Source organism: Lathyrus oleraceus, chromosome 6, assembly GCF_024323335.1.
Source record: "Lathyrus oleraceus cultivar Zhongwan6 chromosome 6, CAAS_Psat_ZW6_1.0, whole genome shotgun sequence".
NCBI classification, from domain to species: Eukaryota; Viridiplantae; Streptophyta; class Magnoliopsida; order Fabales; family Fabaceae; genus Lathyrus; species Lathyrus oleraceus.
Genome location: NC_066584.1, coordinates 522,994,448 through 523,066,536, shown reverse-complemented (window position 1 = coordinate 523,066,536; position 72,089 = coordinate 522,994,448). Strand labels below are relative to the sequence as shown.

The window sequence follows — 72,089 nt, the reverse complement described above, 5'->3', positions numbered from 1 at the left end:
AGGAAAGTAGAGCTTGAAGAAATTCAAGAATCACAAATCATTGATACACCTATGGAGGAATTAGAGCAAGAAACACAAGTAGTTGTGGAAGAGCATCCTGCTCAAGTAGAACAAGACCAGCGTAAGTCAGGCAGGATACATCACCTACCTGAGAGATATGGATATCTCATAACTGATCAAGGTGATGTATTACTCATGGATCAAGATGAGCCTGTGACCTACCAAGAGGCCATAACTGGTCCCGAGTCTGAGAAGTGGCTAGAAGCCATGAAATCTGAAATGGATTCCATGTACACAAACCAAGTTTGGACCTTGGTAGAGTCTCCTGTAGGAGTTAACCCTATAGGATGCAAGCGGGTCTTCAAGAAGAAGACTGACATGGATGGTAAGGTACATACCTATAAGTCAAGACTGGTTGCAAAAGCATATAAACAAATTCATGGCATTGACTATGATGAAACCTTTTCACCAGTTGCAATGCTTAAATCTGTTCGGATTTTACTTGCTATCGCTGCATATCATGATTATGAAATATGGCCGATGGATGTCAAAATTGTTTCCCTTAATGGGAATCTTCTTGAGGATGTGTACATGACACAACCTGAAGGATTTGACATACCAAAAGAAGCCCAAAAGATATGTAAGTTACGAAGATCAATCTATGGATTGAAGTAAGCTTCCAGAAGCTGGAATCTTTGTTTTGATGAAACAGTAAAACAATATGGATTCATCAAGAACGAAGATGAGCCTTGTGTCTACAAGAAGGTTAGTGGGAGCATGATCGTTTTCCTAGTATTATATGTAGATGACATATTACTCATTGGAAACGATATCCCTACCCTACAACAAGTAAAGTCTTGGTTGGGGAAATGCTTTTCTATGAAGGACTAAGGACTCATTCTTGATATATGGAGGTCAGGAAGAGTTGGCTGTAATTGGATACACCGATGCTAGTTTCCAGATAGATAAGGATGACTTTAGATCGCAATCTGGTTATGTGTTTTGCTTAAACGGTGGCGCTGTGAGCTGGAAAAGTTCAAAGCAAGATACAGTTGTTGATTCTACAACCGAGACCGAGTATATTGCTGGCTCAAGTGCAGCAAAGGAAGATGTTTGGATCAAAAAGTTCATTAGTGAACTTGGCATAGTTCCTACCATTGTGGATCCCATTGGTCTCTATTGTGATAACAATGGTGCTATCGCACAAGCTAAGGAGCCTAGATCTCACCAACGATCCAAACACATACTTAGGCGTTATCATCTCATTCGAGAGATAATAGATAGAGGAGATGTGGAAATATGCAGAGTACCTACACTTGACAATATTGCAGACCCACTGACAAAGCCTCTTGCGCAGCAGAAGCATGATGGTCATACTAGATCTATGGGCATTAGGGGTATGCTTGATTGGCTCTAGTGCTAGTGGGAGATTATTGGTGTAAGCCCTAGAGGCCAATACTTTTGGTACTTGTATCTAATTATTTATTAATAATAAAAGGCTTTTTGTTGATTACGTTTGTTTAATAAAGTCCCTCGAATAGCTAGTCCGTTTAATGTATCAAGTATGACTTAATCATGAGATCACATTAAACATAAGGACACTATTCTTAAAGTATCCGTAGTCGAGCTTTATTGTGAAGTGGGATAACATTAAAGCATTAAGACTATTATGTATGTAGACTGATGATCACATCTCATGGATCATGGATAAGGAGTTATCAAGTCTTAAACATAGGTATGAATATTAAGAGTAATAATTATACTGGATTGACCCGCTATGAGAATACTATATAGAATGTTATGTAAAGTGTCATAAGTTATTCTCATGGTGATAATGGTGTATACCACCCTTCGACCTGAAACCACTATGGACCCTAGATGTAGAGTCGAGTGCTTTATTGCTGATCAAACATTGTCCGTAACTGGATAACCATAAAGACAGTTAATGGGTACTCCACGAAGCATGCTGAGGGACATGAGTGACCTAAATGGAATTTGCCCATCCTGCATAACAGGATAAATGTCTATGGGCCCAATATTGAACTGGACAAGGATGACACAGTCTATGCATTGTGTTCAATATAGACAAGGGCAAAATGGTAATTATATGCATAAGTATTATTGTCATACCCCAAAATTTGTCCGTTAATCTTTCAAGACACTCTCAAGGCACTCCAACTCATTGTTCAAGGCATTGGAACAAAGACCCAGCTCACAGGTGGCCAAATCCAGAAAATGGATCAAACTGGCATGCTCGCTAGGCGAGCAAATCCTTCGCCTAGCGAACCCTTCGCTATGCCATTCGCCTAGCGAAGCTTGCGAATACCAGAAAATTCTGGGCTTCATTCTGAGCCCATTAGGTCATAAAAAGAGCATTATAAATACCACAACTTCAGTCAGAAGAGGGGGGAACGAAAAACGAAGACGGGAGATAGAGAGAAGGCACAGCAAACCCTGGAGCTAACCCAGAGAATTCAGAGCAACCCTAAAGGAACCCTGAAGGAAACTCATCTGCATCAAGGTTACCTCCGCCCAACTCAATCCAACTTGCCAATTCAAGGTTGCAATTCAATTGCAAATAGGTTTGCATTACTATTACCGCTTTATGTTCTTAATTTGCATGTGATATTATAATTGAATTCATAAACATATTTGAGGTTTTGCATGTGAATCTAAGTGTGCCTGAATATCTTGAATGCTGAACCATGTAATTTCTGTATTGGATGCCATAGGGCGTGAAGCGTGCTGAGATCGTACGGTCCTGAAATTCAAAACCCGCAGCCGCTCGCTAGCACATCGCTAAGCGAGCATGTAGCGAGTATTCGCTAAGCCTTCGCTAGGCGAGGCAGAGGCGAACGTGACAGTCACTAATATTTTGGTTGTTCTGTTCTATGCTTATCTGATCTGTTTTATTTTAATCATGCGTTATTTTGCCTGACATTCCTACTGCTGTGTTTCTTTCGCGGTGTAATCCTCGATTGCACCCCCATTTGGTATTCTGACCTGTTTGCTGAATGTTGTAAGGGTTCACATACTCCCGGAAAAGGTAGCTTGCTAAGTATTCCACTTTATTTGTGGGATACCCTTGTGGGGATTCATCTTAATTACTTAATTGATTTTAATGTGGAGATTCATCCTAATTATTTAATTGATTTTAATGTGGAGATTCATCCTAATTATTTAATTGATTTTAATGTGGAGATTCATCCTAATTACCTAATTACAACTACCTAATTGATTGTAAAATGTTGCCTTTGAGTATGTGATCTTGGACCTCTCTTTGTTGCCTTACGGTATTACGGTATTACGGTCATGTCCCGCGAGTGTGGGGATACACTTAGCCAAGACCCTTCGGTTAAATCATCATGTCCCTATAAAATAAATCATAGTCCCTCGGATGTTGCCTACGAATATATGATTTTGTCCCTCGATGTCCCGTCGTTGTAGCCTACGGCTAAATGATGATTGTCCCTTCGAATGCTAAGGTATCCTTACAAACGTTGCCTTCAATGACCGATCGATGACCCTACGATGTCCCTTTACATCCAAAGGATAAAACTACTTACTTCCCAATAGTAAGGACAGTTTTACCCTCATAAGGATAGGAAATGCCCATAAAGACCTTGGGTAGGTATAACTCTTAATTGCTGACTCACAACCTAAAACATTTTCCATACTTTTCATACATCACCCTTTGCAAAACATCTACTAGAAAATCACCACTTGGTATACATTCATACTAGAATCATTACCAAGTTATATTTTTCTAAATAGTTTTCAAAATTAAACGAGATAAATACTTTGTATACATTCGTACAAGAATTATTACAAAGTTAAACTCTCTTTTCCAAACATTTTTAAGCAATTCACAAACACTTTTCAGACAAACATAAGTGATCCAGCAATTAAGAGCCCATGGATAACCATGGATACAAAGGGTGCTGACACCTTCCCTTTGTATAATGTACCTCCCGAACCCAAAATCTAATTAAGGTCTTTCCTGTTCTTTTCCACCTTTCCTTATGGGATAAAAGAAAAGTCGGTGGCGACTCTTGCTATCCGCGACATTTGCTTTCCAAAGCAAAAACACACGAAGTCAGTTCACCGTATGACAGAACTGGCGACTCTGCTGGGGACCATTAAAAAGAGAGGTTACCTTAAAAAACAAGATCACTTATTCAAATTGTCTGATTTACTTTTAAGGGATTGCTTAGGTATTTTATGCTTGAGTGAAAGATCCTACACCCGGATCTAGTGTACCTTAGGTAAGTAGCAATAGATCATCGCGACTATCCGGCGTATACTGGAATGGTCAAAATGATGGCTATGGTTAATGTGACACTTTGGATGTCCTGATGTTCCTCATGTTTACTTGAGGAAAAATTTGGCTTCCGCGTGGTGTCATCAAAGCATTAACCAGACCTTTAGAACCCTAATTGACTCATCCTAGCCATTAGAAAGTAGTGAGATAACTGACTTCGGTTCCGACTGGGGTTGGTTGAGACTCGATACTACACTCTTTGAGATTGGACTTTAGGGAAGCTTCGGTCAACCACTTGGTGTTGCACTGAAGTGGACTTAAAAGAAGGTCAGTGATTGGAGATCCTTCTAGAACCCGGTTACTATTCTAGGACAGGTTGAACCAACCAAACTTCAATGGGGAGGGTACTTACCTATGGAACTCATGCAAGCCTTAAAACTTAGGAATGATTGTTGTATGACTTGCTTGTGCTTGTTATTTACTTAACATCATAACATCATAACATCATGGCATTGTACTAACCATTTCAAGGACTCTAAACATTGAAAACATTTCATACATTGTATAGCATAACATAACATTGCACAACAGGTACTCTAAAGGGATCAATGTTCTCACGATCTTCCTATTGCAAACAGAAAAATGGCCCTCGAACAAACTGTCAAGGATCTTCAGGCTCAGAATGCTCAATTCCAGGAGATGATCTTGAGCTTATCCAAGGGGCAGGAGGAACTGAAGGCTCTCTTGCTCGAGCAGAAGAAGGACAAAAAACCTGTGAGTTACAGTAACCCGGGAAGAAGGCTTAAAGGACAGGCTGCAGGAGTCAAGATTAGAATTCCGAAGGATCAAGAAGAGGGGACAGATTCAGAAGATGAGAATGCTGATCCTTTCAGCCAGGAGGACGACGATGAAGATTATGAAAATGAACAGTACTCTCCCAAAGATGATAAGTATAAGTTGCTGGAAGAACGTATGCTAGCTATGGAGGGTCAGAAGGCGCCCGGTCTGGATTTCGAAAGCTTGGGTCTAGTCTCTGATGTGGTCATTCCTCGCAAATTCAAGGTCCCCGCTTTCACTAAGTATGATGGGGCATCTTGTCCTAAGATGCATCTGAGAGCTTACGCGAGAAAGATTCAGCCGTATACCACTAATAGGAAACTATGGATCCATTTCTTCCAAGAGAGTCTGTCTGGCACACAGTTAGAATGGTACTATCAGCTCGAGAGCTCTGACATCCGCACCTGAATTGATTTAGTGACAGCTTTCTACAAGCATTACCAGTATAATTCTGAATTAGCACCTACTCGGCTACAGTTGCAGAATATGACTATGGGATCTAAAGAAAGCTTCAAAGAATATGCTCAAAAATGGAGAGATTTGGCTGGCAGAGTCAAACCCCCCATGGCTGATCGAGAATTAGTGGACATGTTCATGAGCACACTGACTGGCCCATTCTACAGCCATCTATTGAGAAGTTCCTCATCGGGTTTCACTGAACTTATATTGATAGGTGAACGTGTTGAAAGCGGCATTCGAAGTGGAAAGATACAGGCGACTATCTCTGATCCTCCGGAGACTCCTAATGACATCACTGCCCCTCTGCCTAACCATGACGAGACTGTCAATGCTGTGGAAGATGCTGATAACGATTGTGACTTGGATAGTTGGATTTTCCTAACAATTGGTGACGGACTCAATAATTGGAAGGCTGAAGACACTATCCTGATTTCCTTTAGTCAGGAGTAATTGTTATTGCTTATTTTAATGTATTAAATTTTGTTAAAGGTTTTGTCACTTTTATAAGCATATTCACATTCAATAAATCAATAGACCTTTTTGCATTCAAATATTGCGCTCTTTATCTTTCCTGTCATCTTTCAAATAAGCTATGTTTTCTTGCACACACTCACGTAACAATTTACCGATCCATATCCACTATGGATCCTGTTGGTAATAACTCTGCTACTGTTCATTATGACTTTGAAAATCCGATCTACCAAGCCGAGGATGGAAGTGAGGAAGATTGTGAAGTACCTAGAACTTGCCAGACTGTTACTGCAAGAAGAAAAGACCATACAGCCGCAGGAATAATCAATTGAAACTGTGAATCTGGGTACTGAAGTAGACAAGAAAGAAGTCAAAATAGGAGCAGGCTTGGAAAACAGTGTCAAAGAAAGATTACGTCGGATGTTACGTGACTATGTAGAGGTTTTCCCTGGAAAAATCAAGAGATGATATGGAATGATGAATGTCAAGAAGCTTTTGACAAAATCAAGAAGTATCTCCAAGAACCTATAAATCCGATGCCACCAGTTGAAGGAAGACCTCTAATCATGTATTTGACCGTGTTAGAAAATTCAATAGGGTGCGTGTTGGGGCAACATGACGAGTCTGGTCGAAAAGAGCATGCGATATACTACCTTAGCAAAAGGTACCGACTGTGAAACAAGATACTCACAGCTCGAGAAAGCTTGTTATGCTTTGGCTTAGGCTGCTCGCCGACTAAGACAGTATATGTTGAATCACACCACTTTATTGATTTCTAAGATGGATCCTATCAAATATACATCTGAGAAACCTGCTCTCTCTGGAAGAACAACAAGATGATTACTGAACTCCGCACGCAGTTCAAAATAAAACGCCATAACTCTTCTCCGTACCGGCCAAAGATGAATGGCGTCGTGGAAGCTGCTAATAAGAATATTAAGAAGATTATACAAAAGATGACAGTAAAATACAAAGACTGGCATGAGATGTTACCGTTTGCTCTTCACGGTTATCGCACTTCAGTACGCACCTCGACAGGGGCAACTCCGTTCTCTTCAGTCTACGGAATGGAAGCAGTCTTACCTGTGGAAGTTCAGATTCCCTCTCTAAGAATCATGAAAGAGGCGGGCTTAGATGAAGATGAATGGATTCAGACTCGACTCGATCAGATAAATCTGATTGATGAGAAGAGACTTGCGGCTGTTTGTCATGGGCAGATATATCAGAAGCGCATGACCCAGGCATTTAATAAAAAAGTCAAGAGACAGGGATATCAAATTGGCGACTTGGTGATCAAGCGTATCATTCTACCACAAGGTGATCCCAGAGGCAAATGGACTCCCACATACGAAGGGCCATTTGTAATTAAGAAGGTATTCTCTGGTGGAGCCATGATGCTTGCTACAATGGACGGCGAAGACTTCGCACATCCCGTGAACGCGGACATAGTTAAAAAATACTACGCATAAAAGAGACCCGCTAGGTCGACGTATCTAGGCAAAAGTAAGGGCATCCCGGCGAACCAGAAGGGTTCGGGCAAAAATTAGGGATAAACATATAAAAATGTACACCCGGCAAGTCGAAAACCTGAAAAGGCGGCTTGGGCAAAAAAGGGTATCCTGGTGGACTGAAAACCTAAAAAGGCGGTCCAGGCAAAAATTAAGGATTAAAAACGTATGACTATGTCCCGTTCTCAGACAGCTTCATCCAAGTTCAAGGGACTGAACAAGCCAATCACCTCTATCCGACAGCAGGAGATGAGATGCTTGAAGACATAATGACAGTAGTAGAATTAAAATCAACAGGGCTTTTCCTTCATAGCTTTTTCTTTATGTTCTCGACAATTTCCACTTACTAGGATTTCTGTCTCCGTGTATCCAAATTGCCTGTTTATAGGCCCTCTTTCAAAATCAATACAACTTTACTCCCAAAAAGATGCTTTTGTTTTACTTTCTCTGTTTTGTTTGCGTAAACGTCCATTGATTTAATTTGAATTAATATATGCATTTGAATATGATCGGTGTTTACCAAAAATGCATGCATAAAATAGAAATAGCAATTACTACAAGACTTCAGGATCAAGGAGAAGGTCTAACCATGCTTCCCAATGAATCCGTTGCTAATTCTATTCCCCGGCAAAGCCAGTTATTCCCCAGAAGAAATTGACATCACGAGACAAATTGGTCATCTCTTCCACCCCCAGCCAGGCTTCTGCTGAACATTTCTGCCATCAGACAGAAATCAAATACCCCCAGCTGAGAAAGGGCCATCAATACAAATATCTCCAACCAGGATATGGGGATTTATGTTCCCCTGGCAAAATTCTCAGACGCATGATTCATTCCATGCATCATTTCACATCACATACATGCATACAATGTTCGCATTTATTTTCAAAAGCATAAAACATCTCATGCATCATGACATGGCATGAAGCTAACTTTTCTTTTCAGGTTAATTATCCTCCTGATATAGTCAAAATAAAAGATCCACTAAGACGGACATCCTTATCAATTACATTCAAGATTCAAATACAACAACAAATATTATCAGATACAGCCTAACGTACGGTTCATTCTGATTCAGCCCAACATATGACTCCTTCAACTCAGATACGATCTAACGTACGATCCGTTCTGACTTTCAGCAACTCCAATACGGTCTAACGTACGACCCATTTGGATCTTCAAACCCTCAGATACTGCCTAGCATACGGTACATTTCGGGGTGTAGTCTAGCGTACGACTACTTTCTTCTTCAGATACAGCCTAACGTACGGCTCATTCCGCAACTCCAATATGGTCTAACGTACGACCCATTTGGATCTTCAAACCCTCAGATACTGCCTAGCGTACGGTACATTCCGGGGTGTAGTCTAGCGTACGACTACTTTCTTCTTCAGATACAGCCTAACGTACGGCTCATTCTGCAACTCAGATACGATCTAACGTACGATCCATTCTGACCTTCAAATCCTCAGATACTGCCTAGCGTACGGTACATTCCGGGGTGTAGACTAGCGTACGACTACTTTCTTCTTCAGATACAGCCTAACGTACGGCTCATTCTGCAACTCAGATACGATCTAACGTACGATCCATTCTGACCTTCAAATCCTCAGATACTGCCTAGCGTACGGTACATTCCGGGGTGTAGTCTAGCGTACGACTACTTTCTTCTTCAGATACAGTCTAACGTACGGCTCATTCTGCAACTCAGATACGATCTGACGTACGATTCATTCTGATCTTCAAATCCTCAGATACTGCCTAGCGTACGGTACATTCCGGGGTGTAGTTTAGCGTACGACTACTTTCTTCTTCAGATACAGCCTAACGTACGGCTCATTCTGCACCTCCAATACGGTCTAGCGTACGACCCGTTTGGATCCTTTATCCCCAGCGAAGTCACCCGCCTAATGGATAACTCATTCTGCGATTCAGATACGATCTAGTGTATGATCCATTCTGATCCTTTATCCCCAGCAGTGTATGACCCATTCTGATCTTTCATCATCAAACTTTCTGGATGGCATCTTTAAGCCCATCTCCATCAAGACTAACCTTTGATTAACAAGTGCAAATTTTTGGGGCATTCTAGTGTTCAATAATCTTCCACCTCCAGACCACGAATGGCGTACACACTATTCTAACTCTCTCGGTTCAAGAATATTGAACAGGGGCAGCTGTCATACCCCAAAATTTGTCCGTTAATCTTTCAAGACACTCTCAAGGCACTCCAACTCAGTGTTCAAGGCATTGGAACAAAGACCCAGCTCACAGGTGGCCAAATCCAGAAAATGGGTCAAACTGGCATGCTCGCTAGGCGAGCAAATCCTTCGCCTAGCGAACCCTTCGCTATGCCACTCGCCTAGCGAAGCTTGCGAATACCAGAAAATTCTGGGCTTCATTCTGAGCCCATTAGGTCATAAAAAGAGCATTATAAATACCACAACTTCAGTCAGAAGAGGGGGGAACGAAAAACGAAGACGGGAGATAGAGAGAAGGCACAGCAAACCCTGGAGCTAACCCAGAGAATTCAGAGCAACCCTAAAGGAACCCTGAAGGAAACTCATCTGCATCAAGGTTACCTCCGCCCAACTCAATCCAACTTGCCAATTCAAGGTTGCAATTCAATTGCAAATAGGTTTGCATTACTATTACCGCTTTATGTTCTTAATTTGCATGTGATATTATAATTGAATTCATAAACATATTTGAGGTTTTGCATGTGAATCTAAGTGTGCCTGAATATCTTGAATGCTGAACCATGTAATTTCTGTATTGGATGCCATAGGGCGTGAAGCGTGCTGAGATCGTACGGTCCTGAAATTCAAAACCCGCAGCCGCTCGCTAGCACATCGCTAAGCGAGCATGTAGCGAGTATTCGCTAAGCCTTCGCTAGGCGAGGCAGAGGCGAACGTGACAGTCGCTAATATTTTGGTTGTTCTGTTCTATGCTTATCTGATCTGTTCTATTTTAATCATGCGTTATTTTGCCTGACATTCCTACTGCTGTGTTTCTTTCGCGGTGTAATCCTCGATTGCACCCCCATTTGGTATTCTGACCTGTTTGCTGAATGTTGTAAGGGTTCACATACTCCCGGAAAAGGTAGCTTGCTAAGTATTCCACTTTATTTGTGGGATACCCTTGTGGGGATTCATCTTAATTACTTAATTGATTTTAATGTGGAGATTCATCCTAATTATTTAATTGATTTTAATGTGGAGATTCATCCTAATTATTTAATTGATTTTAATGTGGAGATTCATCCTAATTACCTAATTACAACTACCTAATTGATTGTAAAATGTTGCCTTTGAGTATGTGATCTTGGACCTCTCTTTGTTGCCTTACGGTATTACGGTATTACGGTCATGTCCCGCGAATATGGGGATACACTTAGCCAAGACCCTTCGGTTAAATCATCATGTCCCTATAAAATAAATCATAGTCCCTCGGATGTTGCCTACGAATATATGATTTTGTCCCTCGATGTCCCGTCGTTGTAGCCTATGGCTAAATGATGATTGTCCCTTCGAATGCTAAGGTATCCTTACAAACGTTGCCTTCAATGGCCGATCGATGACCCTACGATGTCCCTTTACATCCAAAGGATAAAACTACCTACTTCCCAATAGTAAGGACAGTTTTACCCTCATAAGGATAGGAAATGCCCATAAAGACCTTGGGTAGGTATAACTCTTAATTGCTGACTCACAACCTAAAACATTTTCCATACTTTTCATACATCACCCTTTGCAAAACATCTACTAGAAAATCACCACTTGGTATACATTCATACTAGAATCATTGCCAAGTTATATTTTTCTAAATAGTTTTCAAAATTAAACGAGATAAATACTTTGTATACATTCGTACAAGAATTATTACAAAGTTAAACTCTCTTTTCAAAACATTTTTAAGCAATTCACAAACACTTTTCAGACAAACATAAGTGATCCAGCAATTAAGAGCCCATGGATAACCATGGATACAAAGGGTGCAGACACCTTCCCTTTGTATAATGTACCTCCCGAACCCAAAATCTAATTAAGGTCTTTCCTGTTCTTTTCCACCTTTCCTTATGGGATAAAAGAAAACTCGGTGACGACTCTTGCTATCCGCGACATTTGCTTTCCAAAGCAAAAACACACGAAGTCAGTTCACCGTATGACAATTATCATAGAAGGAATTGTCAAATCACATGACATTTTCGTGTCTTGGGTAACAGTGATGTGTTGCTAGATACCGCTCACTTTTTATTATGTTAAATACGTGATTTAATATAATTGTCAATGCCGCGAAAACCTACAGGGTCACACACAAAGGACGGATTGATGAGAGATAGAGTAACTAAGGAATACCGTAAGGTACGGTGCACTTAAGTGAATTGTAGAACATTGTAAGGTACGGTGTACTTAAGTAGAATACGAAATATGGTAAGGTACCATGGGCTTAAGTGATTTTGGGCATATTATAAGATATGGGCCACATACACTTAAGTGGGCTTTTTAGCTTGAAGCCCACACAAGTGGTTCTATAAATAGAACCCTTGTGCAGAAGCATTAATTGCGGTTGCATTTTCGTTTTCTCTTTCTCTCTCTCTCTCTCTCACTCAAAGCCTTCATTCATAGCAGCTAGCACTGAGATTGAAGGAATCCGTTCGTGTGGACTGAGTAGAGGCGTTGTCGTCGTTCAACGTTCGTGATCACTCCGTAGATCTGCATCAAAGATTTCAATCATCATAAGAGGTAACTATTCTATCACTGATCATGACCATTCGTAAGGATCACTAAAGGAGAAATTTTTAATTTCCTCTGCGTTTTGGATCGCAATTCTCCTTCAGTATGGGACTTAGTTCCTAGACCTAAAGGAATGAATGTTATTGGCACAAAGTGGATCTACAAGAACAATTCTGATGAAAAATGGATTATAATCAGAAACAAAGCCAAACTTGTTGCTCAAGGATACACTCAAATTAAAGGGGTCGATTTTGATGACACCTTTGCCCCTGTTGCTCGCCTTGAGTCTTAGGAGTGGCTTGTTTAATTAAATTCAAACTATTTCAAATGGATGTGAAAAATGCCTTTTTAAACAGGTACTTGAATGAAGAAGTCTTTGTTAAACAACCCAAGGGGTTCATAGATCCCAGCTTTCCAGATCATATCTACAAACTAAGGAAAGCTCTCTATTGATTAAAGTAAGCACCTAGGACTTGGTATGAAAGGCTCACTGAGTGCCTTGTTAACAATGGATACATGAAAGGAGGAACAGATAAAACACTGTTTGTTAAAGAAGAGCATGGTAAACTCATAATAACTCAAATATATGTTGATGACATTGTGTTTGGAGGGATGTCGAACTAGATGGTACAACATTTTGTCAGGCAGATGCAATATGAGTTTGAAATGAGTCTTGTTGGTGAACTGACATACTTTTTTAAGCTCCAAGTCAAACAAATGGATGACACTATCTTCATCTCTCAAAGCAAGTATGCCAAGAATATAGTGAAGAAGTTTGGCATGGAAAATGCTAGCCATAAAAGGACACATGCACTAACTCATTTGAAACTAACTAAAGATAAAAAAGGTGTAAATGTGGATCAAAGTCTGTACATAAGTATGACTGGTAGTCTCCTTTATCTCACAGCTAGCAGACCTGACATTACATTTGCTGTAGGAGTTTGTGCTAGATCTCAATCTGAACCCAAAATGAGTCATATTACTCAAGTGAAAAGGATTATGAAGTATATCAATGGAACTAGTGAATATGGAATGTTGTATTCTCACTATGCAAACTCCTTGCTTACAGAATACTGTGGTGCAGATTGGGCAGGCAGTGCTGATGATAGAAAAAGCACTTCTGGAGGATGTTTCTTCTTGGGAAATAATCTCATATCTTGGTTCAGTAAGAAGCAAAATAGTGTGTCCTTGTCTACGATTGAGGATGCATATATTTTTGCAGGAAGCAGTTGCTCTCAATTAATTTGGATGAAACAAATGCTAGAAGAATACAATGTCCAGTAAGATGTCATGACATTGTACTGTGATAACCTAAGTTCTATTAACATTTCCAAGAACCCTATTCAGCATAACATAACTAAGCATATTGATACCCTTCATCCTTCATTAGGGATCTGGTGGAAGACAAAATTGCCACTCTTGAGCATATAAATATTGACAAGCAACTGGTGGATATTTTTACTAAAGCTTTAGATGCAAATCAGTTTGAAAAATTAAGGGGAGAATTGGGCATTTGCATGCTTGGAGAATTATAGCAATTACTGGTCTGGAGATATGGAAATCAAATTTCTATTCCTTCTACTTAATTGTGCATAAAACTCAAGGACTATAATTACAACCTTTTCTTATTTTCCCAACACTTCACCCTAGACACTTTCACGCTATCTTCTACATTCTCTCTCTCAAACTTGTTCTCAGACACTTTCATCTCTCCATCTCCTCTCTACCGAAAACCTCTAAAATGTTACAACCTTTTGTCTCCACTTCAAGCAAACACTCCAAAGAGAAATTAAACCCTAAAAATATTGGCACTAAGATAGATCTCTCTGATGTCATTACTGATGATGTTCCCCTCTCGATCGTCCCTGTCCATGCAACTCTTATGAGAAAGGATAGAACTTAATATTCAAGGAAAGGAAAGCCTTATAAAGTAAGTACCTTTTCCACTCCCTCAATGACTGCTAGAAATATGAATAATCTTGAATCTCATACTGTATTGAAGAAACCCCAGTCCATGACTAGTCTGTATCTCGATCCCACCAGCATTGAACCTATTGTTGATGTGTCTAAAGATTGTCCCGTTGTGACAAATGTTACGGAAGATGTTAAAGCCTTTGAAACCAGCAATAGACCTAGATCTGTAACTACCTTGAGTAAATCTAGCATGATCGTTGCTGACAGAGACAATGTTGATAAGAATATTCGTGTGTTGATCTCTCAAGTGTTAGGGTATGACCCCTAGACAAATGTCGTGCCGGATGTCTCCACATCCTTTGCCCAACATGATAACAATACTGAGAACCCCAAAGATAAACCTGATGTGAATGCACCTACTCTGTCTCCTGAGAAATCGTAAGACAAAGAAAGGTATAGAGAAATGACTAATGAGCTAGGTGACAAAGACAAAAACCCTGTTGAGAAAAGCGATCAACCCACTAACATTGTTAATGTTGAGGAACTAAACTTTGATGATGTTCATATTGGGCAAAGACTATCTCCTCGTATAGATAAAAAGTTGATGAACAGAAAAGGCCAAGTTGTTGGATCCTTAAGCACACCCTCAAAATATTTCAGGAATAGAGCAAGTGTTAGTCCCACAAAAAGATGGAGTAAGGTGGTGACTCCTATATCCAAGAAGAAACCCCTAAAAAGGAAGGAAGTTCCCTATGAGTCTAGTGAATCTGATCACGATGTCGAACACAAATGTTCAGGACATCATCTCTATTTCCAGAAAGCAAGCCTCAGGGAAGAAGATACCAGCTAATATTCCTAAAGTTCCACTTGACAACACTTCATTTCACTCTGTGGATAATGTTAAAAATTTGAAATTTATTTATCAAAGAAGATTAGCACTGGAAAAAGATTTGGGAAAGATGCTTTTGAATGTAAAGAGGTGTTGAGTTTGATTCAAGAAGCTAGATTAATGAAAATTGTAATAGGTTTTGGCAAGTTCTATGAAATGCTTGTCAAAGAATTTATTGTGAACATCTCCACTGACTGTGACAACAAGAGGAGCAAGTAGTTTAGAAAAGTGTATGTCAAAGGAAGATGTGTGGATTTTTCTCCTGAAATAATCAACAGGCTCTTGGGAAGAAATGAAGAAGAATAAGCTGAAATTGAAGTCTTTGTCAATGTCATCTGCAGAGAGATTACTGCTAAGCAAGTGAAGGAATGGCCAAGGAAAGGGAAATTGTCTGCTAGTGCCTTGAGTATCAAGTATGTTGTTCTCCACATAATTGGAGCTGCCAATTAGGTTTCAACCAATCACACCTCCAATATAGCTACTGGACTAAGTAAGTTTATCTATATTGTTGGGACCAAGTCAATTTTTGATTTTGGATCCTATGTTTTTTATCAAACTATGAAGCATGCTTCCTTTTATGCTATGAAAATGCCAATAGTTTTTCCATCATTGATTTGTGGGGTTATCCTAAGTAAACACCCTAGTATCTTAATAAACTTTGATAGTACATGCAAAAGGGATCCTCGTATCTCATTTCATTATAGGATGTTCACTGGGAAACATGTCCCAGACATTGTCATGCCATCTGGACAGACTCCTTCAAGGCCTACTCACAGAATAGACATCCTAGCAGAGCTGCAAGATACCTGCAAGACCTTGGATGAAACTATAAAAAGATGTACTAAAAGGAAAAGCAAGATTGAAATGTCCATTAAGTCCTTATCTGAAGAAGAATGCGGTTTGAAAAGTGATGGAACAGATGAAGAAGAAGAAAATGAAGATGGGTCTGATGCAAGTGATGATGAATATGCTACCATCAGTGATGAGGATTGAAGATCTCTAGTCTTTTGTGTGTTGTTATTCTTCTGTTTCTTTTATGGGTTGTGCCTTGGATAATTTTTATGCACTTTAAAAAGTGCTCTTGGGTTTGTAAACTCTATTGACTATGTTTTGCTAACATTGATTTTTTGGTTAGTTTTATGGATAAAAAGAGGGAGTGTGTGGTGTTGTTGCTTGTTATGTGTTATGCGTTCTGCCTCTTAGTCCCTCTTGCTCCTTGAGGGGGAGCATGTGCATGTATGGAGGGGGAGTAACCCTTGGGGTAACTCAGCCTCTGGCCATGATACTCAAGGGGAGTGTATGATACTTGTACTCATGATGTTCATGATGTTCAAGATGTCAAGAACAATGTCCCGACTCATGTCTAAAAGGAAAAAAATGTATGTCGTATTATACAGTATGAGGTTTTTTGTTCGTTGTGCCTGCCTCTGGTGTTTTGTGTGAAAAAGGATGTTGTATATTTTCTTACTGGTGTATATCCTTGTTTCTAACCCTCTTACCTGTTGGCCGTTGCAAAGATTATTTTAGCCAAAATTTGCCAAAAGGGGAGATTGTTACGTCAGACATATTGTGATTGGATGCATTTTGGAAAAACAAGTATTTTTGACAGATGTTAAACAAGATGTCCTGACATGTTATTTCAACATTACAACGTGACTGAGCTTAAGCATCTTGTGAGATTTAGTCTCTTTAATGTTTTATTTGAAGATTTCTTTGAAGATTTAGTTCACTTATATTATTGAGCGTTTTCCTTGTACCTGAAGAATATTGCGTCTTAACTTATTTACATAGTAACGTTGTCAAGACATTTTAGGAAATATCTGATTTGATTGAGATCATATCTTCAGAAGATTGTGTAGAGATCTTGGATCTGCTGCAAATCAAGACCGAAGCCCATGCCTCTTCACTACTATTTATAGAGAAGTTCTAAACCTAAGAATGTACCAAAGTAGTGCATTATATTGTTATCATTAGAGTTTTGTGTGTGTGCTTTATGTGAGCCATTCGAGTATCTCCTCGATACTTGAATTGGACCTGGTGCATTGAGTTGTAACTAACAATTCGTCATAAGCTTTTAAGTAAGATAAGACTGTGTTTGTTGTCGTGTGGTTGAGGGAAGTGAGGGGGGTCTCATATCTATGAGTGTTCTAGATAGACACTTCCACGAGTAAGGATTAGGTTATAAGTCTGTAAAACCTAAGGCCTTGTATGTTGTATGCGCCCTGATTGGTTAAATTTTGGTTTCCATGCTATGCACCCGGTATAACAGATTTACTCTGCAGTAATTGGCTTGACATAAAGTGTGTGGCAATTATGTTTGATTGGCTATTAATATGCAACATTTGGTTTAAAGGATTGGGCGATATGACATTTTGGAATGAATGTTCAGGCTGGCTGTTTTGGATGGTTATGATTAGGGATTCATGATTCCTGGTATTAGTTTGATGTAACAGACTGCCATAATTGGGTAATGATTGATATTGACTACCATTGAGATTCGTAATATTTGAGTTTGAAATGGTGGATTGAATGACCATTGTCCATGGGGCCCTATTACAATTAATTTCATTGTTACTTTCTTCCTGTTGTGCGTGCCCTTCACGTGAATGAGTTGTATCTCCGTCTTTGTAACTCCCTCTACCGCCTGAATCTTTCCTTAACCACCTTGATGATGGTCCACCACCATACCTCCTATTTTCAGCTATAAGTTCCCCTGACCAACCTCTTTCTCTATCATCATCTTGCATAGAAAATCTAACTTCACACTTTTGTTCAGAGTGCCCTAATATTCCACAAACAAAACAAAACAAATTTAGTTTCTCATACTTAAAACTCACCATGCACCATTCTTCATCCTTGTTCTTAACTCTGGTATTGTTTTTTCAAAGGCTGACGGACATCAATCCTTACCCTCAACCTTATATATTGATGCCAAAATCTTGTAGTATTATTCTTGTCATACTCCACAAAGGTGTCGATGGAGTTTGCCATTGTTCTTCCAACCTTCTCCAACATCAATCCTGCTGGTAGGTTATGCACCTGGACCCAGAAATCAACATGAAACAATGGGATATTCTCGATTTGGCTCTAATTTTTCCGTCTCAATGATCATTAGATGGCTATCAAATGTCCATGGCCCTCCCTTCAGTGTCGTCTTCATGTCTAGATTATGCGTAAAGTGGAATAAGATCAAGCCCTCCTTTGCCTGTTTAATTAAAATGCATTGAAAATGTAATTCAATTAAACATAGACGTTAAATATCGTGAATAGTTTGACTTTTATTTATTTTAATCACTTATATAATATTGCAAATATATAAATGTAAACTATTTTAGGGAAGTAAGAATTGTATAAATAATAAATATATTTTGAAAAAGCAATTTGAAAGATTTAAAAGATAGGTTTTTGAAGGGTAATTTGGAGAATGGATTAATAGACGGTTTATTAATTGAATTAAAAGGTTGATGATTCCCTCGCTGTGAGTCTAATCCAAGTCTTTGTTCTTGTTCTTGTTTGTGTAAGGACTGATAGTCGTTCTTTGCTGTAACTTGTAGTAATAATAATCCGAAAAAGAAAAGAATGATCTTTATTATTATAAATTAATAATAAAATTAGAGAGAATTGGAAGAAAGATTGCGTGTGTTGTGAATCCGGGAGATTGAATGGGTTGTTTTTCGTGTTTCGATTCGAAAGAGGACGAGAAGCTCAATCCGAATCCTCAGCAACAAACACACAATCACGATCATCATAATCATAACCTCCCCTCTGCCGCCTCTGGTTAGTTCATTTCAATCCAATCCAATTCGATCCGATCATTGTTTCTTTCTTTCTTTACGAATCAGATCCCGTTGAAGTTGAAGATTACAAGTATTATTTTGCAGGAGGAGGAGCAGAGAAGCTTCGGTCAACAAGTAATGGAGGAGCATCCAAGAGGGAATTTCCTGGTCTTCTGAAAGACGGTCCACCAGGTCAAATTGCGGCTCAAACCTTTACTTTCCGTGAACTTGCCCTTGCAACTAAAAACTTCAGGCCTCAGTCCTTTTTAGGGGAAGGTGGTTTCGGAAGGGTCTACAGGGGACGCCTTGAATCAACTTCTCAGGTATTCTAATCATCATTCTCATCCTCTTCTATTCTGCAATCCCACTCACTCATCTTTCTTCAATTACCTACCTATATACAGGCTGTTGCTGTTAAGCAGTTAGACAAAGACGGTCTCCAGGGTAATCGCGAGTTCCTTGTTGAAGTTCTCATGCTCAGTCTTCTACACCACCCTAACCTTGTCAGTCTCATTGGATACTGTGCCGATGGGGACCAACGACTCCTTGTTTATGAGTTCATGCCCCTCGGATCATTGGAAGACCACCTCCACGGTATTATTCTACTCTTTTACAACTATCATCAACACAAACCAGTAGCAATACATTTCAAAAAATCATAGTTTCGTTACTATCTATATCAACTCTTATGCATTACTAGTACAATTGGGGATGATATTAGAAACTCAATGTTACTTGAGACTAATTTGCATATCTATTCCTTATCATGCCCCCATAAGCTCAAATTAGGCTGAATTAACTCTACACATAGTGTGAGCTTGTCATCAAACTTTGGAGGGATGAAGAGCCTTAGTCATTACATTTGCATTTTGTTGATGACCAGACCACGAATATGCACAATTTGGAGATCTAACTCCATATCTTTTCTACGACCGTCAAGGGCTAGGTTATGGGCAAGAGCAACGGTGCTCATGTTGTCACAGTGTACCTTGATGCTCAGTTCAGATGACAGAGCAATTCTGATGTAGCAAGACCTAAGCTGCAATACTTAGCTTCCATGCTGGATCTTGAGATATCTGCTTGCTTTTTAGCCAACCAAGAAGTAAGATTACTGCCTTGAAAAACACAAGCTCCTGATTTGGAACGCCTTCCATCAAGGTCATCACAAAATGCTTGCAGAGTTACAGGAAAAGAGGGAACTAGTGCCTTTGAGATAACGTAGGATGGGTTTAATAGCCTGACAATGGGAGTCCATTGGCCGAGGCATGTACTGACAAGCCTTATTCATTGAGAAGCATACATCAGGACATATAATTGTAGAATATTATAGTGCACCCACTATTGACTTGTACAGGGTAAGATCTGAAAAAGTATAAAAACCCTCTTTTGGGAGTTTACTAACACTATTGCAGCAATCATGGGAGATGGAAGAGGTTTTGCCTCAATCAAATACAGTGCTAGAGAGAAGATCTCTTATATATTTGCCTTTAGAGAGAAGAAGAGCCCCATTATCTTGAAGCTTGACTTCAATCCCCAAGAAATAATCTAAGTCTCCAAGTTATTGTAGGTCAAATACTGAGTTCAATTTGATAACCACTTGCTGAATGAAGTTGGGGTTACTACCAGTGATGATGATATCAACATGTATACAAGAGTATCATTTTTGGAGTTTACAAATAAAGAGAAATCACACTTGCTTGCTAAGAATCCAAACTAAAGAAGAGTGCCTGTGAGCCTATCAAACCAAACCCTTGGGGCTTGTGTTTAGACCATAAATTGCCTTGTGAAGTTCGTAGACTTAGGATTTGTTGGAGTTCTCAAAACCAGGGGGTTGTGTCATATACACATCTTCTTCAAGTAACCCATCCAAGAAGGCATTGTTAACATGTAGTTCCTTGAGTAGCCAACCTCTAAAGAGAACAAGAGTTAGACTTGTCCTTACAGTGACTGGCTTAACCACATGAAACAATTTTCAGTGTAGTATTCACCATATTTTTTACGAAAACCCTTGGCTACAATACAAACCTAGCTTTTTACTTATTGATGGAACCATCGGGATTCACTTTAACCCTCAAGATCATCCATTTGCATCCAATAGGAGATTTTTCAGCTGGTAGTGGTACTAGTGACCAAGTAGCATTTTTAAGCAAGGCATATTCATAATTCATTGCAGCAAGCCAAGTTGGATTGGAAAGAGCTTGTTTAGTTGCTTTTGGTTCAGCATGAGCCAAAAGAAGATTAGGCCGTACCCTTGGACATACAAAACTAGATTCCAATCTGGTTCTCATGGAATGATCATTAACTGGTGCCTCAATAGGAACTTTGCATTCAACAGTTAATTTTGCATGACTAGATGATGTGACAGGATTTTGGGACTGATTTTTGCAGAGAGAAGGACTGGAATTTGAATGCTTAGAAGCACAAGTTTGAGAATTTGTGGGAGATGCAGTAGACAAACTAGGAATGGGATTAGAACTAGGTGGTTGAGATGAAGGTGATCTCTGTGGAATAGGAATGGAAATAGTAATAGGTGAGGGTATAACAAATGCGGTGGGTAAAGGACACAACAAAGGTTGAGACACTAAAGGCAATGATACTGAAAATTCAGGTGATTAACTTGTTTTTGAGATAGGAAGGAATACTATACTTTAGGGGAATTTGTGTTCATTAGAGGTGACATCTTTAGAGACATGAATACGACCATCAGAGGCAAGACATCTGTAACCCTTGCAAGAAGTGGGATATCCAATGCACATTCTTGAGACCTAAATTGAAGTTTATTTTTGTTGTAAGGTCTAACAAGATGAAAACAAGAATATCCAAAGCATTTAAGAAAAGAGTAATCTGGTTGTTGCTTAAAAGGTTTTATACCTGGAATATCAAAATTTAAAGGAGCAGAAGCAAGTCTGTTTATAAGATAGACATCGGTTAGAAATGCTTATCCCATGATCTGTTAGGAAGAGATGCTTGAGCCAATATTGTGAGACCTAGTTAAGTTACGTGTCTATGTTTTCTTTTCACCACACTATTTTTGGGGGGAGTATGTGAACAAATAAGACGACGAGAAATGCCATTTTGAGTCAAAAGTTGAGTAACAGGTCTGAATTTCCCTCCCCAATCAGATTGGACAGCTTTGATTTTAAAGGGAAATTGGTTTACTACCATGACTTTGAATTGTTGAAAAATGGTTAAAGCTTTGGATTTTGTTGTAAGTAAGAATATCCAAGTAAATCTAGTGAAGGTATCTACAAATGACATGCAATAGGAGAAACCAGTACTAGAAACTACTGGAGCTACTCCCCAAAGATCACTATACACTAACTCAAGAGGATTAGAGTAAGTAGTGGTCGATAAATGTGGGGGTAATCTATGAGTTTTGCCCAAACAACAGGATGAACATAAATAAAAAAATCCTTCATTAGTAAATGGAATATTACAGTGTTTCAAACCATGCTTTTGCACATCAACACCAGGGTGGCCTAGCCTAGCATGCCAAAGAGAAAGGCCCCCCTTCACTCCTCCTGTTTGGCTTTCATCATGGTTGATTTGACTTTCTCTTTTATTTTATAGCCTAGCAACACCAGGTATTCTAGGACATATTTGACTTTCTCTTTTGGAATCTCATTTCTGTTTAGCGAGTAGGTTGTTCTTGGTGGGTAACCAACTTTCCATGGATAAGCTCTTGTAGATTAGCATTTGTTCTCTACAATGCTATTTAGTTTTTTACATATCCACTTAAATGTGCTAACAAAAATTCCCTTTTGATGCTTTTGATTATTCCACAACTTTTTGTCTTGAACTTACTATGGTAATAAATAATTTTCTGTGGGTTTTTTCCTTGTAAGGAAACAGCTGTGCATCTAAGCTCATAATGTTATGTGCTCTTAGTTGAATATCTTCCACGCTGCTCCTTTCCGATGTAGTTTTTTGAGAAGCCTGATCAACTTAGCGCGTGGAATAGCATTCCTTGTTGATTCCAAGTTACAGAAATGGAATCCATACATTTGATAACCAATTAACCATTGTATTGTCTGCCAGAGGTGTTCTGGTTTTTCCTTTACAGTATCTGTCTTCTGATGATTGGGAAGTGTTCCTAAATTTGGGAAGCATGGAGGATAAATGCTGTTTGTTACACGATCACTGCAAATGTTAAAACATAATGCATGTAACTTGATAATAACTTGTGTTTATTCATTTTTTGTTGACTCGTGCAGATCTCCCCCCTGATAAGGAGCCATTAGATTGGAACACTAGAATGAAAATAGCTGCCGGTGCCGCAAAAGGATTGGAATACCTACACGACAAGGCAAATCCTCCAGTAATTTATAGGGACTTCAAGTCATCTAATATATTACTTGAGGAAGGTTATCATCCAAAGCTTTCTGACTTTGGTCTGGCAAAGCTTGGTCCTGTTGGGGACAAATCACATGTTTCCACTCGTGTCATGGGTACTTATGGTTACTGTGCTCCTGAGTATGCTATGACTGGACAGCTGACTGTAAAATCTGATGTATATAGTTTTGGGGTAGTCTTCTTGGAGCTGATTACTGGCCGTAAAGCCATAGACAGCACCCGGCCCCATGGAGAACAAAACCTTGTCACATGGGTAGTTCTTTGATATTTTCTTGTCAATTTATGTTAATTTAGTTTGCATTATCTTATGGTTGTATAACAATGGAGTGGTAATGGTGGTTTCATATTTTTGAGCAGGCGCGGCCTTTATTCAATGACCGTAGGAAGTTTCCAAAGCTGGCAGATCCACGGTTGCAGGGGCGGTATCCCATGCGGGGTCTTTATCAAGCTCTAGCTGTAGCATCAATGTGCATTCAAGAACAGGCAGCCGCGCGTCCTCTGATTGGGGATGTGGTGACGGCCCTTTCTTATCTAGCCAATCAGGCATATGATACTAACAATCCTGGAATTGGTAATAATAAGGGAACTGGAAATAGAGATGATAAAGGTGGAAGAATATTAAAAAATGATGAAGGTGAAGGATCTGGGCGTAGATGGGATTTGGAGGGATCTGAGAAAGACGACTCCCCACGTGAAACTGCTAAGATGTTAAACCGGGATCTTGATAGAGAACGTGCTGTGGCTGAAGCCAAGATGTGGGGAGAGAACTTGAGAGATAAAAGACGACAGAGTGTGCAAGGCAGTTTTGATGCTTCTAATGCCTAGTTTACATTCTGCAAATCCGAGCATTGCGGCGATGCAATGCAAGGTGAAATTTTTTGGGATCTCATCTTTCTTAGAGCTGGTCTAGGACAAGTCTGAATGGCCATTTTGTCGTTGACTGGGCTCTAATGTGTTTGCAGTGGCTGCAACATAAGATAATGAACCTGGTACCAAAATCTGTTACTTGAGCCTTTTGTGCACTTTGTGTTTCCTTTATGTATTTCATTTTACCTGGTCGTCATGGGCATATTGACGTTGTACATTATTTGCCAGAACTAGCCACTAGGAGTTGAAGGTTACAAAACTGGTATTTTAGAAAAATGCTGCGTAAGAACATGCAAGAATAAAATACTTGTTCTAACTTGTAAGTTTTGTTCGAACTAAAATGAGAGATTTCAATATTCTTAGAGCATCATCGTGGGTGCTTCACAAGTTTAACACCTATCTAAGTATGCATCCCTATTTGTAGAGATCGATAGTTGTAAAAATCTCTCTCTTCACTTTTATGTTGGTCCACTTGATAAATTATAGTAAAATAAGTAAATTTTGTTGGAATGTAATGTTATATAGAGTTATTGCTGAAATTTCTTTAGGAGTGGAGACATTGAATGTTTGTTAGGTGCTAACTTCAAAAAAGAATAGAGTTAATTTCATATTTGTTCCTTACTTCCTCAACTTTTCCCAAGACTAAAGCCCTATTTAAATGATTTTGAGTTTTTAGATTTTAAAAATTATTTTGTAAATCAATTATAAAAAAGAGTTAAAAAAAACATGTTTGGTAACTTAATTTTTAAAAATTATTTTAAAATTAACAATATTACAAAGTTGTCTTTTAAGTGTATCAGTTTTCTTTGTTTTTTTCCTCTTCCTGATTTTTAAAATTAAAAATTAAAAATCAAAATCTTCAAAATCAATTTTAATTTTTTAATTTTCAAAACTTTCAAATAGAGAATAATTTTTAAAAACACTTTTGTAAAACTAGACTATCAATGATTTTCAAATTTTTAAAACAACTCAACATTTTTACAAAAATAAATCAACCAGGTCCGAAGTTTGTTTTGTTGAAATCTTTTAACTTTTGTACTAAATTTGATCACAAACTTGACTTTTGTAGCATACTCATTTATGTGCGTAATTAATCAATGTCATAAAGATTTGATAAAATTTTAGGTTGTTGTTGTTGACGGTTTAATACAATCCTCTCCTTTTATTCGTGTTTGAGACCGACAATGCATATCAATGATAACATGGCTAATATTTGGTTTAGAAAAAGAGATAAATATCTTACCACATATAAAAATAGGTGACATCTTTTCAGATAAATTTCTTTCTCATTAGAAAGTTAGTTAGAAAAATTTGATTCGGTTGTAAAGTTCTATCGAAAGAGAACTTTGTTGGACATGTAATTCCACACACAAGAGGAGGATGGGGGGCGGGGTTTGATGGGGGAGGGTTTGTTGAACTATAGAGTTTTTTAAAGCGTCAATTTAAAACAAACTTATTTTTTATTTTCAGAGTTCAAAAATATTTTTAAGAAAACATTAAACTAATAGCAGTGGAAAAAATCAGTTGAAAGAAAATATGCGGAAGAAAAAAAGATAAGAGAAGAGAGAAGACATCGGAAATTCTAGAGGTTCGGTCTAAAAGAAGTGACCTAAACCTCTACTCAAGACTTGATCTTGAGAGTATCCGGTAATCTTTATAAGTTTTTAGTAGATTAAGCTTATGAATCCCCTTATACAAGGAAAATGAAGTTTCCGGCTAACTTTCAACCAAACATCAACCAATTGAATAAAGTGGTTAGTCTTCCTTCCAAACATGAACAAAACTTCAAGTTGTTAGTCTCAAGCTTAAATCAGGGTGGAGTTTTGAACTGACTATCCTCCAAACCGAACCGGGGATTTACACGGGCTTGACCACGAATCGAATTGAGATTTTACACTAGATTGACCTCAAACCAAATTGGGGTTTTACACAGGCTGACACAAACCAAATTGAGACTTTACACCAGACTTATTTTGAACCAAGTTGAACTTTTACACGGGTTGAACTCACGAAACGAACCGTCAACTTAATACTAAATCCCCAAACAAAGATTTTAACGAGTTAGCTTTGAATCCAAATAAACATTCACTTAAGAATAAATATTCAATCAAGAGAAAATAGCTCTTAGTGAATTTACAATATCATCATTTTCATAATACAAACCTCACAAAAATACAAGAACTTTCTCGAAGGCCTATGGCTAATTTTTAGTGAGAGAAAGTAACAATATTTTTTAGAGAGAGTGAGGAGGGTGAGATAGCTCACGATTCTGAATGTGAAAATATGAAATAAGAGACCTCTATTTATAGGCTAGAGGTAGGCGTAAAAAAGGATAAGACCAATGGGCTAATTTAATATCCCATTTGATTGGCATATTGTCCCGATCGATTGGATGACTAAAACAATCAATTATAAATGCCCAATTTAGAAGGTTTTCAAAGATAGATGTCACTCTTCATTAAGACGTTGTCAAAAACGTTTATGGGTACTATTTTCGCTAACCAAGTCGATTTGACATGTCTTGATTCATTTGACATGACTCCAATGTAAACACAATGTAAACACAATATGCGTTAAGTATTAAGTTTTAATGAAGACAAAAATTCAAATGTCAAAAAAAAAGAAAATGTTTATCAACATCAAATATTAATAGATATCTCAAAAAGATTAAATATACACTAAATTATTGAATGACAATGTTGGAAATATGCTTTGATCATGATGTTAAAAAGGTATATAATGCAATTCACTTTGTAACATTGTTATATGCTAAAAAAAAACTTATTTCTCTTCATCCCTAAAAGTTTCCAAAGCATCCATATATTAGTACTTAGCAAACCAAGATGTTTTCAAAATCATTTTTCAAAATTCACATCAGCGTAACCGATTACACTCTGTTGGTAACCGATTACATGTTCAATTTTTAATGGTTTTTAAAACTAATAAAGGTGTAATCGATTACACCATTTATGTAACCGGTTAGACAGTCTCGAACTTTGAAAATTTTGAACGTTCATAATTAAAAAATGCATTATTTCGTCAATCATTGTTATTCTAAACCAATGCAAACTTTCATGAAACATCTACCTACATGTACAACTGATATAACATGTTTCATAGGATGTATATAAGACAATGATCATTCAAAATTCTGATTCACCTCTTCTATTCAAATTTTTTACTTCAATTTAAATCTGATTTAACTTTTCTATCCTTGAAACTTTTTCTGCAAATTTATCATACCATTTGCAAAGAAAAAAATTGAGCATTTAATATTTTTCATCTTTGAATTGTTCATTTGAAGAGAATATCAATTTATGTGTAGGAGTTGATTGAAATGCACCACTATATTTCAAATCCATTTTAAAATTATATTTTTGATCATCAAATGTTGATGATTATTTTTTGTATTAGAAAATGGTGTGTTTTCTAAAGAATTATGAAAAAGAAAGTGGTGCATTTTCTTGTTTATGTTAGAAGAATGTAAGAGTGACCTTGGTGTGAGGTTTGTACAAATTTTGACATAGTGAAAATCCTTCACGGGATGTGAAGAGACTAGGCGTACCCTTGGTTGATAAGAGGAACTAATATACTGTCATACGGTGAACTGGACTTTTTGTGGTTTTAATCGCAATGTCGCGGTTAGCAAGAGTCGCCACCGACTTTTCTTTTATCCAATAAGGAAAGGTGGAAAAGAACAGGAAATACCTTAATTTAGATTTTGGGTTCGGGAGGTACATTATACAAAGGGAAGGTGTTAGCACCCTTTGTATCCATGGTTATCCATGGGCTCTTAATTGCTCGATCACTTATATTATTTTTGTCTAAAAAAAGTGTTTGTGAATTGTTTGGAAAATTGTTTTGAAAAGAGAATTTAACTTTGTAATGATTCTTGTATGAATGTATACAAAGTGGTTATCTCGTTTAGTTTTGAAAATTGTTTAGAAAAATATAACTCGGTAATGATTCTAGTATGAATGTATACCAAGTGGTGATTTTCTAAAGGTATTTTGAAAGGTGTGAGGTGCGAAAAAGTGTTTTAAGTTGTGAGCCAACAATTAAGAGTTATACCGACCCAAGGTCTTTACGGGCATTTCCTATCCTTATGAGGGTAAAACTGTCCTTATTATTGAGAAATAAGTAGTTTTATCCTTTGGATGTAAAAGGGTCATCGTAGGGTCATCGATTGGTCATTGAAGGCAACAGTTATGAGGATACCTTAGCATTCGAAGGGACTATCATCATTTAATCGTAGGCAACATCGGAGGGTCATCGAGGGACAAAATTGTATATTCGAAGGCAACATCCGAGGGACTATAATTTATTTTATGATGATTTAACCGAAGGGTCTTTGCTAAGGGTATCCCCACATTCGCGGGACATGACCGTAATATCGTAATCGTAAGGCAACAAAGAGAGGTCCAAGATCACTTATTCAAAGGCAAAGTTTTACAATTAATTAGGTGATTAGGAGGAATTCTCCCACATTAAAATTAATACATTAAAATTAATACATTAAAATTAATACATTAAAATTAATACATTAAAATTAATACATCAAAATTAATTAGGTAATTTAGGGTGAAAACTCCACAAGGGTATCCCACAAATAAAGTGGAATACCTAGCCAATAACCTTTTTCTGGGATATGTGAACCTTTTCGAAGCTCAAAAAGAAACATGTCAGAATACCAAATCAGGGTGCAATCGAAGATTACACCGGAAAAATATCGCAACAGTAAATAGGATAGGATGAATAATGCATGACTATGATAAAAACATAAAAAAAAAAACAGACTAGAAAAATCAGGTACTGTCTCGTTCGCCTCTGCCTCGCCTAGCGAAGGCCAGGCGAACGGCCACGGATTTTGAATTTTGAGAAAAACAGCCCCATGTTAGGAACCTTGAACTTTATGGCATTTTATCACGGGAACAGCATGGTCAAACATTCAGGGTATTCAGGCATATTTAAATTCACATACGAAAGCAAATTATATATCAACATTTAATCATGATGCATTATATGTGTAGATATGGCCAATTGAAAGTATAAACAATAGAGATATGCAAACTTGTTTGCCAATTCAAGGTTGAAGGGATTGACCACTTGTGGTATCGGAATGAGTTAGGCGGCGGGAATTGGGCGGCGATGGCTTCGGGGCGGATGAGCTGCCTTCAGGGTTTCTTTATTCTGAATTCTCCGGGTTGGCAGGGTTCCTATGCCAAAGTTTCTATCCGTCCTTCTCTGTTCTCTCTCTTTCTTTTTCCTCAAGGTTTTGTTCCAAGGAAACCTCAGAGTGTTTTGCTTCTCTTCCTTCTTTCTCCAGTGAATCTCCCAGTGTAAACTCTAAGTCTAACTCCAAGTCCTTTTCCTCTACTGAAACTTCAGTATTTATAGACTAATTTTGTGGGTAATGGGCTTGGAATGAGGGAGACCCAAGTCCAAAATAATTTGTTTTATTTTATTTATTTATTTATTTTAATTATTTAATTAATTAATTAATTAATTAATTAATTAATTAATTAATTAATTATTATTATTTTTTTTTATTTTTTTTTTTTTAGGAAAAATGATGGGTAAATTTTGGGGTATGACAGCTGCCCCTGTTCAATATTCTTGAACCGAGAGAGTTAGGATGGCGTGTATGTCATTCATGGTCTGGAGGTGGAAGATTATTGAACACTAGAATGCCCCAAAAATTTGCACTTGAGGATCGACAGTTGGTCTTGATGGAGGTGGGCTTAAAGATGCCATCCGGGAGGTTTGATGACGAAAGCTTCAGATCGAGCCGTACATTAGGCCAATTTGAAGACATGGGTGCCACACTGGGTCGTACATTAGACCGAATAATGAGTCATCCATTAGGCTGCCGACTTCGCTGGGGAGTCAGAGTGTGTCATATGCTGTTGGGGATAAAGGATCAGAATGGACCATACGCTAGATCGTATCTGAGTTGAAGAGAAAGTCGTCCGTTAGGCTGAATCTGATGATGAAAGGGGTAGTCGTACACTAGACTACACTTCAGAAATGTACCGTACACTAGGTAGCATCTGAGTAGTTGAGGATCCGAATGGGTCGTACGTTAGACCGCATTGGAGTTGCTGGAGCTCAGAATGGATCGTACATTAAATCGAATCTGAGTTGCAGAATGAGCCGTCCAGTAGGCTGAATCTGATGGTAAAAGGGAGTAGTCGTACACTAGACTACACTTCAGAAATGTACCGTACACTAGGTAGCATCTGAGTAAGGGAGTAGCCGTATACTAGACTACCATTCAGAAATGTACCTGTCCGAAGGTAGCATCTGAGAAAGGGAGTAGCCGTATACTGGACTACCATCCAGAAATGTACCTGTCCGAAGGTAGCATCTGGGAAAGGGAGTAGCCGTATACTGGACTACCATCCAGAAATGTACCTGTCCGAAGGTAGCATCTGGGAAAAGGAGTAGCCGTATACTGGACTACCATCCAGAAATGTACCTGTCCGAAGGTAGCATCTGGGAAAGGGAGTAGCCGTATACTGAACTACCATCCAGAAATGTACCTGTCCGAAGGTAGCATCTGGGAAAGGGAGTAGCCGTATACTGGACTACCATCCAGAAATGTACCTGTCCGAAGGTAGCATCTGGGAAAGGGAGTAGCCGTATATTAGACTACCATTCAGAAATGTACCTGTCCGAAGGTAGCATCTGAGAAAGGGAGTAGCCGTATACTGGACTACCATCCAGAAATGTACCTGTCCGAAGGTAGCATCTGGGAAAGGGAGTAGCCGTATACTAGACTACCATCCAGAAATGTACGTGTCCGAAGGTAGCATCTGGGAAAGGGAGTAGCCGTATACTAGACTACCATTCAGAAATGTACCTGTCCGAAGGTAGCATCTGGGAAAGGGAGTAGCCGTATACTGGACTACCATCCAGAAATGTACCTGTCCGAAGGTAGCATCTGGGAAAGGGAGTAGCCGTATACTAGACTACCATTCAGAAATGTACCTGTCCGAAGGTAGCATCTGAGAAAGGGAGTAGCCGTATACTAGACTACCATCCAGAAATGTACCTGTCCGAAGGTAGTATCTGGGAAAGGGAGTAGCCGTATACTGGACTACCATCCAGAAATGTACCTGTCCGAAGGTAGCATCTGGTCAGATGAAGGTCTAACTTGGTCGTGCATTAGACTGTACTTGAGTTGAAGAAGGTCAGAATGGATCGTACGCTAGATCGTATCTGAGTTGTTGAGGGTCAGAATGGATCGTCTGTTAGATCGTATCTGAGTTGAAGAAGGTCAGAATGGATCGTACGCTAGATCGTATCTGAGTTGTCGAAGGTCAGAATGGATCGTATGCTAGATCGTATCTGAGTTGAAGGAGTCATATGTTGAGCTGAATCAGAATGAACCGTATGTTAGGCTGTATCTGTATACGTTGTACTTGCAATAAATGTCTGGGATGGGCTTAAAGATGCCATCGCTAGGAGGATATCGAAGTGTTGTCAGAATGAATGTTCCCATGAATTGCATCTGGAATATGTATCTGAATCTTGTCTGTGATTGATAAAGGCGTCTGCCTGAATGAGCCTTTTACTTTGACTATATCAGGAGGATAATTAACCTGCAAAGAAAAGTTAGCTTTATGCTATGTCATGATGCATGAGATGTTTTATGCTTTCGAAAATAAATGCGAATGTTATATGCATGCGTATGCTGTGAAATGATGTAATGAATGAGTTATGCGTATGAGAAGTTCTGCTTGGGGACTCTACTGGGGAAAATAAATCCCCATCTACTGATTGGAGATATTCGTGTTGAGGACCCTCTCTCGGCTGGGGGTTCTGATTTCTGTCTGATGGTAGAGATATTCAACAGAGCCTGGCTGGGGATGGATGAGATGATCAATCTGTCTGATGATGCCGACCTCTGTTGGGGAATAGCTGGCTGTGCCGGGGAATACTGCCAACTTCTTCTGGGGAAAAACAGGCTTGCTGGGGGAAGAGAATTGGTAGTGGATTCATTGGAAGCATGATTAGACCTTTTCCTTGATCCTGAAGTAGGGTAGTAATTGCTATTGCTATTCTATGCATGTATTTCGGTAAACATTGATCATATTCAAATGCACATATTAATTCAAATTAAATCAATGGACATTTACGCAACCAAAACAGAAAAGTAAAAAACAAAAGCATCTTTTTTTGAAAGAGGGTTGTATTGATTTTTGAAAGAAGGCCTATAAACAGGCAAATTGTGTACAAGGAGACAAAAATCCTAGTAAGAGGAAATTGTCAAAAACAAAGAGAAAGCTATGCAGAAAAAGTCCTATTGATTTTAAGTCTACTACTGCCATTATGTCTTCAAGCATCTCATCCCCTGCTGTCGGATAGAAGTGATTGGCTTGGTCAGTCCCTTGAACTTGGATGAAAGTTGACTGAGAACGGGACATAGTCATACGCTTTAATCCCTAATTTTTGCCTGGACCGCCTTTTCAGGTTTTCAGTCCACCAGGATACCCTTTTTTGCCCAAGCCACCTTTTCAGGTTTTCGACTTGCCGGGTGTACATTTTTTTATATATATCCCTAATTTTTGCCCGAACCCTTTTGGTTCGCCGGGATGCCCTTACTTTTGCCTAGATACGTCGATCTAGCGGGTCTTTTTCATGCGTAGTATTTTTTAACTATGTTCGCGTTCACGGGATGCGGGAAATCTTCGCCATCCACTGTAGCAAGTATCATGGCTCCACCAGAGAATACCTTCTTAACTACAAATGGCCCTTTGTACGTGGGAGTCCATTTGCCTCTGGGATCAGTTTGCGGTAGCACGATACACTTGATTACCAAGTCGCCAATTTGATACACTTGTCTCTTGACCTTTTTGTTGAATGCCCTGGTCATGCGCTTCTAATATATCTGCCCGTGACAAACAGCCGCGAGTCTCTTCAATCAAATTTATCTGATCGAGTCGAGTCTGAATCTGTTCCTCTTCATCTAAGCCCGCCTCTTTCATGATTCTTAGCAAGGGAATCTGAACTTCCACTGGTAAGATGGCTTCCATTCCATAGACTAAAGAGAACGGAGCTGCCTCTGTCGAAGTGCGTACTGAAGTGCGATAGTCATGAAAAGCAAATGGTAACATCTAATGCCAGTCTTTGTACATTACTGTCATCTTTTGTATAAGCTTTTGGACATTGTTAGCAGCCTCCACGGCGCCGTTCATCCTTGGCCGGTACGGAGAAGAATTAGAGTGTTTTATTTTGAACCGCGTGCAGAGTGCAGTAACCATCTTGTTGTTCAAATTAGCACTATTATCAGTGATAACTCTTTCAGGAGACAACAAGTTCCTCGAATAGATATTTGATAGAACCCATCTTAGAAATCAATAAAGTGGTATGATTCAACATGTACTGTCTTAGTCGGCGAGCAGCCCAAGCCAAAGCGCAGCAAGCTTTCTCGAGCTATGAGTATCTTGTTTCACAATCGGTACCTTTTGCTAAGGCGGTATATGGCATGCTCTTTTCGACCAGACTCGTCATGTTGCCCCAACACACCTCATTGGATTTTCTAACACGGTCAAATACATGATTAGAGGTCTTCCTTCAACTGGTGGTGTCAGAATTGGAGGTTCTTGGAGACACTTCTTGATTTTATCAAAAGTTTCCTGACATTCATCATCTCTTGACTGTCCTCAGTAATTTGAAGATAGGTTTGCAAGTAGCAGTCAAGTAGGATATAAACCGGGCAATGTAATTCAAGTGCCCCAAGAGGCTTCTGACTTCTTTCTTGTCTACTTTTAGTACTCAGATCGACAGTTTCAATTGACTCCTCATGCGGCTGTATAGTCCTTTCTTCTTTCAGTAACAGTCTGGCAAGTTCTTCAGGTACTTCACAATCTTCCTCACTTCCATCTTCGGCTTGGTAGATCGGATTTTCGAAGTCATAATGAACAGTAGCAGAACTATTATCAACAGGATCCAGAGTGGATGTGGATACGCAATTTGTTACGTGAGTGTGTGCAAGAAAGCATAGCTTATTTGAAAAATGACAGGAAAGATAAAGAGCGCAATATTTGAATGCAAAAAGTCCATTGATTTATTGAATATGAATATGCTTATGAGAATGACAAAACATTTAACCAAATTTGATACATTGAATAAACAACAAACAATTACTCCTGACTAAAGGAAGTTGGAATAATGTCTTCAGCCTTCCAATTATCCAAGTTGCAATCGCTATTCACATCTTCTACAGCATTAACAGTCTTGTCATGATCGGGCATAGGAGCAGTGATGACTTTAGGAATATCCAGAGGATCAAATTCAAATTCCCCAGCGTCGATCATATCCTGAATCTTGTTCTTCAGCGACCAGCAATCATTCGTATCATGCCCGGGGCTATCGGAGTGATAGGCACACCTGGCGTTGGGATTATAACGAGGAGAAGTAGTGTTGGGTTTTGCAGGAGGATCTCTGAGGGTAATTAAATTTACTTTTAGCATACCCTGCAGTGCTTGTGCTAAAGTCATATTGATCTTCGTAAACTGCCTTCTTCCCGGGTTAATGTGCCTCACAGATTTCTTGTCCTTTTTCTTCTTGAGCAAGAGAGTCTTTAGTTCCTCCTGCCCCTTGGATAAGTTCAAGATCATCTCCTGGAGTTGAGCATTCTGAGCCTGGAGATCTTTGACAGTTTGTTCGAGGTCCATTTTTCTGTTTGAAGGAAAACCGTGAGAATACTGATCCTTTTAGAGTACCTGTTATGCAATGTCATGTTATGCTATGCAATGTATGAAATGTTTTCAAGGACTTTTGGAATTTAATTTTGCATAAACTACCAAAAAAGAAAGCCACTTTTATTAATAATATTTGATTAATATTCATTATAATAAGAAGTAAAATACAATAAAAGCTCAGGTCTCCCAGGGACGGCTTCTTTTTGGGCGAAGATATGTATTGAGTCTTCGTTCCTCATTAAGCTGGCCGGTGAGCTCTAACACCTTCTTCCTTGTAGCACAGAACTGGGCTTCAAAAGTATCCCTTTCCTCTCTCAACTGGATCCAGGACTTCTTTAACTCTTCAACATCGGTAGGCATATCTGGATAAGGAACGATCTGAGGAGTACCTCCTTCAGCTTCTGGTTCAACAATCAGTGGTCCGACTGCCAGATATGGCATGACAAGTTCACGAGCTCTTGTGCGGACCCATCTGAGATAAGGTTCCATAGGAATAGAGTTTTTCTGTCCTAAAGTACTTCTTTTCACCATGCCCCAAGCTCGCACAAATCTTTGACGGAGACCTTGGGAATCGTTATCATAGTCAAACACCGTGCCTTGTATAATTATTTCATGTGGACCATCTCTTCGAGCACAACCAAACTGACGTAGGGCTAAAGCAGGATTATAAGTAATACCTCCTCTTATCCCCATGAGTGGTACATTAGGGAATTCTCCATAACGGTCAATGATGATATTGTTTTCTTTGAAATGAGGACACCAACGGATGTCTGAGTGGGAGAGCGACATTATCCTTTGAGACCATCTCAAACTTTGCTCATTCTTCAAGACTGACTGAGGAAGGTGCGAAATAAACCACCTGGATAATAAAGGTATGCAGCACATGAGAGTCCCTTGCCTCTTCATAGTACGAGTGTGAAGGGAATGCAGAATGTCGCCGAGCAAGGTAGGCACAGGGTTACGAGCGAGAAATATCTGAATAGCATTCATATCTATGAATTGATCTGGATTAGGGAATAACACCAAACCATAGATTAGTAATGTTAGAATCTCCTCGAAAGCATGGACATTCATGACTTTTAAGAATTCTCGGGCCTTATTCATCAAAAATTTGGCAAGTAAACCCTTAACTCCACTTCTTGTTACCCAATTAGCTTCAATATCTGACTTTGTCATGTGTAAAGCTGCGGCAACTTTTTCGGACCTCGGAATCTTTTCTAAACCACTGAAAGGTATTTGATCAAGAATAGGTATCCCAAGCAGCTGGGAAAATTCTTCTAATGTGGGCACCAACTGATAATCTGGGAATGTGAAGCAATGATGTTTAGGATCGAAGAACTGGAATAGGACTCTCATCATATCTTCTTTGAAACCAGTGGTAACCAAATCGAGGAGAGAACCATGCTTTTTGACGAACTGAGCCTGATCAGGAAGTTCTGACACTAGATCCTTGAGTTGAGGAGAGATGACTACAAAATTTATCCGGATAGTCTTCCTGGGAGCCATAGCCTTACAAAATAGAGCCAAGTTAAATCCCTAAGTCCTCGAAGTGATTAGTGCAATGTCATAATGTTATGATGTTATGATGTTATGATGTTATGATGTTATGATATTATGATATTAAACAAATAACAAGCATAAGCAAGTCATACAACAATCATTCCTAGGTTTTAAGGCTTGCATGAGTTCCATAGGTAAGTACCCTCCCCACTGAAGTTTGGTGGGTTCAACCTGTCTTAGAATAGTAACCGGGTTCTAGAAGGATCTCAAATCATTGACCTTTCCTTAAGTCCACTTCAGTGCAACACCAAGTGGTTGACCGAAGCTTCCCTAAAGTCCAATCTCAAAGAGTGTAGTATCGAGTCTCAACCAACTCCAGTCGGAACCGAAGCCAGTTATCTCACTACTTTCTAATGGCCAGGATGAGTCAATTAGGGTTCTAAAGGTCTGGTTAATGCTTTTATGACACCACGCGAATGCCAAATATTTCCTCAACTAACATGAGGAACATCAGGACATCCAAAGTGCCACATTAACCGTAGCCATCATTTTGACCATTCCAGTATACGCCGGACAGTCGCGATGATCTCTTGCTACTTACCTAAGGTACACTAGATCCGGGTGTAGGATCTTTCACTCAAGCATAACATACCCAAGCAATCCCTTAAAAATAAATCAGACAAATTGAATAAGTGATCTTGTTTTTAAGGTAACCTCTCTTTTTAAATATTCCCCAGCAGAGTCGCCAGTTCTGTCATACGGTGAACTGGACTTTTTGTGGTTTTAATCGCAATGTCGCGGTTAGCAAGAGTCGCCACCGACTTTTCTTTTATCCAATAAGGAAAGGTGGAAAAGAACAGGAAAGACCTTAATTTAGATTTTGGGTTCGGGAGGTACATTATACAAAGGGAAGGTGTTAGCACCCTTTGTATCCATGGTTATCCATGGGCTCTTAATTGCTCGATCACTTATATTATTTTTGTCTAAAAAAAGTGTTTGTGAATTGTTTGGAAAATTGTTTTGAAAAGAGAATTTAACTTTGTAATGATTCTTGTATGAATGTATACAAAGTGGTTATCTCGTTTAGTTTTGAAAATTGTTTAGAAAAATATAACTCGGTAATGATTCTAGTATGAATGTATACCAAGTGGTGATTTTCTAAAGGTATTTTGAAAGGTGTGAGGTGCGAAAAAGTGTTTTAAGTTGTGAGCCAACAATTAAGAGTTATACCGACCCAAGGTCTTTACGGGCATTTCCTATCCTTATGAGGGTAAAACTGTCCTTATTATTGAGAAATAAGTAGTTTTATCCTTTGGATGTAAAAGGGTCATCGTAGGGTCATCGATTGGTCATTGAAGGCAACAGTTATGAGGATACCTTAGCATTCGAAGGGACTATCATCATTTAATCGTAGGCAACATCGGAGGGTCATCGAGGGACAAAATTGTATATTCGAAGGCAACATCCGAGGGACTATAATTTATTTTATGATGATTTAACCGAAGGGTCTTTGCTAAGGGTATCCCCACATTCGCGGGACATGACCGTAATATCGTAATCGTAAGGCAACAAAGAGAGGTCCAAGATCACTTATTCAAAGGCAAAGTTTTACAATTAATTAGGTGATTAGGAGGAATTCTCCCACATTAAAATTAATACATTAAAATTAATACATTAAAATTAATACATTAAAATTAATACATTAAAATTAATACATCAAAATTAATTAGGTAATTTAGGGTGAAAACTCCACAAGGGTATCCCACAAATAAAGTGGAATACCTAGCCAATAACCTTTTTCTGGGATATGTGAACCTTTTCGAAGCTCAAAAAGAAACATGTCAGAATACCAAATCAGGGTGCAATCGAAGATTACACCGGAAAAATATCGCAACAGTAAATAGGATAGGATGAATAATGCATGACTATGATAAAAACATAAAAAAAAAACAGACTAGAAAAATCAGGTACTGTCTCGTTCGCCTCTGCCTCGCCTAGCGAAGGCCAGGCGAACGGCCACGGATTTTGAATTTTGAGAAAAACAGCCCCATGTTAGGAACCTTGAACTTTATGGCATTTTATCACGGGAACAGCATGGTCAAACATTCAGGGTATTCAGGCATATTTAAATTCACATACGAAAGCAAATTATATATCAACATTTAATCATGATGCATTATATGTGTAGATATGGCCAATTGAAAGTATAAACAATAGAGATATGCAAACTTGTTTGCCAATTCAAGGTTGAAGGGATTGACCACTTGTGGTATCGGAATGAGTTAGGCGGCGGGAATTGGGCGGCGATGGCTTCGGGGCGGATGAGCTGCCTTCAGGGTTTCTTTATTCTGAATTCTCCGGGTTGGCAGGGTTCCTATGCCAAAGTTTCTATCCGTCCTTCTCTGTTCTCTCTCTTTCTTTTTCCTCAAGGTTTTGTTCCAAGGAAACCTCAGAGTGTTTTGCTTCTCTTCCTTCTTTCTCCAGTGAATCTCCCAGTGTAAACTCTAAGTCTAACTCCAAGTCCTTTTCCTCTACTGAAACTTCAGTATTTATAGACTAATTTTGTGGGTAATGGGCTTGGAATGAGGGAGACCCAAGTCCAAAATAATTTGTTTTATTTTATTTATTTATTTATTTTAATTATTTAATTAATTAATTAATTAATTAATTAATTAATTAATTAATTAATTAATTATTATTTTTTTTTTTTTTAGGAAAAATGATGGGTAAATTTTGGGGTATGACATATACATATTCGTGTCATTTATTCTTTCTGTACTTTTATTTTTTTTCATTATTGTTCATAAGTTCATCATTGATTTTTCGAAAAAATAACAGAAATTGATCATATAAATTGATATAATCTAATTCATCCCCTTAGATTGTACTATATAATTACAATTAGCATCATAGCAGGTTAAGGTAAATTGCTTCTCGATCCGAGTAAATATAACTTCCGCAAAATCGTTTTTGGAATATGGTAGCAGGAACAACAAACCTCTATGTTTCGTTGGTTAATATTATGACTTATGGAAAATTCACATGTCAATGTACTTAGAAACACAAATAGAAGAAATATTAGACGCATTTGAGAATGGTCCATTTGTTCCTACACCGGTCATAAGTGATGTCTATGGGATGTTCATGGGTGTGGATCGACCCACGAGCCTGCTGATCCAACCCAATCCAACCCATAAATTAACTGAACCCATTCATTTACGAGTATATTCAATCCAACCGATAATAACCCGTATAGTTTTGGTTCGGGTATCGAGTTTGAGTTTTGCAACCCGCAGACCCGTTGACTCAACCCATTGATGTGACTTTAGTAATTTATTATTATTTTAAATAAAATTATAAAATTAATATATCACTAATAACCATAATTTTTTCAAAAAAAATTATTCTCCACTAATCATACTACTAAATCAATGAGTTTACTTAATTCTAAGATTAAATGTTCTTTCTTATTTTCTTTTGTATCATTTCTAACTTATGTATTTTATGAAAATAACGTGTCTTGTTGAATTTTATACTATTATAAAGTGTTATGTCGTGTAGATGAATTTTATTCGATATTATATGATGTGTTTCATTGAATTTGAGTGTTATAGTTGTATTGAGTTGTGTTACATTTTTTTAAAACTGACAAAAAGAATCATACAAAATATATTTTTTATTTGAAACACAACCCGCTAACCCAACCCAATCCAACCCATTAATGAACGGGTCGATTCGGGTTGGTTTTGACAATGAAATTGCGGGTTGGACGACAGACCCAACCCATTAAAGTTTGAACGGGTTGAGTAACGGGTTAGGCCAAACCCGATCTAACCCAACATGTGTACACCCCTAGTGACGTGGAACAAGCAAATGTGAAAGGCTCTTGGAATTAAGATGACAAGAAGAAAGTACTATTTAACAAAAAGGCAAAAAAAAATCTTACACCTGCACTAGGTATGGATGAAATCTTCCATGTTTCAAATTGTAAAAAAGAAAAAGAAATTTGAGACATTTTGGAAGTGACTCATGAAGGTACGAAAGAAGTAAAGAGATCCAAACTAAATACTCTATCACAAGAATACGAGATGTTTAGAATGTTGCCATGAGAAATAATCATTGAGTTCCAAAAGAAATTCTTACACTTAACAAATCACTTAATGACTCTTGAAAAAACATTTATAAACGATGACTTAAATCTCAAATTCCTAAGATAATTGACAAGGGCGTGGAAATCAAAAGTGACAGCAATATCGAAAAAGAAAAGTTTCTCCAAAATATCTTCTGCAGTACTGTTTGGTAAAATCCTAGAACATGAAATAAAACTCGAAAGGTTAGAAAAGGATGAAGATCAAGAAAAAAAAAACCAAAATTATTTCTTTAAGAGTATAATCAATGAAGGCAATTCAAGATGATGATTCAGATCTGTCATGCCCTAATCTTATCCGGGCACTTGTTTTAATTCATCTAGTCAATTTGTATTTTGTCACATTTTTTTTATATTTTGCATTTTATTCATATTTTAATTTATTCATTTTAATTTTTTAAAATTTAAAATATCATGTTTGTTTTTACATTTGGATCATATGCATTTTATTACAAAATAAATAATTATTTATGTTAATGAAAATGGTTATGTGCATATGCATTCATTTGACTTTTCCATCAAGTTTCTAACTTGCATACAACACAAAACAAAAAGAGTGCATTATAATTCATTCATCATCATAGTAATCCATGCATTACATCATTGGATAATCATCATCATACATCATGAGCACAAAGTCAACAAAAATCAAAGCTTTTTGCACAAAATGACAAATTTGGATCACACTTGTTTTGTCTAACTAACTATGCATGATCATACATTCATACATCATCCAATTCTAACCAAATTCACACGTATCAACTCAATTTGAGATCACAATTCAAACTAATTTCATTTCAAATTCAAACTCAATTCAAATTCAATTAAATTACATCCAATATTTGTATTCACTTATAATATTGGTTATTGAGTGCTCCTACTTTATAGCTAATATTGTAATCCTTGAGTATCAATTTGTGTTATCCACACAAGAGGTGTAATCTTTGTAACTATATTTTTCATGTGATCTAATTGTAAACTATGATAGTTTAATTTTTTGTTAGGTGTAAAGATTTTAAGTTGTACTTACTTTAAAAACTCGATGTAAAAGGTTGTAAGTTGAATCTTTGTAAATTTGAATCTATATTAAAAATATTTTGTAAAAATTGCAAGTTGAATATATTTTAAAAGCTTGATATTAGTAAAATATCAAGATATTTTTCTTTAATTTTAAATTAATAAAAATAAAATTAAACATAACTTAATTAAATTATATTTTAAGTCTCAAAATATGTTGCTTATTGCTTAATGTATTAAAAGAATAACGAAAAATAAGATATAAAATTTTCAAAGAATAAATTAAGAAATAATGCAAAAGAATAAAATAAATTTTGAAATATTTTTTTAACAAGTATAAAAAAATATTTGCTTTATCAAATATTTAATTGAATATATAATACATAATTTTAATTTCAACATCATCAAAGTTGAGATGGCCGAGTTGGTCTAAGGCGCCAGATTAAGGTTCTGGTCCGAAAGGGCGTGGGTTCAAATCCCACTCTCAACAAGAATAACTTTTTATTTTATTTTTTGTATATCGTTATTTCATAACCTTAGCCCAATGATTATCAAACGTGTGGGCTATGTGTCTAGCACGTTTTGAGCAACTAATGAGAGTTCACCGCTCATAACCAAAGAGTCGTAGGTCTCACTTACCGGCTAGCTGTGTCTCACATGTTAAAGGGATGAATCATCTACTAATATCACTATTTCATCAAGGCTTGACCACATACAACCAAAATAATAGGCAAATGATTCAGTTTTCTTCACGGAAGGACCAATATTATAAATATCTAATTTAATAGTAATGTTAAAAGATGATCAATGATTCACATATCATCAACCTTAAGACACTCGTTTGATCTATCGTAGACAGAATCACGCATACACACACAAGCACATGTGTGCACATACACACATACAATCACACACATATCCACAGTGTTAGTTCCAATCAACTTTTCACTTTAAAGGACGAAAAGCAAATATGTTCACATGTCGATTCGTATGTTACAAAAAAAAATTAGGAATTTAATCACTATCTATGGTGTTCGGCCATATATCTTTCATACATAAAAAATTGGGTTAATTAAGTTTTTGGTCCTCATAAATATTGTCATTTTCACTTTTAGTCCCTAAAATGTTTTCCTTTAAAGAATGGTCCTCCTAATATTTTATGTCCACACTTTTGATCCCTCTTGTCAAAGTCCATTAACAGAAGCTGACGTGGCGCGTCACGTGGAAAATTTTGTGACTGGGCATACATATGGCAGTGCCAGCGTGACAAAATGCTTACATGGTATACCACGTGACTAAAGTCAACATTATTCATGAACCCCAAAAAATCATAATTAATCGGTAACTAAAATCATAACTAATATGTAGTAAATACATTGCAAAAACCTGATCAGAGAAAACATACTAATTTTCTCACCAATTGCTTTATGAAGGATTAATAGTAACAGTAACAAAAGATATTATTTTGCAATAGATATTATTTCAACTATTAGAGTGACAGTATGACCTTGAAAATATTCTATTCAAAACCTAACAAAATGGTAGGGGTGGTTGACTAGATCCATGTTTATGCGTAGTAAAAGAGGGATATCGAAATTCCTCAAAGTTCATAATAAATATTTTCTCTTAAATGCAACATGAAATTTGTTGTCACATGTACGTGCTTCCTCTTTATCAAAAGAGAATGTTTTTACTTTTGACTTGGTCTGGTGTTTATAGCTTAGGTTTCCTGATTAATGGTGGGTGATCCATGAGAAAGACAAGTTTGATTGTATACATTCTCTGGTTTTTGAACTTGCTACAAATTAGTTATGATTTTAATTATAATTAGTTATAAAATTTTATGGATTCAAATATGGTGTTGACCTTAGCCATGTGGCATGCCACGTCGACATCTTTGTCAAGTGGACATTGTCATATGTGCGTCGAATCACCCAAAAACTTCCACATGACACACCACATCAGTTTGTGGAAGAAAGATATTAGAAGATTTTTTTTTTTTTAAATTTAAAAAGATTAAAAGACCAAAATTTATTTAACTTAAAAAAAATTATATTTAAGAGATGTGTTAACTTGTTCCAGAAGAACATGTTAAAGAAATAAATATAAAACATTGTTTATAAGTTTTCAATTTTTCAAATTTGTAAAATTTACTTTTTTAACATCAACTTTTTTTATTTTTAAATTTCTTAGCATGTAAACGGAACATGTTAGTTAGCTCTTTTAAGATTAAAAAATATATTATTTATTTATTTTTTAAGATTATTAAAATTTTAGAAATGATTAAAAAAAGTAATCTCTTAGAAAAAAAAAACTTAACTTTTTTGCGTATGGACTAAGCTAGGTACCATCGAAATAATTTTACGTAGTTAATCAAAAATATTATTTATTTCAATGTATTGAATTAGTTTGGATACAAATTTAATAGTTTAGACATGATTAAACAAAACGGTTCTATGGTGTAGTGGTTAGCACTCAGGACTTTGAATCCTGCGACCTGGGTTCGACTCCCGGTAGGACCTTCTTTTTTTTAATTCATTTTCTTTTATTGAATACCGGAGAAGATCTACTACATGTTATTATTATTTTGCTCTTTTTACTTCGTTCAAGTTATTCCTAAATCCGACGATGGAAGAGAAATTCAAAACCCTAGAAATTGTTGAGAAAATCCCAAAATCCGGTGTGTTTTATCTTAACCTTAATCGCCCCTCACAGCGCAACGCTCTGACGCATGATTTCTTCTCTGAATTCCCCAAAGCCCTGTATGCACTCGATCACAACCCTGATGTCAACGTTATCGTTTTGTCCGGCGCCGGAAAACACTTCTGCTCCGGCATCGATCTTTCCCTTTTGAATTCTACCGCCGGGGAATTGTCCGGGGAGAGTCTCCGTCGACAGATCTTGGCGATGCAAGATTCGATCACTGCTCTGGAACGATGCCGTAAGCCTGTGATTGCAAGTATACACGGAGGTTGCATCGGTGGTGGAATCGACATCATAACCGCGTGTGACATAAGGGTTTGCACGGAGGATGCGTTTTTCTCGGTGAAAGAAGTGGATTTGGCTTTGGCGGCTGATTTGGGATCACTTCAAAGACTACCGAGTATTGTTGGTTTCGGCAATGCGATGGAGTTGGCTTTGACTGCTAGAAGATTCTCCGGTTTGGAGGCAAAAGAGTTGGGTCTGGTTTCTGGCGTTTTTCATTCGCAACATGAGCTTGATGAGGGTGTTAGGGAACTTGCTCAGGGTTGGTTTCTTTTTCTTACTCTCTGTTTTTCATTCATTAGTGTTATTATATTAATTGGGTGGCATACACAGGAATTGCTAGCAAGTCACCAGTTGCTGTTGTTGGAACAAAGACTGTGTTACTTAAGAGTAGGGACTTGACAGTGGATCAAGGGTTGGATTTTGTTGCAACTTTAAATTCTGCAAGATTGTTATCCAGTGACTTAGTTGAAGCAGTTGCTGCAGTGAAACAGAAAAGAAGGCCAGTTTATTCTAAGCTCTAATTGTTCAATATGTATTTGATGATGAGATACAAATAAGACATTTGGCTATGCCAGGAAATAAAGGTAGCTGTTGCTATTGTATGCATTACACAGAAGTGCTTCTACAACTGAAGAAATGTAGTTAACTTCCCCCTTCCTAAACCCTGTTTTAAGTTGTGCATTATAGTAGCAATTACAAACTTGTTCCTAAATCATTTCCGTATCATTTAGGTCAACTACTGGTAAGGACATTGTATTGGAGGCACCTGTCCCCACTCACGCATACGATTTTCTTATTTTGCTATTATTTATTATATTTTTTTATTTCCAAATTAACTATTGTTCTTTCTTGCGGTAAATTGTTCAATCATTTTATTTCTGATAGGACAGATAAATTTTTGGATGGGTGATTGATCCTATAAATAAATAAATAATGTATATTGGATAGTGTTGAAACTAAAATAAATCATACAACTTTAAGAATAAGATTTGAGAAATTTTCAATTTTTTAGCTACAAAATTATTGTTTTTTCTTTTTCCAATTTTTACTTAGTAATAATTATGTCATTATTTTATCAATTTATACATACATATTTTATTTTATATAAACATTTACAATTAAAAATGGTGCAGTCTTTATTTAGGTCAGATATCTATTTTTTCATATAATAATAATTATTATAATAGTATTTTCCGTCCCTATAAATAACTTAACATTTAATTTTAATTTTTAAAAGTCTCCTTCGAATAATGGTTTTTATAAAAAAAATTGTACACGGTTTTGATCTCTACCGTCTAACTGAAGCTGGCGTGACACTTAAAGTCAATATTTTGTTTGAGTAAAAAAAATACAGTAGATTGTGGGGGTGACTAACCTTGGTAAACTAATAGGTATATATTCTAGTCTTTCTTATACTTGTGGAGTAATTGTTGGAGTGTTTAGGAATGTATGGCTTTGAATCAGATTTGTAAGTTTTTAATTATCGGTTTGAATAGTTTTGTTAGAGCTAATAAAATTACAAATGTTTTTTTTTGAGTGTTTTAGAATTATGTTAGATCATGATGTGGTTCCTTTGGTTTCAATTATAAATTTATTTTTGACTATAATGGTTAAGAGGAATTTGATTTGTAGTGCACAGGAATTTGATTTGTAGTGCACATCTACTTGGTTGATGAAATAGTTGTGAGAGGAATGTAAAGTGATTGTTATTATGCATGCGTGCATGCCAACTGATTGATGAAATGGTTTTGATTACTTGAATGTAGATTGCATCACACAACACTTAAATTAGTACATCTATGCTGAACCTATTGATGTGCCAAAAACATAGGATTTTGATTTCATGTTATTAGAGGTCTCTAATTTTCAACTCACTGATAGATGTTAAACAAGATATCAACATAGAAAAAAATTGTTAGAGAGGTTCGTGCCTCTAGAAGAAGATCAGTGCCTCTACAATATCTGCCTCCACCATCAACAAACATATAAAATCAACAGGTTAAATATTGTTTTAGTAGTGAATATACTCTTACAACAAAAAATTGCATATATAAGTCAAGAGACCGGTCAAATAAGATGTTAATGTAAGTATAAATTATTAAGAGTATAAATTAGAGGTTTTAGTGACAATGAGTGGTACTACAATGATGAACTACTTAGTCAATGTGATAATGAAGATGAAAGCAATACTTCCAAGCTCAATATTCAAACATTTAAGCCGTCTAAAAAATGGAAGATAACGAATGGAAAGTTGAGACATATTTTGCTTCAAAACGAGAATTTCAAGAGGGATGAGGGCTTATTAAATACATTATGGTAGGAAGTTGAAGCTTAAGAAAAATGATAATAAGAGGACGACAATTATTTGCAAAGAAAAATGTTTGTGGAAGACTTATTATGCAAATATACAAAAATAATGACCAAAGTGTTGAGAAATAAGTGTGAGTTCTAAGTTCCACATTCCTTATAAAAGTGGAGGTTGAATACTTTATAAGTGAGAGGATCCATATACCTATCACCTTAAAATTTTAGGTGAATATATGGTGTCTCTCTCACTTGTTTAGGTGAATCTTTGACCTTTAGGTGAGTGTTAAACCCAATGTGAAGGCTCACTCCTCATGATGACCCATTAGTGGTATCAGAGTCGTGGTTCAAGTAAGGGACCGACTTCTTGTGTCGAAAGTCTTCCTAACATGGTGGTCAGGCGGCGTGTTCCGTTGAAGTGTCCATGACGAGATAAGATGTCTCTAAACATCGGTACAAGTATATGTATGAAAGAGTTTCCACTTGAGGAAAAGTATAGTGGTGAAGGAGAATAGTGATTCAAAACACAACGGAAATTAAAAATTTCATCCTTACGAATGGGCATGATCAGTAATAAAATCGTTACCTCATGTGGCGATTGAAACCCTTGATGTAGATCGAAGAAGTGATCACCCGTTGAATGGTGAAAACGCCTCTACTCAGTCCACACGGACAAATTCCTTCAATCTCAATGCTAACTGCTACGAATGAAGGCTTTGAGAGAGAGAGAGAGAGAGAGAGAGAGAGAGAGAGAGAGAGAGAGAGAGAGAGAGAGAGAGAGAGAGAGAGAGAGAGAGAGAAACAAAATTTTCATCTGAACAAATTCTTCTGCAAAAGGTTCTATTTATAGAACCACTTGTGTGGGCTGTAAGCTAAAAAGCTCACTTAAGTGTATGTGACCCATATCTTATGATATACCTAAATCACTTAAGTGCGTGGTACCTTACCATATTTCGTATTCTACTTAAGTGCACCGTACCTTACGATGTTCTACAATTCACTTAAGTGCACTGTATCCTACGGTGTTCCTTATTTACTTTATCTTTCATCAATCCGTCTTTTTTGTGTGTGACCTTGTAGGTTTTCGCGGCATTGACAATTATATTAAATCACATATTTAACATAATAAATAGTGAGCGGTATCTAGCAACACATCACTGTTATCCAAAACACGAAAATATCATGTGATCTGACAAATCCTTTTGTGATAATACTTATGTGTACAATTATCCTTTTGCCCTTATACCTATATTGAACACAAGACGTAGACTGTGTCATCATTGTTCAGTTCAATATTGGGTCCGTAGATATTTATCATGTTACGCAGGATGGGCAAATTCCATCCAGGTCACTCATGTCCCTCAGCATGCTTCGTGGAGTATCCATCAACTGTTTTTATGGTCATCCAGTTACGGACAACGTTTGATCAGCAATCACACACCCGACTCTACATCTAGGGTTCATAGTGGTTTCATGTCGAAGTGTGGTATACACCATTATCACCATGAGAATAACTTATGACACTTTGCATAACATTTTATATAGTATTCTCATAGCGGGTCAATCCAGTATAAATATTACTCCTGATATTCATACCTATGTTTAAGACTTGATAACTCCTTATCCATTATCCATGAGATGTGATCATTAGTCTATATATATAATAGTCTTAATACTTTAATGTTATCCCAATTCACAACAAAACTCGACTATAGATACTTTAAGAATAGTGTTCTTATGTTTAATGAGATCTCATGATTAAGTCACACTTAATACATTAAACAGACTAGTTATTCTAGAGACTTTATTAAACAAACATAATAAAAAAAAGTGTCTTTTATTATTAATAAATAATTCGATACAAGTATCAAAAGTATTGACCTCTAGGGTTTACACTACCAAGTGGATGGACTCACACTTGAGGGGGATATTGTTGAGAAATAAGTATGAGTTATAAGTTTCACATTGCTTAGAAAAGTGGAGGTTGAACACTTTATAAGTGAGATGCCACATACACCTATCACCTTAAGATTTTGGGTGAATATGTTGTGTCTCTCTCACTTGTTTGAGTGAGTCTTTGACCTTTAGGTGAGTGTTTGACCTAATGTGAATGTTTCCCCCTCATGATGACACATCACAAAACATATAGGATACACATATTTGGGTGATGTAAAATAACCACACAAAAATTATTGGATAGATTAAGATAAAAACAAAAAAATTGTGGGTTGAATTAGGCTGAGTTGTGAGTTATCCAATTGTTTTCTCCTTTTTATTTCTTATATAATAATATATGATGTGGCATTTTTTCCAAAAAAAATGGTTTAATCTATTAACGCTATTATTTTAGCATCAAATGTCTAAACGTACAATATAATTCACTATAAAAATAGTTACAAAACTAAAGTTTCATTATATTAATAGTTAGAATCGTATAAAATACTTACAAGTAAGCATGACAACAAAACTCATATATGAGAATAGTCACCTGAACATGTCTCGATATTGACAAGGAAAACCCATTTTTATTAAGTTAGGGTCTGAGTTTGAGTTTTCCTTGATTACTAAGTATGAAGATGAATTAAATAATAGAGACACTAGTACCCACCTCGAACCATCATTTGAACCGACTTTGTTTATATTAGTTTGTATATAATGTTAATTTCCATATGTATTTGCTATACAATCATGACTATTTTATAAATAGAGATGTCTACTATTATAATAATAATAATAATAATAATAATAATAATAATAATAATAATAATAATAATAATAATAATAATAATAATAATAATATATTTTAATAGTCTTCCAATCTTATCTTTCCCTTTAACTTTCATTTTCTTCATTCTTTTTACCTTTTCCTTTTCCTTTTCCGTTTCCTTTTCGATACCCCTTTCCATTCATTCCCTCCATTTCTTTCTTGTAACTATTTCATCCTCTATCACAACTTCTTCGGTTAAAAAGTTGTCATCAAAATCAAAATCATCCCTCTGATCTTAAAAATATACTTTCAAAATATTGTCTTCACTGGCATCATTTATTGTCCCATATCTTAACTTTAAACTATAGAATCAGATCAATATCATAATTACAATTCAATGCCTCTATATTAGGATTACAATTTACTCCCTCTTCTGCTATGTAAAAGGCCACCCTACGATCATTGTGTTATTCCAATATAGTAAGTGTTATTATTTTTTTATTTTTTTTTACGTATATCAAAAATATTAATAATTATTATTGTTTTTCAAATAATAATTTTTCTTTTATCTATAATACCCTTAATTATTTATTATATTTATTTTACTTTTTCTCTTTCACCGTAATAATTACTTAAAGGTATTTTTGAAAAAAATGTAATTAATATTATCTTGAAATTTATAAATCACAATTAAAAAATAATAATTTAAAAAAAAAAATGACATTTAGAAAAGAATGGATGAAATAATAGTCTCCCAATTGTAGTTTTCTACGTCTTTTTCCACAATATAGGTCTTTCCCTCACAATTATCTTTGTCCGTATCTTTTTCCAAAAGAATAATTTATCTCTCACAATTGACTTCATTAATAGAGTTGAAAAATTCTCAAAATCTACCTTAGTGGGTCTATGAACAAAATCTTATTCATTGTCCAACTTCACTACATTTGACCATACAACATTGCATTCAAGTAAAAGTAGAATTTCTTCTATTATTTCAAATTGTGATAATGAGTGGATAACATATAAATGCACACTCACAATCATAAGTGAAATATTTTACATCTTATTAGTACCTAAATCATCTTTTTTTTTTTTTTTAAAAAAAGAAAGAAAGAGTTTGAGAGAAAGAGGAGGGAGTGAGGATGGAGAAAGAGAAAGAGGAGAATGGTTGCGCAATCACTGTAATGTACGGTTGTGTTATCATAACCATGGACCATCATCTACGAGTTTTTAAAGACGGAGCTATCGTTATTCATCTCGATCGAATCAAAGCAATCGGACATTCCCAACAGATTCTCTCCGACTTCTCTCATCTCGCCGACCACCTCATCGATCTCACCGGCCACGTCATCCTCCCCGGACTCATCAACACACACGTTCACACCTCCCAACAACTTGCCAGAGGCATCGCCGATGACGTTGACTTAGTCACATGGCTCCACCACCGCATTTGGCCTTACGAATCCGCCATGTCCCAACACGATTCTTATCTCTCTACTTTACTTTGCGGCATCGAACTCATTCACTCCGGTGTTACCTGTTTTGCGGAAGCCGGTGGTCAACATGTTTCTGGAATGGCCAGCGCTGTTGAGTTGCTTGGTTTGCGTGCTTGTTTGACTCAGTCAACTATGGATTCTGGTCACGGTTTGCCTTCTTCTTGGGCTTCTCGTACTACTCAGGATTGCATTCAGTCTCAAAAGGATAGTTATCACAAGTACAATAATACAGCTCAAGGTCGCATTAGAATCTGGTTTGGAATCAGACAAATCATGAACTCTACGGAGAACTTGCTTCTTCAAACGAGAGATGCTGCTGCACAACTCAACACCGGAATACATATGGTAGGTATCATTGTAACTCGTTTCAATTTCATATTTAAAACATACTGACTACTAGAATTTGCATAATTGTCAGCATGTTGCAGAGATACCTTATGAGAATCAACTAGTTGTGGATGTTCACAAAGTTAATCATGGAACTGTTACATATTTGGACAAGATACACTTCCTTCAAAATAATCTATTAGCAGCTCATTCAGTTTGGGTGGATGATAATGAGGTAAAATTTTGCCCATTCAGTTCATCAATGGTGTTTGCAAGTATTTGCTGATATGGACTTTGTGGATCCAACACCAGACTTTAATTGAAATAATCCTTTCAAAATGCAAAATTTTCAGATATCTCTTCTTTCAAAGGCAGGGGTCAAAGTGTCTCACTGTCCAGCGGCTGCTATGAGAATGCTTGGATTTGCACCAGTAAGGGAGATGCTTGGTGCTGGCATCTGTGTCTCCTTGGGAACGGATGGGGCCCCATCAAACAATCGCATGAGCATTGGTTCTTCTCAACTTTATACTTTTACAATTCTTGTTTATTTTTATATTTTTCCTTAGTGTCATGTATACATACACATAGGGATTTTAATGTGAAGAATTTCTCATTTTCAAGACACTTATAAAATATACCATGGAAACAACCTACATGCATATATAGTGGGAGTCTCAAGCATGGGATGGAAAATGCTAGGTACAGTTTACTGAGAGGGAACTTTAATTAATACATTATATTTGCAGTTGATGAAATGTACCTAGCTTCTCTAATTAACAAAGGACGGGAAGTGTTTGCTAATGGAACTACAGATCCAACAGCACTGTCTGCCGAAACTATTCTTAAAATGGTCACAGTGAATGGTGCAAAGTCAGTACAATGGGATGATGAACTAGGTTCTCTTGAGGTTGGGAAAAAGGTTGGTACTGGTTCCAATTATATATGTTTTTATTCTCATTGTTGTTATTATAGTTATTATGGCTTTCTCCTTCTCGTTTAGCAAGAACTAACTGCTAGAATACCTTTTAGGTTCTCTTAAATTCAATGCAGACAACTTTGGCGAGGGGAACAGAGTTGTTAATTATTTTCTTATCTTCATTATGTTTTATTTTGCATAAATAAAGTACTAGTGAAACATGAAAAACTTATATCTGTTGGTTGTTAAGATGATTAATTTTCTGAACTTTGACAAACAATGAATGTATATAGGGAAAGTTTTCAAGATCTTATGGATCTAAGGTGAAAACTCAACTTTCACTATTGTGTAAAACCTATTACATTCAATTTGATAATTGGCTATTAGAATTTGGGTTGGGCTTAACTCAACCCTACAAAATCAACTTTTAAAGTGAAGAGTTCAATGCTTAAACTCGTGTTCATGCCTTATCTCATCTAATGTGGGAATCTTAACACCCCTCCCCCCTTCATGACTAGGCATCTAGAGCATGACCCGAGTGGTCTGGTAGCAGGTGGCCCTACTATCTCGGATAGACTCTAATACCGATTTGTGTACTTTTTTGAACTACGTTCCACATCACTGCAACATGCAAAAAACCTGACTACTGTATACAATGGAAAGAGGAGAGTAGCTCCACAAAATATATGCACATCAAGATGACTGGCTTTTGTGACAAGCAGACACGAAAACACACTAGTGTAAAACCTGGCACTGCAAACTGAGTTGCAAAAGCTTCAACCTGTACCCGGAACTCTGCAGCATGTTTGCAATTTGTGCAGCCCTGAAGAGAAATTCAATTTCATCTATATATCAATTTCCTATGTAGTAATCTCTTAGTATTTATTCGTCAAATGGCATTTAACACTCCCATCACAACCTACATGCGAAACTATCAAAAGCTATTAATTCACTCCCTTTTAGTTGTGCTGCCTTTACCATGTACATAGAAAATGTTGGGCCAAACTTAAATGTGGTGTAGCAAATGTGATTTCTCATGTTATGATCCAAAAACATTTGTAATCGTTTAAGTTTTTATCCAAACTTGATTGTTATGATTTCTCATGTCATGTCAAGTTCTACATATTGTGTGTGTGTGCGCGTGCGTCTTTTACCGTCTCAGTATATTTGCTCTACCCCGATGTAGTAAATCTGCTAATCGACCGAGTCTGGAGCTAGTGCATTAGGATGTTGGGCCGACCAAATGAATGGATAACCGCCAATCTTTCACTAGGTAAGGAGAATACATGGCAAAAAAGTTCCGGCTGACTGACCGAGTGGTAAGAAGTTTGAATACATGGCCTCACTTCTCATATGGCCCAAGACATAAGCCCCATGATGGTTACATAAGCTCGTTCACTTTATATATAAGGAGGCCTTACCCTATTTTAGTTCTCTCTCATACCCTATTCACTATCCTATTATACTGAGAGTGACTTTCGCATCAGATTGCTTTTGTATATAATGTTGTAAAAGAACCATGTACATGATTTTATTATAATATTCAGCATTTTTTCTACCAACAGAAGCTGACAGTGTCTGTACTTGTCCTTTATTAGGCTGACATTGTTGTTGTCAATCCTTCCACTTGGACTATGGTTCCTGTTCATGACTGGTAAGAACCCAATCCTTCTTGTGAAATAAATAATCTTTTTTAATAACTTATTTTTGATGACCTATTTTTGAATTAGATGACTATTGAATATTCTTCTAGGGTGATTTTGAAATTCTATAACGGTTTGGCTTCCCCAAGCATTATATAAAGCAATTGTGTGACTATGTGACATAAGTTCTATATCCTCTTGCAATCTTGACATGCTGAATACAACTTCTTTGTCATCATCATGTCATTCCAAATTTGTTTAAACCTTATATATTTACTGTTTAATTAATATGCAGCATCTCCAACATGGTTTATTGCATGCGAACAGAAAACGTGGTTTCTGTTATGTGCAATGGTCTGTGGATAATGAAAGACAAAAAGATTATCAATGTTGATGAGGTATTTCATTGAATTACTTAGGAGAGGCTTCCAAACTTGTTTTATGTTCCCTGCTACCACCTAGGCAGCGTCTTTTCGACTGTGTTCATTGTGACTTTAAATTTGATTGTCCATGACAGGAAGAAGTTATTTTGAAAGCCAAACAGGCTTCCGCTGAACTTCTGAAAAGGGCAGGCATACAATTACCAACTAGAATGAACTTCATTTGATTGTCTATGATAAGGAATATATGTAATAATATAAGCAACAAACTTGTACCGGAGGCGTCAGCTGTTGTTTTATGATGCTTGAGCTGATGAGCATAAGGCAGCTCGACTCGAGGTCGACAGGACCATTGGATGTTGGAGCCTTCTCACCCTTGATCAAATTAAAAGATTTATGTTGAATCTGTCTGGTAAAACATGAGTCATCTCACCCTTGAACAAATTAAAAATTGGAGAAGAATTCATATGGGATGTTTGACACCAAAAACACTTTTGATTAGATTAAACAGTACTTGACAAATCCACCCGTTCTATTGTTTGAAATGGCTCTTAGACCTCTGAAGCTGTATATTTCAACATCATAGAAAGCTTATTAGCACAATGTGGAAGGAGCCATTTATTATCTTAATAGAGTGTGTGTTGGAAATCTATCTTAAAACATGGATTGATTAGTAGACATTGCTATTGTCTGAGTTTTCATTATAATATGATCTATTGGAAGTTGTCAAAAGATAAGTTATCTTAGGTAGATGATCTACCATAATGAATTTTATAGGTTACGTCACATTATTTGTATTTTGGTGGATCTGAACACCAAGAGAAGTGTTGGAGTTGTATTTTGATGGATCTGAATACCAAAGAGAAGTGTTTGGAGTGAGAATTTTGATTATTTCCTCAAATGGAATTTTCACCAGATGCGTTCGAATTGAAGTATAAATATTTGAATATAAAGGAAAATATGAAACTTTAATCTCTAAATTACAATCATTATTGACATCCATGTTAATTAAAATTAGGGGATTCACAATTTTTAATTTAACATTTATCTAAAATACAAATGAACAACTTATATTGTAGCTAAATATTGTCTTATAGAAAAGAAATTGTTGAAGAAATTTGAAAACTTGACATTAAATCACATTCCAAAGAACTTAATCATGAGGTTAACAAATTAGTTAAAATAGCATGTGAATATAAGTTTTTCAAGAAATGAGTGGCAAGAGAGCTGGTAAGTGACACACTCTAATTAATTCTCAAATAAGAATATTTTATGTGAGGGAGAATTGTTTCAAATAAAAAACCTAAGATAACTCGTATTACAAATTCTCCTTATGAGTGAGTTTATAGGAGGATCATTGATTACATCTCATATCATCATGTTTTACTCTTACATCTGACAAAATTTTCAAAATATTTTAGAATTTGGATTTAGAAATTCATACACACCAATTACATAATAAACTCTCCTTAAAACACGTCAAATCAAAACTCGAAGTATCCAAGTGTTAGTGAGAAAAGAGTGTTATGAGAATGTATGTATTTGTATTTCATTTTATGAATTAATTTCTTTACTTTCAAGTCATTTATTGTTTTTCTGAAATTCATTTTCAAATCTTTTATTTTCGACTTTAAATGTCAACATGTTTCAAACTCATAATTTTTGCACAATATATCTTGAGATCTTTTCGAGTTTAATCCCTTAAGTGAAATCAAACTTGTTCTTATTTACCAAAATCCACAATAAATAGCGTCTCAACACAGCACAACCACACACAATCTTAGATACACTCAAAATTAAAGTTAAAAAATTGTTAGTATTTCAAATTCAAGATATTAAATAGAGGTTTTCCTTTTTAATTTGCAGAAGCTTTTAACCTCCTTAAAATTTGAAATCCAAAAATATCTATGAAAGAAAGGATGAATGGAGTTTCAGGAAGTTAAAAACGAAACATATAGCAAAAATTACATTCAAACAATATTGTTCAATGGATTCACTATGGTATTAAATTCCAAATTTTAATAGAGTATATATGAATATTGATTTTTTTTTTGTTGCAAAAATAAGAGTTCCTCTTTAATGAAGTGATTTATTGTAAAATAGATGCATCCGAATTTCAATATAATATAATGAATATTTTTGAATTTTTATAGGTTGTGTGATTACTACATAGAGTGCACGGCTCATTTATTCATAGTGAAGGAGAATAGCGATCCAAAACGTAGCGGAAATTACTCATTTAGTGATCCTTACGAATGAGCATGATCAATGATATAATCGTTACCTCTTGTGGAGATTGAAACCTTTGATGCAAATCTAAGGAGCGGTCACAAACGCTGAATGGTGACAACGCCTCTACTCAGTCCACACGAACAAATTCCTTTAGTCTCAGTGTTAGCTGCTACAAATGAAGGTTTTGAGTGAGAGAGAGAGAGAAATAAATTTCATCTGAACAAATGGTTCTTCACAAGGGTTCTATTTGTAGAACCACTTGTGTGGGATGTAAGCTAAAAAGCCCACTTAAGTGTATGTGACTCATATCTTATGATATATCAAAATCACTTAAGCGTGTGGTACCTTACCATATTTCGTATTCTACTTAAGTTCACCGTACCTTACGATGTTCTACAATTCACTTAAGTGCACCGTACCTTACAGTGTTCCTTATTTACTTTATCTCTCATCAATTTGTCCTTTTGTGTGTGACCTTGTAGGTTTTCACGGCAATGACAATTATATTAAATCACGTATTTAACATAATAAATAGTGACTGATATCTAGTAACACCACTGCTACCCAAGACACGAAAATGTCATGTGATCTGACAAATCCTTTTGTGATAATACTTGTGTGTATAATTATCCTTTTTGCCTTTATGTATATATTTAACACAAGACATAGACCGTATCATCCTTGTCTCGTTCAATATTGGACCCTTAGACATTTATCCTGTTACGCAGGATGAGCAAATTCCATCTGGGTCACTTATGTCCTTCAGCATGCTTCGTGGAGTATCCATCAACTGTCTTTATGGTCATCCAATTACGAACAATGTTTGATCAGCAATAAAGCACTCGACTCTACATCTAGAGTCCATAGTGGTTTCAGGTCGAAGGGTGATATACACCACTATCACCATGAGAATAACTTATGACACTTTGCATAATATTTTATATAGTATTCTCATAGCGGGTCAATCTAGTATAAATATTACTCATAATATTCATACCTATGTTTAAAACTTGATAACTCCTTATCCATGATCCATGAGATGTGATCATCAGTCTATATACATAATAGTCTTAATGCTTTAATGTTATCCCACTTCACAACAAAGCTCGACTACGAATACTTTAAGAATAATGTCCTTATGTTTAATGTGATCTCATGATTAAGTCACACTTGATACATTAAATGGACTAGCTATCCTAGGGACTTTATTAAACAGACATAATAAAGAAAAAACCTTTTATTATTAATAAATAATTCGATACAAGTACCAAAAGTATTGGCCTCTAGGGCGTACATCAACACATAGGGGTGTGGATGGTTTATAAACCAAACCAAATTGAACCAAATTTATGGTTTAGTTTAGATTTAAAATTCATTTCAATAAAAACAGTTATTTTTGCAAAACCTGTCTGGGTCTAAATCGGATCCGGTTACCATATTTTACAAAAACTTTCACATAGAAACACCCAACAATGCCAACATTAAAATCAACACAGAAAAGGAACAAAAATAAGATGTTGCGGTTCAGAGAAGTTTCCATCACAAGTTCAATGTGTTTAAGACTAACTTGTGTAACGCTAAGAGACGTTTGTTCATGAATTCTTCGGCAGTTCACAATGTTACTCGATTCTCGAATTTAACTCTACAGAACTGTTAGGTAATTGTTTGGAAATTTAGAGGTTATAGATTTTTATTTCTTCTAATGCAAATATTGTTCCTATTCTTCCTAGAACTGAAAACAACCTCTTCATTATGAAGTTTTATCCAAGGATTTGCTCAAAATTGATATTTTTAACTCATATTTGATTTAGATCTAGAGAATAATTTGTTGAAATAAACATTGATTTTGTAGGAAGGAGATCAATGATTTATATTTGCGATTTGCAATTTGAGAGTTTGAGAAAACAATTTGTGATTTGTAATATGAGAGTGTGTGAAGGCGATTTGAGTTTGTAATTTTAGATTCTAAAAGCGATTTACAGTTTATAATTAGAAGATTGCAATTGCGAGTTCTTGTACTTGTGCTTTGGAGCAGTGAACCCGATTTTAAACTGGTTCAGTAAAATGATAAACCGGTTTATCAATTTTTATGATATTAACTAGGCGGGATTTTTAAATATGGAATGGTTTGATTATGGATTTGGTTAAGAATAACCAATTTTTTTACACATCCCTGATTGTTCATTCATAATTTTTTTCTCATATTAAGTGATCCTATTTCTTCTTTAAGTGATCATGATCCATAAGGAATTGTTTTTTTAATCAAATCAAATGAATATATAAAATTCAAAAAAACCAAAGGACACCCAAAATACACTAAGCTACAACATCATATTAGCAATATAACCTTTAAGCTTAGGCCGCGCATCCAACCCTTATAAACAATATTGTCTATAATTTTGCTAACTATATTTGTGTTATCTATATTCCTATCGAAACAAATATCATTCCTAAATTACTATATTTCATAAATGGTCTCTGAAATGGCAATCTTCATGATGGAAGCTTTTTAACTTTTTCTTTTGGTGTATCTCGATATCCACTTGATTTTCTCCATCTAGTCTTTTGGATTGTGATGCACATCCATCCAATTGAGGATGCCATCCCAAATCCCAAAAATGATCATACACTCAAACAAAAGATGATTTATTAATTCATCAGCATTACAACAGAGACTGCAACTGTTGTTTTGAATCACCCCAAACCTAAGTAATTTATCTTTTGTGGCATGTCTTCTCTGCACAACTCTAGGGCGCACATAGTTGTATCTCAACATATGACTCCAACAAACTCTAGTGTTATTTTCAATCAACAACTACTATTGATATCAGTAGTCATCACATCCTTGCCTTTGAGGTAGTAGACATGAATCCACTTAACCCAGACATTATCAATCCCCCTGCATAAATTCCAAAGACACTTCAATAGAGTCACAATGTTCCAAACTTCAAATTAATCACATTAAAACCACCTTATTTGATATGACTACAAATCTTTAAGGCATTGAACATATTTAATGTGATCTATTTATTATCAAAATATTTATAAGACATTCGGTTTCTCCCTTATACCATATATTGAAACTCATATTTGTAATTATCAAAATCTTGATGGACTAAAATCCAAAAATATTTCAATACCAAAACATATTTATTATTTTTTTGTCACTTAAAATTTTAAAACATAGTACAAAACAAGTACTTTTGTGTTAGATATAGATTTTGCGGGTTATTCGAGGACATAATAGTAAATTTAGACGTGAATCCATAGGATGGAAAAAGGGACATAGACAGGGTTTGAGTTTAATAACCGAAACTAAGATAGATTGGTCCTATCATATCCATAACCACCCTTTGTGTGTTCTACTCTAACACGACCGCCGCCGTTCCTTCCTCTGCTCCCGATGGCTGCCGCAGCTGCTTTCAATGTTATATCACCGCCACTATTCTCACTGGTAATTACTTGTTCTTCTTCTTTTACTTTCCTTTGCTTTCCTTCAATTTATTTGATTCTTTCTGTTTTGGGTGGCTGGTTAGTCAAATGTTGCAGATACTAGAGCCTTAACAGTCACAGCCTTCAACCCTAACCCTAGAAATATCCCCACTCACCCATGTCTCGGATTCAAATTACGTACCACTAGCAGTATTCTTCCTGCTGCCAGACTCAAAGTCAGGGCGGCCATCGCTAATTCTGACTCAGAGGAAGTAATCGTACAATCAAAAGTGACTCACAAAGTATACTTTGAAATCGGTATTGGAAATCCAGTTGGACAACCTGTCGGAAAGATCGTCATCGGACTCTTCGGCGACGATGTCCCCCAAACTACCGAGAACTTCCGCGCCCTTTGCACCGGCGAGAAGGGCTTTGGCTACAAGAATTCCAACTTCCATCGCGTCATCAAAGATTTCATGATTCAAGGGGGAGATTTCGACAAAGGAAATGGAACGGGCGGCAAGAGTATATATGGTCGCACTTTCAAAGATGAGAATTTTAAACTCTCTCATACTGGACCCGGAACTGTTAGCATGGCAAATGCAGGTCCCAACACCAATGGGAGTCAGTTTTTCATATGCACCGTCAAGGTACTCCACAACATCTTTTACTTTCGATTCATATCATATCTCATGTTTGGTTCTGATATAATAAACTTAATTGGCATTGGCAGACACAGTGGCTTGATCAGAAACATGTTGTATTTGGCCAAGTTTTGGAAGGCATGGACATTGTTAGGTTGATTGAATCGCTAGAGACAGACCGCGGCGATCGTCCACGAAAGCAGGTGGTTATCAATGAATGCGGTGAGCTTCCAATTGCTTGACATGTTTAGTTTTGCCTGCTCATGATGAAACTCGCCTCTTGACGATCATAATTATAAATGAGTTCAGTGCCTACAAACTCTAGTAGAAATATAGTTGGAGTTGGTATCATCCTATTTGTGCCAGATTCTGAATAGGGTATCCTTAAAATAACCCAAACTGCAGATTCATTATGGAATGTTTCTACAAACTGCTGGCTGAAAGTTAATATTATTGTCATTGACTTGTCTAAGACATTCTGTTACCAATTCTATGACTTTGTTTTTTGAATGTGATGTTCTAGATTCATCTATCTCGTATCTTGTTTGCACCTGTTTCATTTTATGTCAAAGAAAAAACTTAGAACTTCACATATCTCTCCGTTGGTAAAGCTATGTTAATGAAAATCGGTGTGTACATATTAAAGATTCAGAGTTCTGTTTTGGATAGAAAGATATTCAAGAAAAATAGATGAATGTTTTAGAAGTAAATTATGTTTGTAAAGTATCATTTAAGCTTAAAAATGATATGGATTAGTATAGAATTTGATGTGGCATATCAACTTATAAATAAGAAGAAATTGACACGGTTCACAACTCATAACGACAGAACAAGGGGAGATTTGCTTCGGCCCTAGAATCTTATAATACAATCTTCCATGTACGTGCAAAATCAGAACTGTGGCAATTCAGTAACAGTTATTTTGTATTTGCTCTAAGATCACCCTCTGCTGCAGTCTTTGAAGCTTGTGTTATGTTCTCTATCTCCCCATCAGCTACACCTTCATCTCTTTGGTTTTAATATTACAAATGAGCATGGTTTTGTATTTTACGAGTTTTTTTCTTTCTTTCTTAGTTTAGGATTCGTGAACGAATATAGTCATTTCATTCACCACTGAAGAATCTAATCACAGAAATTTCTTGAGTTTATCGTTAACTCATAAAAAAATTTTAAAAAAATATTGGATATACTCAAAAACAATGAAGACTTGTAAAAAGGATATTGATAAGAATTGATTGTACCCATCTTTACTTTATTTTTAAATTACAAAAAATAAATTATAAATATTTATATTAATGAAGTTTTATTATTGATAATCTCATTATTAATGATTTTCTTACAAAATCTATACACATGCTTGTTTGTTTGTTAACTAAAATTTAATTGATCATAATTTATTAACCAGTTATACTACTACTATATATAATTAATTAAAAATGAATTATTGATTTTATTTATGTTTTTTTATAAGTTACACAAAGTAGTTTCTAAAATAGTAGCACGACTTTCTCAAGACCAAGACAACAACATGGTTAAAATAGGGTGAGTAATGAGTTACAAAATGTCAACATATCTATATTTAGAAAAATAATGGTGACATTTTTTTTCAGTTACTTGAATGATTTTACAGAGATATAGAAAACAAATAAAAAAAGGTAAGATGAAGTAAACCACCAAAACAGTATACAGATGGATTTTTGTTTTGGAACTATTCTACTCTACAGTGCTATGATGTATTTATGGTTGATTTACTGATGGGTTTGAAATGTAAATTACAAGATGATAGTTATGAAAGTATTTTAAGAAAATCTTAAATTCTTTGAATGCATTACAACCCCTGGAAGTGTCCGGCTGCACATGATGGAATAGGTATATTTGGATGTTAACAAACAATGCTTTGTAACTGAACGTCATCGCTCTTATATAGATTTTCATCCCAAACTATTCTCAAGCACAAAATGAAGGTAATTAATTGCTTCAACTGCACATATAGAATCAGTTCTTTAATTTGATGGATTCATCACTGGCAGAGCTGTTTCAGGAAGAACAAGTTAATGTGCTCTTTAACTTTATCTTACTACCTAATATGTGGGACTTGGATTCTAAATTATTTATCAGTCATAACAAACCTGTGAATTCAAGTTATGACTCAACTGTTGTGTTATAAACCATTTAGGGTTCGTATTTTCCCAATCTTCATCTTCCTCCTTCATTTTTCACTGTTCATACATCCATCTTCCATATTCCATCGTGTATTTGTATGTTCATACATCCATCTTCCATCATCCATTGTGCATTTGTATTCCTTCATCTTCCGTTAGTGCTTCAATGTCTAAGAATGCAAGTAGTGTCTCAATCACAGGCTTTGGTACATTTTGATCTGTGTTTCGTAGAAATAAGATAATTGAGTGTTTCTGCCAAGATGATAGTGTTCTTCGTACTGTTGCTGATGTGAACAATGTCAACTATGAGAGAAAATTTTTGGGTTGTCGAAATTACATAAATCACATGGACAAGGGGTGTAATTTTTTCAAGTGGTTAGGGGATGAATTTGTTGATGAAAGGGATTTGAAGCTTGAAAGACAAAAAAAAAATAACAAATTGAATAATGAGGTTATCCACACTACATGATGGTTGAAAATGTCAATTGTGATTGGATGTTGAACTTAGGGGTGAACCTTGTGTTTGTAACAAAGTATTTCAATTAGGATTAGGTAATTTAATATTTTGTTTTCGCAATATGAATGTAATCTTCTATTTATTTAATGAAGAATGTTAGTGTTTGTTTTAACAAAGTGTTGTGTTTGTAGAATTATTTATCTGTTTTAACACTGATACATAACTGGTATAAAAGCTAGAACAAAATATAACATATTATAACTTATATCTATAATATTTCAAAAAGTGATAAAAAAGGCATTATAAGCCATTGTCATTAAGCCATTATAAGAAATATCAATAATATTACAAAAAGGTATTACAAGCCATTGTCAATAAGTCATTATAAGGCACTAAAATAACATTACAAAAAACCATATAAGCCTTTGTCAATAGACCATTTTAAGGCACTAAAATAACATCAAAAAAAGATATTACAAGTCATTATAAGACACTAAAATAACATTACAAAAAGACATTACAAGTCATCATAAGGCACTAAAATAACATTACAAAAAACCATTATAAGCCTTTGTCAATAAGCCATTATAAGACACTAAAATAACATTACAAAAAGGCATTACAAGTCATTGTCAATAAGCCATTATAAGGCACTAAAATAACATTACAAAAAGCCATTATAAGACATAACAAACATCACAACAAACATCACAACAAACATCAAAGTTGACTTGAAACAGACTTCCCACCCTGACTTGAAACTGTTGGTTGCAGTGGCTGACTTGAAACTGTTACTTGTGGTTTTTGAGTTGAGGCTCCTTCTGCTACCTAAGCTGGAGGTACCACTGATTGTGGCAGTTTACAGGTGGCTTTGTTGTGATCTTCCTTGTGACAACGATTGGACTTGATTCCATGGTTTTCCCTTTTCAACGACTGCACTTGATTCCATGGTTTGCACCACAATAGTTCACACATCAGTTTCATTAACTCCAAACTCAGCTCTCACATCCACAACAACTTCATCATCTAATCCTAATGAAAGAATTGGTTCATCAATAATGTCAGGCTGTGAAACAGTATGAGTAACATATAAATGACATTTCCCAGTCATTACTGCAATTATTTACATACTCTTAGTTCTTTTTTCATCATTTAACAACACAATATCACAAGCATTCATTTCATCGTAATACCAAAGTTTATCTACAGTTGGATAACCTAAATCTTTTAACCCTAACTTTTTGAAATTAGCAAACTCACTAGAATGATGAACAACACATTTAAACATCTTCTCCATTACTTGTTCAACCTACATAAGATAGCAGAAGTACTAAGGAAGATGTCTAATAAAAAAGTTCACATTTTTAATAGGTTATAAGTGAGAAATCATACCTTAGTCGTAATCAGAAAAACGTTGGAATGTGGAACATAATGATGTTATCTTTTTCAATGTAGTTTTCCTTATTCAGAGAGATGTATTTGTTTGCTCTAACCTTTGAGCTTCATGCCCTACTTATTTAATATCAACAAATTACAACATGACAATTTTTAATCATTTTCTAGAAATATTAAAAGTCCACGTCATATGTAAATAGTCTATCCTGGTATTTTTTAACATTTTTTCAACACAAACTAACGAAAATGACCAAATACTTTAACGGAAGTGAAGTTAAATTACCACTATGTAACATTTTTTTCTTAAGGGAGCAAAACGAAACATCGCATAACGTTAAGGGACTAAATGGTGCATTAAGCCTTGTCTTTATTTGAGAGATAAAATCCTTAATTTCAAATGTCAAAACATTTTTTTTCTTTCTCAATCTCTCATGTCTTTTTTTATATGATTATTTAATACAATTGAATTAATAGAATAATTATTCATTTTATAATTAAATAATTCATTTTAAATTTATATATGCATCTAAATGTTTTTGATACCTTAACAAATAAATTTATCTATACGGTATCTTACAGTAACCAATTTTGCAAGGCTAGTTGACTCTTCAAAGTTTGCTGCATGACATCATTTGCAGAAGTATTATCTAGAGTAACGTAAAAAATCTTCTTCTCTATTCCCCAATCAGTCAAAAATTCAGATATTCTTTTACACAACTAAAAACCATTGTGAGGAGGAGGCATGTGACAAAAGTTGAGGATTTTACTATTTAACTTCCAATTTTTATCAACATAATAAGCAGTTAAAGTAATATAGACCTCAATATTAATTGATGTTAATATATCAAAAGTTAAAGAAATCCTACAAGGAGTGTTGGTCATTTCTATATTAATCTTTTCCTTTTCCCTTTTGTATATTCTCATAACATCAGCCTTTGCAGTATTTCTAGTGATAGGAATGTAATCAGGATTCAAGTACTGAAACCAAGTTGTGAGCTCTTCAAACTCAACAAATTTAAAAGAAATATCTCGCTTGATAATTAGTCGAGCACACATTTCACGAGATACCAAATTATCAATCTTTAATGATTTTAGCTTTCCTTGCATGTTTAACGTCATCTGACCAACATCTCCAAAATTAACTTTCTTACAAACTTCAAGATGACGTTTTAGAGAATTTGTCCCATATCGTTTTCCTCCGCATGCATATGATGTACCACATGCATTGCATTTTGCTCTTTGCCTTCCCTCATTATCTAACCCTTATATCATAGTAAAAAACTTCCACACCTGAGATTTCTGCTTTCTCTTAGTGTTCTTCATTTTACTATGTTCCTCTAATACATTACTATTAGGTTCCACCGATTCACAATCTTGTTCCACAGTTAGGTCAAAATCTACATCATCACTCTCATCAATTGGAGCTAAAAAATCCATATCAAAATTAAGTCCTAAAACACAATAAATACAAAATTAAATATTAAAAAACCATTTATTAAAGCTAATATATTATTTTAAAGTGTAAGCATAGAATGAGTCATTAAATGTATCATGCATCATAGACATTACAATACAATCAGTAAAGTTGTTTATCATACAATGTATAAGTTATGAGTAAAGTTGCTTATCATAGAATCTATAAATTATGACTAAAATTATTTTTGCCATCTTTATTTTGATTTAATTGAGGGACCAAGTAATATCATTATAATTATTATTTCTTAAATAAGTTTATGCATAATAATACAGCATAGGTGTAGTACAATTTTAAATAAGTTTAAAGTTTAATATTAGTTATAGGAAATTAATGTCATTTAGTACCATCAATATAAATTACATTATGTTATTTATAATAATACAATATTATTCTCTCCTATTATACAATGATATTTATAAATTAAAATATTATGTATTTATTATATAGTACTATATATTAATGATAAAAAATGTTAAGAGATAATAATCATTATATATATATATATATATATATATATATATATATATATATATATATATATATTATATATATATATATATTTGACTCTCTTGTTTTTCTAAAATAAAATTTTAGAATCAATTTTGTAATATACTATTAAAGTTGAAATTGTCTAGTATCAATTTGCAGAATAGACAATGTATGTAATAAAGAAGAATAAATTTTAATAGACAATGTATGTAATAGACAATCAATTATAGTAATATACAATGTATGTAATAGATAATGTATGAAAGAAGAACCTGAAGTGGAGGCTGAAAGAGATTCAACGAAGGCAATGTGAAAAGGATTTCTGCAGCACTACTGATGTTGTGAGAGAAATTTAGATCTTTTACTCGTTTGTAGTTTTTTTTAATGGATACTATTATTGAGCCATATGTTTTTTTTTTCAAAATGGGTCATGGACATTTTTTAGATAGTTTTTCTTCAATCTTTTTAACGGGCTAGCGAGCCAACCACGTCCCATTATGTATTCCACCGTGGGTATTTTTGTTTTGGCGGAACGAGCGAAACGGATAGACGGGCTCAAAATCATAATCCAACACGCAATTTTTTGGCGGCCCACGGACTCCGGTCCATTTTGCCATCCCTAATCTGAAAACTTTATCTCGTACCCCTACAATTGTACCCACATCCCTACATATAATTTTTTTGGACCAAAATACCCTCATATAAATAGGGTATATTTTTCAGAAATGAAAATTTTTCCCATTTGCGCTTGAAGACTTCCGGAACACATATTTTTACATTTTTTGGCATTATAAATCGGAACAGTAAGAGTAAGTCTTCCGGTTCACATAGTGTATACCGGAACACTTATCTAAAGTCTTCCGGTTTATTGCCTTTTGGGGGCATTGAACCGGAAGTCTTTTAGAAAGTCTTCCGATTTGGTTGGTTGTATACCGGAACTCTTTCTTAAAGACTTCCGGTTTGGATGAACTAAACCGGAACTCTTTTAAGAAGTGTTCCGGTAGTCAACCTTTTATTTTTCCACACGGGAACTCTTCTTTGAAGTGTTCCGGTGCGTTTTTTTTTTTTTTTTTAATTTTAAAAATTTTTTTATAATATTTTTTTGTAGTGGTTCGAAGACGAGATGCAGATGGTAGGATTCCATACCGCACTTTAGGTCGGGGGCGCATCTTCATCTGCAGCTGAGCCGACTGGATATCTAGGAGGGTCGTACGATACGTCTCTTTTGGTGAAGTACGAGCATCATGTTGCTCGGCATTTATGGTTTGGTGAGGTAAATAAATGGGATATATTTGAAAATGAATAATAGTTGAATATTTTATATTGTGTTTTCTAATATGTGTTTTAATTATTTTTAGGAAAGAGGTCCAAAGAAAGAGTTGAAGGTTGCTGGACATGGACTGAAGCTGACATCTAGGGTTCCATTGGCTCTTCCACCATAGATGGAGAGTTGGGTATCTAGATCTGGTTTATCTTCACTTAAGAGAACTAGTCTGAACAAGATAAACACAAATCTTATCTCTGCATTTGTGGAAAGATGGCATCTGGAGACATCTTTATTTCAAATGCCGTTTGGTGAAATGAGCATTACTTTGGATGATGTCTCATGTCTGTTTCACTTGCCCATCAGGGGTATCTTCTGGAGTCTTCAGGATGTCACGGAAGAGGTAACTGTTGAACTTGCTATTGACTACTTAGGAGTGTCACAGGGTGAGGCACAATCACATGTTCGTAGCTGCAGGGGTTCGTATTATAAGTTGGAATGGTTATACGATTTATTCGTACAGCATAGAGCTGCTTCCAACTGGGCATATGCGACAAGAGCATATTTGTTGATGTTGGTGGGTTCCACCATTTTTGCCGATAAGACCTTTACACTTGTAGAGGCACGATACCTCCTACTGTTTACGGACTTAGATAGATGTTCAGGATATAGTTGGGGAGCAGCTGCACTAGTTACCCTATACAAATATCTTGGAGATGCGTCCATGTTCAGTTGCAAGCAGCTCGGTGGATATCATACTCTCCTACAGGTATATAACTTAATTTTGTGTATTAAGTGTTGGATTCATTTTATAAAATATGTTAACTTAATTTATTTTATTTATTATATTTGTATTTTGTAACAGTGCTGGATTCACGAGTACTTTCCAACTGTTGGAAAAAGAGGGGAGAATTGGAAACCAGCTGATAATTGTGGTCTTCCTCGAGCGATGAGATGGTCGTATAGGCAAGGAGTCCTGACGGTTGATGATTTACGACCTATTTTGGATGAGCTGACACCTGCCGACGTCATATGGCGTCCATTTGAGGATCATAGAGCATGGCGTCAGTTTGATGAGATATGTCTCTACAGGGGGTGTTTGAAGTGGGGTGACACAGTTGTTCCATACTTGCCTGACAAATGTTTACGTCAGTTCGGGTACATGCAGTATGTTCCATCCCCACCTCTTGATTGTATGATGGCGACGAATATTGATGTTGATTGGATTGGTTACCATCTGAGCGTTATCGTTGTGATCCGTCCAACTACCCTGGCCACCACTCCATCTGATGTAGAAGATAGTTATCTGGAGTGGTATTATTGTGTTTCGCATCCACGGTTGGTCCTTCCCCGTCGTGACGATCCAAGAGAGGTACCAATTCCTGTATATGACGCAAGACCATATGATTCTGATTGGGCTCGTGTATCTACATTGATTCATCGCTATCTGAGACAGGTTAATGTCGAAGAGGAAGATCCACAGTTTGCTGATTTATTTGAAGCTTTGCATATTTCTCGTTCATATTGATTTATGTATTAAGTTTTAGAACGGAATATAATAGACATAATATAAAATTCATGTTTTGATTACATATTCATGTTTTGATTACATATTCATGTTTTGAGTACATATTCATGCTAATATAGGTGTAAGTAATTGCCAATGTTGTAGACGTCCTGCAAATCCTAACATCCAAGAAGTTGTTGTATGAGAACGAAATTTCCTCCAATCTAATGTGACCGGTGGCAACGGAAACCCCTCTTTCATGTTAACCTGATAAAGTGAAATAATTAAAATATTAAGTTATATAAAATATTAAGTGAAATAATTAAAATATTAAATCATATAAAATAACTTGTCATACAAAATACGTACCTGAACCCAATGATTTTGGTTAATAAAACCAATGCAATAAATTGAGATGCCTTATCAACATACTCATGATACGAAGGGTCCCTATAAACATCATATTCTGATGGTTTTTCCCTTTCTTCTTCACTCCTTCTTTGGTTTTTAGTTTCTCAGGTGGTGGACACAATGGAGTCATTGTTGGGTATGCTAGTTCACATACCCTACTCTTTAATGCCCTTTTCCCAATAACATCTAATGACCTAAATCGTTTCCACAATTCATCCATTTCACAAGTCATATCCACCTCTGATCCATCATCTGCACCTACCTCTAACTCAACTTCCATAGTTAGTTTCCTCCAATGAACATGAACAACATATATGGATATCGGTATACCACCTAGTGTGTATCTTCCTAACTCACAAGCACAAGGTAACCCATAAGATGTTCTAAGAGTACAACCACATATTTGCCTGTTAGTTCCAACATAATCAACTCTCAATAACTCTTCAGCAATACGTCTCAAAGCAGCTCGAGATACGGAACCACGCAAATAACCATAAAAGGGACTTATGTGCGCGTGCTCAACTTCGTAAAAACTCTTTTGAAAAGAAGCTCTAATGTTTCCCAGTTGTAACCTCAAGTTGTTATTCATAGCTTCCCAACATTTGACCATGTCACCTATACTGTTTCCTAACATCTGCTTTAACTTCCAATGAGCAAATTCAACCCTAAAAATATTGAAAATAACACATAAAAAATACATAGAAAAAATATCACATAAAAAATTATAAGACGTACCGATTAGTCGTTGTGTTACCCAAATGTAGCACTCGATTAATCCATGCTCCAACAAATCTATGCCTATGTGGAGTCAACCATGTGTCTTTCACATAATTCATAAATCCACTATAATCAACACATGCTTGCTCAAGTTGATGCAACCGTTGACCATACTCAACCTCATCACTAGCCCAAACAACTTCAATCCATAATGTGTCTATCGTCTTTTGCAGGTCATTCACCACATGTTGTTTACATTTGGCACCAACGTTTTTGTTAATGTGAAATCTACATAGCAAATTAATCGACCTGGGAAACACAATTTCAATTGGTTTCATCAAAGCAAGATCTCTATCTGTTAAAATCACTTGTGGACACAAGTCTTTCTTCACAAACAACTCTTTTAGTTTCTCCAATACCCAGTAAAAATTCTTTGTCTGCTCAGACTCCATATACGCAAATGCAATAGCAAAAGTCAACTCGGTTGATGTCATGCCAACAATTTCAAACAAAGGTTGTCTATATTTGTTTGTCTTGTAGGTGCTATCCATAACTAACACAATCGGAAAAATATTCAACAACTTAACTGAATCAGGATGGGCCCAAAATATCTCTCTCATAACTTCTGAGTCATCCTTTTTTCTACTCCAATAGACATAGCCTGCATCCTCAATAAGCTTAAACAGATGTTGTATCTCACTTCTAGGACCTCTTATCTCTTTTTGTATCACACTCTTATGCTTGTATACTTGCGTAATCCGAGTGACATTCTCAGTATCTCGATTTTTGCAAGGAAAGCAATATGTGTCTAGGTGGTACATGTCTCTTTGTCAAATCAGCGACATGTTGCTTCTCATTTGTGGTCAACCTACCAATAAAGGAATGACCTTCACATTTTACATCAATTTTCCAACCAAACCCATCTTTTGCCGGAGTCGACCTGATTTTAAATGGGCATCCACATTTCTTGGACGCACTTTGGGTACCACTATCAGTACTCTTGAGTTTCCCACCTTTATCACAACCAAATATTAATTTGTTACTTCTCCCTCTCTTCCCTGTTTCAGTATCTGAATGACTGATAATAACAGTTGCTTTATTATCGATTCCAACCTCTTTAATCCATCTGATCACCTCTTCTCGTGTACCAAATCTTTCAATCGTTATAAACGCATCAGAAGTATCTACACATATTTGGGGAAGATTTTACATTCCTGTACAATAATTTTTTTTTAAACCGAAAGACTTCTTCAAAGAGTTCCGGTATGTGTCACTTTGTTTACCGAAACTCTTTTAAGAAGTTTTCCGGAACGTGACTTTTTTCTTAAAGAACCGGAACTCTTTCGTGAAGACTTCCCGTTCATTACTTTGTGTGTTTCAGATGTCTTTTGTGAAGTCTTCTGGTTTGGAAAAAATACATACCAGAAATCTTTTTTCAGAAGTTCCGGTGCGAGAGTAAAATGTATAATTTTTGAAAATTTCAACTGAATGGTAAAAATGAAATGATAAATTGATTAAAATCAATTAAGGGTAGAATTGAATTTTTTAAAGAATTATAAGGGTATGAAGCTAAATGTAGGGGTACGAAATAATTTTTTTCCCTAATGTTAGTGGTTAATCCTAATAATGGAAGAAGGGTGGTGCATGATTAAAAAGAGTTAAAAAGAGGAACGAGAAGGTAATGAATAAAAAAATAC

General features: G+C 36.1%; 5 protein-coding genes and 2 non-coding genes across 7 annotated transcripts in view; all 7 read left to right on the top strand.

Moving 5' to 3' along the window:
- Positions 1 to 18,511: 18,511 nt before the first annotated feature.
- On the top strand, positions 18,512 to 24,441 carry LOC127091943 (serine/threonine-protein kinase PBS1). Its single transcript, XM_051030688.1, has 5 exons — positions 18,512 to 18,852; positions 18,957 to 19,174; positions 19,256 to 19,445; positions 23,066 to 23,457; positions 23,562 to 24,441. The coding sequence occupies exons 1-5, from the start codon at positions 18,738 to 18,740 to the stop codon at positions 24,027 to 24,029; spliced, it is 1,383 nt and encodes a 460-aa protein (XP_050886645.1). The 5' UTR covers positions 18,512 to 18,737; the 3' UTR covers positions 24,030 to 24,441.
- Positions 24,442 to 41,853: 17,412 nt separating this feature from the next.
- Positions 41,854 to 41,934, top strand: TRNAL-AAG (transfer RNA leucine (anticodon AAG)). The gene has a single exon. It is a non-coding gene; the product is annotated as a tRNA-Leu (tRNA).
- A 1,960-nt stretch (positions 41,935 to 43,894) lies between these two features.
- Positions 43,895 to 43,966, top strand: TRNAQ-UUG (transfer RNA glutamine (anticodon UUG)). The gene has a single exon. It is a non-coding gene; the product is annotated as a tRNA-Gln (tRNA).
- On the top strand, positions 43,927 to 45,264 carry LOC127092494 (delta(3,5)-Delta(2,4)-dienoyl-CoA isomerase, peroxisomal). Its single transcript, XM_051031374.1, has 2 exons — positions 43,927 to 44,691; positions 44,763 to 45,264. The coding sequence occupies exons 1-2, from the start codon at positions 44,073 to 44,075 to the stop codon at positions 44,951 to 44,953; spliced, it is 810 nt and encodes a 269-aa protein (XP_050887331.1). The 5' UTR covers positions 43,927 to 44,072; the 3' UTR covers positions 44,954 to 45,264.
- Positions 45,265 to 50,418: 5,154 nt separating this feature from the next.
- On the top strand, positions 50,419 to 55,087 carry LOC127092493 (uncharacterized). The gene is made up of 7 exons (XM_051031373.1): positions 50,419 to 51,284; positions 51,358 to 51,501; positions 51,620 to 51,776; positions 52,013 to 52,185; positions 53,781 to 53,836; positions 54,121 to 54,223; positions 54,343 to 55,087. The coding sequence occupies exons 1-7, from the start codon at positions 50,586 to 50,588 to the stop codon at positions 54,430 to 54,432; spliced, it is 1,422 nt and encodes a 473-aa protein (XP_050887330.1). The 5' UTR covers positions 50,419 to 50,585; the 3' UTR covers positions 54,433 to 55,087.
- A 4,554-nt stretch (positions 55,088 to 59,641) lies between these two features.
- LOC127092495 (peptidyl-prolyl cis-trans isomerase A1) lies at positions 59,642 to 61,045 on the top strand. Its single transcript, XM_051031375.1, has 3 exons — positions 59,642 to 59,891; positions 59,974 to 60,519; positions 60,603 to 61,045. The coding sequence occupies exons 1-3, from the start codon at positions 59,841 to 59,843 to the stop codon at positions 60,753 to 60,755; spliced, it is 750 nt and encodes a 249-aa protein (XP_050887332.1). The 5' UTR covers positions 59,642 to 59,840; the 3' UTR covers positions 60,756 to 61,045.
- A 10,991-nt stretch (positions 61,046 to 72,036) lies between these two features.
- LOC127092491 (UPF0235 protein At5g63440) overlaps positions 72,037 to 72,089 on the top strand; it is a 1,504-nt gene continuing 1,451 nt past the window's right edge. Inside the window, exon 1 of the mRNA XM_051031371.1 lies at positions 72,037 to 72,089. This exon is cut by the window's right edge and continues 156 nt beyond it. The gene's annotated coding sequence lies outside the window, so the exon portion shown is untranslated.

Excerpts from the sequence above, each read along its gene's own strand:
- LOC127092494 (XM_051031374.1), top strand. The coding sequence starts at position 44,073 with ATGGAAGAGAAATTCAAAACCCTAGAAATTGTTGAGAAAATCCCAAAA. Across the intron at positions 44,692-44,762 it reads TGTTAGGGAACTTGCTCAGG|GAATTGCTAGCAAGTCACCA; the intron begins GTTGGTTTCTTT and ends TGGCATACACAG.
- LOC127092493 (XM_051031373.1), top strand. The coding sequence starts at position 50,586 with ATGGAGAAAGAGAAAGAGGAGAATGGTTGCGCAATCACTGTAATGTAC. Across the intron at positions 51,777-52,012 it reads AAACAATCGCATGAGCATTG|TTGATGAAATGTACCTAGCT; the intron begins GTTCTTCTCAAC and ends TTATATTTGCAG. Across the intron at positions 53,837-54,120 it reads ATGGTTCCTGTTCATGACTG|CATCTCCAACATGGTTTATT; the intron begins GTAAGAACCCAA and ends ATTAATATGCAG.
- LOC127091943 (XM_051030688.1), top strand. The coding sequence starts at position 18,738 with ATGGGTTGTTTTTCGTGTTTCGATTCGAAAGAGGACGAGAAGCTCAAT. Across the intron at positions 19,175-19,255 it reads GCCTTGAATCAACTTCTCAG|GCTGTTGCTGTTAAGCAGTT; the intron begins GTATTCTAATCA and ends ACCTATATACAG. Across the intron at positions 19,446-23,065 it reads ATTGGAAGACCACCTCCACG|ATCTCCCCCCTGATAAGGAG; the intron begins GTATTATTCTAC and ends TGACTCGTGCAG.
- LOC127092495 (XM_051031375.1), top strand. The coding sequence starts at position 59,841 with ATGGCTGCCGCAGCTGCTTTCAATGTTATATCACCGCCACTATTCTCA. Across the intron at positions 59,892-59,973 it reads CACCGCCACTATTCTCACTG|TCAAATGTTGCAGATACTAG; the intron begins GTAATTACTTGT and ends GTGGCTGGTTAG. Across the intron at positions 60,520-60,602 it reads TTTTCATATGCACCGTCAAG|ACACAGTGGCTTGATCAGAA; the intron begins GTACTCCACAAC and ends TGGCATTGGCAG.